This window comes from Dromiciops gliroides, chromosome 2, assembly GCF_019393635.1.
Source record: "Dromiciops gliroides isolate mDroGli1 chromosome 2, mDroGli1.pri, whole genome shotgun sequence".
NCBI classification, from domain to species: Eukaryota; Metazoa; Chordata; class Mammalia; order Microbiotheria; family Microbiotheriidae; genus Dromiciops; species Dromiciops gliroides.
In genome coordinates, this window is record NC_057862.1 from 622,199,067 (window position 1) to 622,271,155 (window position 72,089).

At 36.9% G+C, this 72,089-nt stretch overlaps 6 protein-coding genes across 6 annotated transcripts in view; 2 read left to right on the top strand and 4 right to left on the bottom strand.

Annotated features, from left to right (window-relative positions):
- Positions 1 to 14,548: 14,548 nt before the first annotated feature.
- Positions 14,549 to 15,481, top strand: LOC122739395 (olfactory receptor 1D2-like). Its single transcript, XM_043981151.1, has one exon. It carries the CDS (start codon positions 14,549 to 14,551, stop codon positions 15,479 to 15,481), a length of 933 nt encoding a protein of 310 aa, XP_043837086.1.
- A 6,809-nt stretch (positions 15,482 to 22,290) lies between these two features.
- LOC122739396 (olfactory receptor 1D2-like) lies at positions 22,291 to 23,223 on the top strand. The gene has a single exon (XM_043981152.1). It carries the CDS (start codon positions 22,291 to 22,293, stop codon positions 23,221 to 23,223), a length of 933 nt encoding a protein of 310 aa, XP_043837087.1.
- Positions 23,224 to 23,668: 445 nt separating this feature from the next.
- LOC122739397 (olfactory receptor 1361-like) lies at positions 23,669 to 33,726 on the bottom strand. Its single transcript, XM_043981153.1, has 2 exons — positions 32,819 to 33,726; positions 23,669 to 23,738 (listed from the first exon to the last, which is right to left on the bottom strand). Exons 1-2 carry the CDS (start codon positions 33,724 to 33,726, stop codon positions 23,669 to 23,671), a joined length of 978 nt encoding a protein of 325 aa, XP_043837088.1.
- An 11,506-nt stretch (positions 33,727 to 45,232) lies between these two features.
- LOC122740402 (olfactory receptor 1G1-like) lies at positions 45,233 to 53,951 on the bottom strand. The gene is made up of 2 exons (XM_043982533.1): positions 53,038 to 53,951; positions 45,233 to 45,260 (listed from the first exon to the last, which is right to left on the bottom strand). The coding sequence occupies exons 1-2, from the start codon at positions 53,949 to 53,951 to the stop codon at positions 45,233 to 45,235; spliced, it is 942 nt and encodes a 313-aa protein (XP_043838468.1).
- Positions 53,952 to 65,143: 11,192 nt separating this feature from the next.
- Positions 65,144 to 66,085, bottom strand: LOC122739398 (olfactory receptor 1361-like). Its single transcript, XM_043981155.1, has one exon. The coding sequence runs from the start codon at positions 66,083 to 66,085 to the stop codon at positions 65,144 to 65,146; it is 942 nt and encodes a 313-aa protein (XP_043837090.1).
- A 2,315-nt stretch (positions 66,086 to 68,400) lies between these two features.
- The window catches only part of LOC122739399 (olfactory receptor 1361-like), an 11,389-nt gene continuing 7,700 nt past the window's right edge, over positions 68,401 to 72,089 (bottom strand). Inside the window, 1 exon segment of the mRNA XM_043981156.1 lies at positions 68,401 to 68,478. Within this exon segment, the coding sequence (XP_043837091.1) occupies positions 68,401 to 68,478 (78 nt within the window).

The window sequence follows — 72,089 nt, forward strand, 5'->3', positions numbered from 1 at the left end:
TACAAATCGTCTTAAATCTAGGCTTAGTCTATATTCCTTATAAAAACTCACCAAACCGATTTAGGCCACCTTTGGAGTGAGTCAGACCGTCTGTGCCGCGCCGCCCGGAGTCCCGCCAAGCCGGCAAAAAAGGCTACTCCCCTTCTCTCCACCCCGGAAGTCAAAAAACCCGGCAGGCAGTCTGACATGCGCAGCAGGCGGACTGTACCCGGCAGGCAGTCTGACATGCGCAGCAGGCGGACTGTACCCGGCAGGCAGTCTGACATGCGCAGCAGGCGGACTGTTCATCTCCTCCCCAAAAGGGTGGTCCTTGAAAAACTGGCGTCTTTCAGTTATCCTAGCCGACTGTTAAAAACTTTCATATTTTACCACATTTCCCCCCTTTGCTTCCTCAAGAAATGGAATGTTTCCTTGATGGAACAGTAAAAAGAATATAATAACTTCTGCTGACTAATAATATGCGAACAACAATACAGAAAAGGAAGAGAGGAAAGTTTTGTCCAGAGGGACGATTTTTTTTCTTTCCTCATGAACCGACGCTTTGACATTAGTCTTGCAAAGGGAGAGCCTCTGCAGAGAGTACATGTTACAGATAGTATATAACAGAAAGGAGATAGTAAAAGCTAATAAAGCAAAACAGTTCATATAAAGTCTCTGAGTTCTCTTGTCTTCTTGAAGTGGTAAGATGTCATCAGGAGGAAACTGGATTCTGGTCTGGAAAACTGGATTCTGGACTCTGGTCTGGATTCTGGATTCTGGACTCTGGTCTGGAAAGCTGGATTTCTTCTTTAACTGTTTGAATTGCTGTAATTTTTTTTTTTTTTTTACTAAACCTTAGCATAGCATTTTGCAATCAGTAACACTTTTTACCACCATGTGTCTGGATCAAAGTCAAATTTAGTATGTGTTCATGACACCTGAAAATGTTATGGAAAGGTTATCATACCATATCTCATGGTTCCGAGACAGCCAGTGATTGTGCTAGGCCACAGGTGAATTCAACTGAGTGAGATAAAAAGATAAGTAAGTTCAGTTAAATTAGGTTAAATTAGGAGGGAGAGAGGATGAATACTGGACTGTGCCTAGTAATTGTGCTCTACATAGTCACCATCATAAGCAAACCATGGACTTATGTATACCTGTCTCTCCTTTTGTTGCACATATATTCTCTCCAGGGCCTGCATCAGAGTTCACAGCAAGTTAGTCTCTGAAATGATAAGTTTCCATATTTCTGAAATCTCATTAATTTCACCAAAGACAATATGATGGTAAAAATGTGTGCTATGCTGCATAACTGAGAATATATTAGTGATATATACAATAATTCCAAACCATACCCAGAGTATAATGACATATAAATAATAAACGAATGTAAATAGCTGATTATATTAGACATTGTTACATAATCTTCTTTTAGACATTATTACATAATCTTCTTTTAGCAATTAGACCACATCATCTTATACATGAATTCTCTAGTATAACAGTAGCAGATACTTAAAGTGGTGATTAATTCATCAAAAAGAAATAAGACTTCAATAAGCAAGATTCAATATTCAATAGCATATACTTAAAATGCCTTTGAAAAGTCACTTAGTTTACAAAATCGGGTTTTTAAAGAAAAGCAAAAGAAACAAAAGTAAAAAAAAAAACAAAGCAAAACCAAAAACCAAAAATAAAAGGCAAAAGATTCGCTAAGGACCCTTTTGTGCTCTTAAAGAATTTAAAGGTGTGGTGAATTCCAGGTCTTTTCAGTGCCTTTCAAAAGTCAAAACAAAACAAAAAGCAAAAAGGATAAAAAAAAAAATAGGTATAGGGTAGGGAAAAGGGTGGGAGAAATTGAGGTGGGCCAGAAAACTAGGCCATGTGCTTCAGTGCTTTTGCCTGTGGAAGGAAATGCTTGTTAAATTTTAAGGTATTTAAGCTGCTAGAGTTTGGGGTATGCCACATTGTTTTAACTGGTTCCCCAATTCTCTGCATGCCAAAGTGGCAGGGGTTTCTGAATTGTCATTGATCTTTCTAATGCTGTCATAATGTTCTTTATGGTAGAAAATGTGGAGTTCTGTAGCATCAGTTTTGTCTGTGCCACTGATTTTCAATAAAGGCTGATTTAATTGATGAACCACAACATTCAGCTGATGCTGCTTAGCAAATGCTACAATTGAATCATTTCCTCCCCACTTTCCAAATTTCTTTAATTCATCAACATATTCTTCAAAAGGGGAGTCATTTACTATAAAAGACTCAAACTCTTGTCTATGGTTAATCATATAAGAAGCAGCTTCTTGTCTGTGTCTGAGATGATTTCTACAGTGACCTTCTAGCTGGTCTGCTAAAGCCCTAAAAAGGCAATTTCCGTCTCCTGATACTTTACGAAGACTGAGTCCCAAAGCATTTAACTGATCAGTGGGATTATTAAATGGGAACTGCCTTTTTCCTCTGAACTCTCTTTGCTCTTTAACAGTTGCTATCTTTAGGGTTTTTACCTCTTTAGCGTCTACCTCAGGTCTATCTGAAATCTCTTCACCTATGAATGGTGCAGGCTTTATATGAGAGCAATGAATCCATGAGTCTTTTTCACCAATTTTAATGGCAGTAGGAGTTGTCAATAATACCTGAAAAGGTCCTTCCCAGGCAGGTTGAGTTCCACTGGTTTTCTGAAAATTCTTTACATATATTTTATCTCCTGGGTTGAAGTTATGCAATGAAAAGTCTAATGGTCCTGCCTGGACCACAGCTCCTGCCTCATGGAGTTCACGTAGCCTGGTCTGTAATTCCTGTATATAGGAAGCAACAGAAGTATCACCTCCCACCAGTGATGTATAAACTGGGGAAAAAGTTTTAGCTTGGATAGGAGGGTGACCAAAAAGCATTTCATAAGGAGATATATGAAGTTCTCCTCTTGGTCTACTTCGTAGATAGAATAATGCCAATGGTAGAACATCAGGCCATTTCAAATGGGTTTCAGTACATAATTTGCCAATCATACTCTTAAGCTCTTTATTCATACGTTCGACTTGGCCTGAACTTTGTGGATGGTAGGGCGTGTGGAATTTTGGAGTCACTCCCAAGAAAGAATAGATTTGGGATAAAATCGAATCAGTGAAATGTGTGCCTTTGTCAGAATCGATGCGGGCTGGTGGGCCAAAACGAGGTACTATCTCTTTAAGAAGAATTTTGGCAACAAAGGCAGCTGTGGCTCGGGGGCTGGGAAAGGCCTCCACCCACCGAGTGAGCTGATCAACTATAACAAGGCAAAATTTATAATGTCCTGCTTTTGGCATAGTAATATAATCAATTTGTAAGTGCTCAAAAGGTGTATATGCTAGAGGACGCCCTCCATAAGCTTTGGCCTTAAAAGCATACTGATTATAAGACTGACATGTGGAGCAGCCCGAGCAGATTCGAGATGCTGTATTAGTCACACCTGGTGCTATCCAGGTTCTCTTAATAGAGTCTACAATGCCTTGTGTACCAAAATGGCCTTTTCTGTGAACAGAGAGGCATACCTGGTGGTAGAATTTCCGGGGAAGAAATGGCTTACCTTCCGGAGACACCCAGATGCCATTGATCTGTTTCACCTTAAATTTCTTTTTCCACTTTTCTACTTCAGAATCGTCATAGGTTAGGTTGGAAGGAATATCCTCAGAAGGTGAAAGGTTAAATACATGTTCAGGAGCTTCTAATGCAGCTAGCTTGGCTGCAGAATCGGCTCGTGCATTTCCCTTTGAAACAGGATCACTATTCCCTGTGTGGGCAGGGCAATGTACAACGGCTAGGGAAGAAGGCAGTTTTAGGGCATCTAAGAGGTCCTTAATAAGGTCCCCATTGGCAATAGCCTTGCCCGAGGATGTTAGAAAGCCTCGTTGACGCCAAATCATACCAATAAAGTGGCATATGCCAAAGCCATATTTCGAGTCAGTAAAAATGGTGGCACTCTTATCTTTAGCTATATTACAGGCCTGTGTAAGAGCCACAAGTTCAGCAGCCTGTGCACTAAAATGGGAAGGCAGAGAAGCTGCCCAGAGGGTGTCATAATCAGAAACTACAGCAGCTCCAGTAAAACGGGTTCCCTCTCTCATAAATGAGGAACCATCTGTATAGAGGACAAGATCAGGATTTTCTAAAGGTGTATCAAAAAGATTGTCACGGGGTTTTTCAGCCATATCAACTAAAGAAGCACAGTCATGCAACGGTTCCCCCGAGAATGGTAAGTTAGGGAGTAGTGTTGCTGGATTAAGAACTGTGCAGCGTTTTAAAGTGATATTCTCATTACCTAACAGGGTTATTTCATACTTAGCCAGCCTTTGATCTGAAAAGGCTTGTGTCCTGTGACGTAGTAAGAGAGCCTCCACTTCGTGAGGGCATTGCACAGTTAGAGGGTTACCTAGGACCAAATCAGAGGCTTTTTCTACCAAAAGCGCTGTGGCCGCCACTGCTCTAAGGCAAGGTGGCGCTCCAGCCGCTACAGGGTCCAGCTGAATTGAATAGTAGGCTATAGGACGTTGGTTAGGCCCCAGTGACTGAGTCAGGACTCCAGAAGCCACCCCCCTTTGTTCATGCACAAAGAGAGTGAAAGGCTTACTATAATCTGGCAGTCCTAGGGCAGGTGCTGATAACAAGGCCCGTTTTAATTCTTTTATGGCTGAGAGATGCTGGGGATCCAACTGTAAACTGTCTGGAACAGAACTTTTTGTAAGAGCTATGAGGGGTTTAGTAATTTCACCAAAAGAGGGTATCCATTGTCTACAGTACCCAGCTGCTCCCAGAATGGCTCTCAACTGCCTCTTAGTAGTGGGGGCAGAGAGTTGTTGAATGGCCTGGACTCTCTTAGAAGAGACAGAGCGAGTTCCAGCAGCCAAAATAAATCCTAAATATTCTACCTGGGGCAAACACCATTGTACCTTTGTCTTGGAAACCTTGTGTCCTCTCTTGTGCAGCTCCAGCAGTAAGTGACGGCTATCTTCCTGACAAATTTCAGCATTAGGAGAGGCCAAAAGTAAGTCATCAACATATTGTACTAGTATGGAGCCCTTAAAGGTAATAGAGGCCAGATCCTGCTGTAAAATTTGGGAAAATAATGTGGGACTGTCTACAAATCCCTGTGGGAGTCTAGTCCAGGTCCACTGTCTATTTTTCCAGGTAAAAGCAAATAAATATTGGAAGTCCTCATGTACTGGTATGGAGAAAAAGGCAGAGCAAAGGTCTACCACTGTGAAACATGTAGATTCATAGGGAATCGATGAAATTATCGTAGCCGGGTTTGGAACTATGGAATGTCTAGGAATAACATAATTATTAATCGCTCTAAGATCTTGCACAAAACGATAAACAGGTTTACCATCTGGCCCAGGCTTGGGTTTTTTAACTGGCAAAATGGGAGTATTGCATGGAGAGTGATGACATGGAATAATAATACCCTGGCTTTTCAAAGCCTCAATTATAGGGGTGATCCCTTCTATTGCTTCCCTAGACAATGGATACTGTGGAATGGAGGGGGGTGGTCCCCCCTTAACTTTAAAGGTAACAGGCATGGCAGACTTAAGGAGCCCCACCTCATTAGGGGATGAGGCCCATAAAGACTCAGGAATGTCAGAGGGGATTTTGGATACCTCCCCTGCTGTTCCTTGAGCTTCTGTAAGTAAAATTGGTAATAAATGAACAGTATCCTCTGGCAATTGTAAGGAGACAGCCCCATCTGGAGCACAAGATATGGTTGCTCTAAGCTTGCAAAGGAGATCACGACCTAATAAATTTACAGGGGCATCAGGCATGAGTAAAAATGAATGTTCCACTGTTAAGGGCCCCATAGATACCATGCGAGGATTCAATTTTGCCACTCTCTGGCTCTTTCCTGAGACTCCCACTACATTCAAAAATCCTACAGGTCTACACCCAGCATCTGGTTTGCTTACTAATACTGATTTAGAGGCTCCTGTGTCTAGCAGACAATCATAATAAGTCTCCCCCACTTTTAAGGTGACATGTGGTTCATTACTCTGGGGAGGTGAATGGACTGGCACAAGTGCATTCAAAAAATCCGGATCTGGGAATATATGGCTTTCATTATCTATGTTCCATTCCTCCCCAAGACACCATCATTCCTGTGTCCTCTTCTGAGGGGGGGTCTTGGTTACCATTATTCTGGTACTGCCTTTCTGTATTCCTCCAAAAAGATCTATTTCTATTTTGATTTCGCCTGTAATTAGAATTAGAATTTCTTCTCCAAGTCCTACATTCTCTCAATTCATGCCCCTCCTTACGACAGTAACAACACACCTTAGTGTCCTTGTTCCGGTGTCCACATGGCTGACTAGGAATCGCTGGTGCCAGAATGCTCTGTTTAGGGTGATCTGGATCTTCCTCACGTGAGTCAAAGACATAATTTGCAAGTTCCTTAATTCTATCTACTGAGAGATTTCTCCAGTCTGGACATTGTTTCAGAAAGTATCTGCGTATTTCTGGCAGTGAATTATAAACAAATGTGTTGAGAATGATACAGGAATCTCTTAAATCTACTGGATCCAATCTGGTGTACTGTCTAGCGGCCTCACAAAGTCTATCATAAAATCTGTTTGGTCTTTCATTAGCCTCCTGAGGTAGGCTTAAAAATTTCTGCCAGTTTTCCGGTTTTCTAGAGCAAGATTCCATTCCCTTCAGAAGTGTTTCTCTAGCATCTTTTAATCTTTGGAAATCCCTATCATCATTATAATTCCACTCTGGATCCTTTAGAGGCCATTCCACATCGGCCTTACCTTTCGCAACAAGGGCATTTCCTGCTGAGATAATATCTGTAATCTCAGTTGGGGACAGTAAAGTTTCCAAAAGGCAAGTAACATCAGCCCAACTGGGTTGATATGCATTAAATATAGTCCTTAACTGTGAAATTACAGTGTTTGGATTTTTCTCAAAACTAGGGATGATTGATTTCCATGCGCTCAAGTCACTTGGTCTAAAGGGGCTATATTTTCTGACTTGAATTGGCACTCCCTTCTTACTATGTTCTATAGCTTCCTGCAGAGGGAGTAGTTTCTGCTGATCTGATTCTGAACTTGGATCATCTCTAGTAGAAACAGCCATTTTGAGGTCTCTCTCCATATGTGAGAGTTTCCCCCACATCATAACAATGATAATAACAAAAACAATGATAATAACAAAAACAAAAAAAAAACAACAAAAAAAAATAAAATCCTTAGTCGTATGAACTATGGATGTGGTATTAAAAGGTATTTCAATTGCAGGCATAAAATTTCTACTTATATTAAACGTATTTTCCCAAAGATTCTCACGTATACTATTATACAAAAAACCTTTTGCTGCCTGAATGAGGAAAAAACCAATAATGTTATGAAGGACCATTGAGTAAACTATTCCTCTAAGTCGGGATGTTATGCTGTCCCAATACATTCCGATGAGAAAAATCAAAGGGATGGTAGAATATTCGAGCATCTTGCCCTTTAAACTGGGCTGGCTTTTCTGTTTAAAGCAAGACTTTTAGAGGCTTAAAGTCTTTAAGGGAGATTAGACAAAGGGAAAGTCCGCGGGGGGGGGGGGTATTTGGAAAATCCACCGAATTAGCCGGCTTATGGCCAAACTAGGGAGGGTGGGAGGGTCCTTAAGGTCCCTTCGTGGTCGCCAAACTGTGAGATTTAAAATTGGATATTAGATCATAAATCTCCCCTACTTAACCCTTCCCTTAACTCATCTCCCAGACTAGTAAATGGAAGAAGCTTCTGGTTTTCTAGATAGAGCCTTTATTGTATATAAGGTGTTGTTGATTAGAAGGATAGGAAAACAGAAATACAGTACAAATCGTCTTAAATCTAGGCTTAGTCTATATTCCTTATAAAAACTCACCAAACCGATTTAGGCCACCTTTGGAGTGAGTCAGACCGTCTGTGCCGCGCCGCCCGGAGTCCCGCCAAGCCGGCAAAAAAGGCTACTCCCCTTCTCTCCACCCCGGAAGTCAAAAAACCCGGCAGGCAGTCTGACATGCGCAGCAGGCGGACTGTACCCGGCAGGCAGTCTGACATGCGCAGCAGGCGGACTGTACCCGGCAGGCAGTCTGACATGCGCAGCAGGCGGACTGTTCATCTCCTCCCCAAAAGGGTGGTCCTTGAAAAACTGGCGTCTTTCAGTTATCCTAGCCGACTGTTAAAAACTTTCATATTTTACCACAGATGTCTATGATGCCTAAGTGACTGTGCTACTTTATGTGTGGATGTGAATGGTCACATGGAAAGGAAAAGTTAAAAATGAGCCTAGGAAGGTAGGATGGGACCACATTGTGAAGAACCTTGAATACTAAATAAATTTAGAATGTTTAAGCATTTACTCTGTGAAATAGTTAGTTGTTCTTAAAGCTTTTGTGATGGTGCAATTCTTCATTTTAAAACAACCCAAAGAAAACTTGGGTGAATTCTTACAGTAAAATATTTTAAAATTATTTTCAAAATGCCAGCCAGAAGTGACATCAAGTAACATGGCTATTGAATATTAGTCCCAGGGATTTGTATTTAGTTCTGTGCTCTTTAATATTTTTCCAACTTAGATGGATAGATAGTAAATTTTTAGGTGATAAAAAGGGAAGAATAATTAACATATTGATTAAGTGAGTCAGAGTCCAAAAATTTCCTAAGAGTCTAGAACTAAGAGTCAAATGTCATAAGATAAATCATAGTAGAGAAAAATAAAAAAAAGTCTATTACAGTCATAGTGACTCTCCAAGAAACAGGATACCTATCTTATTCCACATGGAGAGTAGCATTAGGGGCACTCTGAAAATGAGCCTGTCCATGTTACACTGAGTGTTATGGATGTTTTACTTATGTCAAATCCTAATTTGTTTCTCTTCAACTTCTCTTCATTGCTTCTTGTTCTGACCTTTGGAGTCAAAACAGAACAAACATAATCTATGTTCTACATGTGAGTCATTCCAATATTAAAAACTAACTGTGACACGAGGAACATTACGATAGGGAAAGCACTGACTTTAGAATGAGAGGATCTCGGTTCAAGTTCTTCCTGTGTGACTATGGGGAAGTCACTAAACCTCTATGGGTCTCAGTTTCTTTATTTCTGAAATGAGGGGGATGGAGCAAGGGCACTTCCAGGTCTAGATTTTTAATCCTATGTCAAGCAATCAATCAACAAGTATTTATTAAACGCTTACTACATTCCAAGCGTTGTGCTAAGCACAGGATGTATAAAGAGAGGCAAATACATATTCCTGGCCCACAAGAATCTCATATTCTAATGGAGGAGACAAAATGCAAATAACTGTGTACGTACAAGATATATACAGAGTAGATGAAAGGTAATCTCAGAAGGAAGGAAAAAAAAAGAAGGAAGGCACTAGTTTTGAAAGATGGAGGGTGTGTGTGTGTGGGAACCAGGAAAGACATCCTGTGAAAGGTGAGACTTAAGATATTTTAAAGGGAGATCAGGAAGCCAGTAGGTATATGACCTCTTGGTATCTTTTCTGTTTGTTACATATCCACAGCTCCTTTACCTAATCTTTATATAGTATGAACTTGAAAGCTTCTTAGTAGGAAACCAATTTCCAATATGATCAGGGTTTGTTAATTTTCCTATAATCCTACTGGTTCAGAGATGTGCATAGATTAATAGTATTAAGTGGATGACTTGGATTGCATTGAGCGATTGGATAGTAATAATGGAGATTATTACTGGAGATTATGGGGTTCCAGTCATCATTCTAAACCTTCTTGGAGCACAGATTTCTTCAAAAAGTGACAGAATTTTTCCCAGTGAGAGACTCAGTATGGTGACAGATCTAGAAAATAACCCACTTTTTGGGGAAGGCCACTTTTGGGGAAGGGAGAACATTGTCTAATAAGCAGTCCCCAAATCACATACATGTGCCTCCTCACACACAAATGCATGTTCACACATGTACAGGCCTGAATGTACACACAGATTTAAACATTAGACAGAATAAGGTATATGTAAAGTCTTTAACAAAACTATAAGGATCTACATTTGAGTGGATCATATCAATCTTGTCCTGTTTCAACTTGTTTGGTTTATTTCTCACTATTGCCTTTCACATTTATTCCCTTTTAGTCAAACTTGAATATTCTGTTTCCCAAACATTTTCCATACTTTCCCACCACCGTATTTTTTGCTAACATCCTTCCCTATACCTGGAATGTCATGCCTCATCATCCCTTTTACTACCCAACAGTTGGAATCCTACAGACTTTTCAAGGTCCATCTCAAATGCTACCCCCTTGAGGAAAACTGTCTTGGTCATATGGAGACAAGCAGCCTCTCTTTTCCAAGCTTCAACGGAAATGTGTCTGTCTTTTGTACCTATTGTTTTCTACTATATTTCTGTGAATATGTATATTTCTCTAATAAAGTCTATCTTTGGCTGCCCTAGATATAAGATTAAGGGTTGAACTGAATGTCTCAAAGTTCCTTACAGTTGTTACCATCTGATGTCTCTATGACTTTAAATATATTGTACATGAAGGCGCCAAAGAAAAGTGAGATCATCATAACTACTCTCAATTTACTCCTAGCTAGGGGAATTATGAAGGGCCTCAAGAAAGTAATACCATGGGGAGCTGGGTCTCAAAGGATAGTAGACAGAAGGATAGAATGAAAACACTCCCTGGTGCAGCTGGCGCCAGATCTTTGGGTGGACTGGAGTCTGGATGAGAGGCTTATTTCCTAAAATTCCTCCCCACAGAACATTCAGATTGTGGAACCCTGATGAAATAACTATCTCTATTCATCTCCAGTGGAGAGCTTTAGGAATTTGTCTCCCAGAGGACCTTTAAATCTCATCTATATATATATATATATTTATGCTTCACACTGTCCTGGTTCAGGCCCTTCTGGCTTTAGAGAAATGATACCTGGGAATTATTCCCCTAGCCCAGCACTGGTATCCCCCAATCTATGAAATCAGCCCTACGACTGCAGGAAGAGAAAGTTCCTCTGTTCCTGTGTAGTATGTCACTGCGAATGTCTCATCATCTGGAGAGAAGAGAGCAGAGTTATGGCCTTGTATGAGAGCTTCTGAGGTCAGCATAGGCCTTCTAGGTAAGAGGCTAATAGAAATGGAAGAGTTCCTTCCAGATTAATATGCAGACACCAAGACACCTACAAAAAGACAGAGACCTACATAGACATTCACGAGTCCTCATTTACATGTAGGAATACTCACACACACAAACATAAACACACATGTACATACACATATAGCTCCCTTCATCCATCTTACCTCTAAGTCCAGGTTGAGCCTTGTCTAAGGAAGCAGTTTCGAGTGGACCACCCAAACATGAGATATTTTTTTATAGATTCTCCCTCTACTTCCCACTTCCTCAGGAGGTTGAAAATCTATTTGAGTGTAATGGAGCCATCCACTTAGAGCTAATTATATTCAGGCAAAGTCAGGTAGCTTTGATATGGGATGCAACTTAGGGAGTCATATGAGATGTGGCATGGTATAGAAGAAAGGACTGAAACTTGGCACAGATGATCTGGGTCCAAAGTCCTCTTTTGTTATGTACTGCAAGATCATGGGCTTGCCACTTAAATACTCTGAGATTCTGTTATAGTTCATCTATAAAATAAAGCTAATAGTGTAATCAATTACTTACTTCAGAGAGTGACTGTGAAGAACAAACAAGATAAAGAATGCAAAACAACTTATATAAGAGTGTAATATAAAATATTAGTTTTTTTATTATACTTGCAAGAACACAAAAGAAATGACTAGTGTAATGATAATATATATATATATATATATATATATATATATAAATCCATTATAAAATTCAATTAAAAACACATAGAATCACTTGCTATATTCATGACACTGTGGTAGAGCCTGAGAAGATATGAGCCTTGGGTTCCAGTCCATGTGTTGTACATTGAAAACTGCAAAATCTGTGAATAAGGAAATTGAATGTGCACATATGAGAGAGCCAGGGTGAGACTCTAATATCTATAGCTTCCTTTGGTATGTAGAGCATTCTTTTGGCCTGGGTTAGAGCATTCTTTCTAAACCCTTGATTCTTATGATCTGATGTAGTTCCTGTGCAGTTCATGCTTTAACTTTAGCTGTCCTCCTGTCCTGATTCCTACATGGTCTTATTTTAGCTTGACTGTGAGGTGCGGATAGCTCCAAACATCCAGTTCTTTTCTTCCCTCCCTCTGGAGTCTATGTGCAGCTCTTTCCAGGTTTATTTATTCAGGAAAAAGTAAATTCACAAATAATTCACATTGGTTCAAAGAATCAAAAGGGCATAAAAGTAATCATTAGATATATCTAGATGTTTTAAATTTTATTACCTATTTTCTTCCTATTTTACTCTCGAGGTCAAGTAAGTGGTATGGTGTTGTTTCAGGTTCAGTAGAGCCATTTGCCATGACCTAGCTCTTTCCAAACTCCCAGCAGAATGGAAATATTTTTCCTAGAATCCCCTGAAGTGGGTCAACTTGACCCAACAGCCATCTCCTGTTGTTGTTTTTGTTCTTCTTCTTGTTCAGATGTTTAGTAGTGTCCAACTCTTCATGACCCCATTTTCTTGGCAAAGATACTGGAGTGGTTTTCTATTTCCTTCTCCAGTGGATTAAGGCAAACAAAGGTTAAGTGTCTTGCCTAGGCTCATATAGCTAGTCAGTGTCTGAGGCCATATTGGAATTCCTGACTTCAGGCCCAGAACTCTATCTATTATGGAAATGATTACATATATACACCAATAGCCGGGCAATCAAATATGGTCACCTCTTTGAATGCCTTCTTTTTACAAGTTACTGAATCCTCTCCACCAGGATTTGGAAGAAAAAAGCAGAATGTCATGTCATGATCAATATAAACAATTTGTTCATCCCCTAAAATTCTTCCAAACCCCTAAAGTCTATTTGGCCACTATTCTTTACAGTCCAAGGAACTGGGACACAAAAGGCATGTGGGATATCTATTCAAAGGGAAAACTCTCCCATGACAACATATGTAACCTAATTATTTTATTGCATTTTGACAAGCTTTTCTTTGGCCCTCACCCAGAAACGAAAATGTTTTTGATCTCATATTGTCTAAGCTTCAGTTCTATGTCTTTTCAATAGTAATAAATGTGTTACGCAGTACTTAAAAGTTTGCAAGGTACTTTTTCTTCATATCATCCCTGGGAGGTATGTTAGTACATGTATTATTATTATTATTATTTATTATCATCTTACAGATTATTTATTATTTCACAGATGAAGAAAATGAGACTCAGAATAATCAAGCAACCTGTGTACAGTTACATTAGTAGCAACTCTTAGAGCTTGGATTTCAACCCACATCTTTTTTATTTTTGAAATTAAAAAAATTCTTTTTCTTTTTTTTCCCTTTTTTTTCAACCCACATCTTCTAGGTCCAAGTTCACTGCTCTTTTCTACTATGCCAAATTGACTCTTCCTCACCCCATTTCTGTATCCTTTAAAACCTACACAATGTCTCTACTTGCATATCCTGTCATCTGTAACTGAAACATAAGCTGTACAGAATCAGACTTACCATTGTCCCCAGTACATTGGCTCTCCTTCATAATGATCCTATTTCCCAGGCTCCCAAGCTCAGCATCATCAAGTCATCTTCGGTTTCTCCTCTTGACTTTTCACCACTATCTAATTTGTCACCAAGCCTTATCAGTGCTTCTTCCTTTCAAAATTTTATAACATAAGTTGTGTTGATGTCTTGTTTAACTTTTATAGTAATTTTTGGATATACCTTAAAACTATCTCACTCTGAAATGGAATACTTTCTTGTAGCAAAGAAAATCATTTAAGTAAAAACTGCTATGAAAGTGACAACATCTGATATTATATGTAACAATTTGTCCAGTATTTCTCTCAAAATAAGTAGCCTGAATGGATTCAAATATGTCAATGTTCTTTACTAATTGCAATTGACAACAGTCTTTTTTTTTTAAATTTTTTTTTTGCGGGGCAATGGGGGTTAAGTGACTTTCCCAGGGTCACACTGCTAGTAAGTATCAAGTGTCTGAGGTTGGATTTGAACTCAGGTACTCCCGAATCTAGGGCCAGTGCTTTATCCACTGTGCCACCTAGCTGCCCTCGACAACAGTCTTAAAGAGCTGACTGAGTTTCAAAGCATTTAAAGGCTTTGCTCATGGTCATATAGCTAGCATGTCTCAGAGGTGTGATTTGATCCCAGGATTTCATTGTTCTAAATCTAGACCCCTACTCACTATTCCAATTGCCTTTATGCATATACATGCGATCAGAATTTCTTCACAACTCATTAAACTCTTTGAAGGTAATGACTCTTGTTTTTTTCTTCATATAGCAAGTACTTAGAATGCAAAATAAGTTTTTTCCTGAATTAAATTGAATAATTCATGCATTTATTTATTTGTAATTTCAAAATGTATTCATTTAAACTTGCATTAATTTAAAAATAATTATTGGGTCACATTTATCAATCAATTTTTAAAATATGTAGAAACCTACTATCCAGTAGCTGCTACATAAACATTTGTCTTTGTTGCATTCACACAGAGACATGGGCTTTCAAAACCAGACCAGTGTTTCTGAGTTCCTCCTTCTAGGCCTCACTCAGGATCCAGAGCATGAGAGGTTTCTCTTTGGACTATTCCTGGCTATGTACCTAGTCACTATGGTTGGGAACCTGCTGATTGTCCTGGCCATTATCTCTGATGTTCACCTCCACACCCCTATGTACTTCTTCTTGGCCAACCTCTCCTTCACTGATGTCTGCTTTGTGTCTAATACTGTTCCTAAGATGCTGGTGAATCTATATACCCAGAAAAAGTCCATCTCTTACACTGGGTGTCTGATACAGTTGTATTTTTTAGTTTCATTGGTGGCTCTGGACAATCTCCTCCTGGCTGTGATGGCCTATGACCGCTTTGTGGCCATCTGTCGTCCCCTTCATTATACCACAATCATGAGCCCCAGATTGTGCATTCTATTGCTAATTCCATGTTGGATCCTCTCCATTCTCTATGGGTTGACCCACACAATTCTAATGGCCACTTTGACATTCTGTGGGTGCAGGGAAATCACTCACATCTTCTGTGAGATGTATGTCCTACTACAGTTGGCCTGTTCTGACACCCGAGTCAACCAGGCAGTGCTAATTGTAACAGGCTGTCTTCTCTTCATTATTCCCTTGTCACTCATGATCTATTCCTATGTTCGAATTGTCAAGGCCATCGTGAAGATCCCCTCAGCTGCTGGGAAGTACAAAGCATTCTCTACCTGTGCCTCACACCTGACTGTAGTCTCCCTGTTCTATGGTACTCTGTCTATGGTCTATTTGCAACCCCTGAAAACTTACTCTGTGAAGGACTCAGTGGCCACAGTTATGTATGCTATAGTGACCCCCATGTTGAACCCCTTCATCTATAGTTTAAGGAACCAGGATATGAAGGGAGCCCTGAGGAAGCTTCTCAGAGGGAAAATTATCCCTTGATTTATCTCTTCTCTGACCCCTGAAACTTAAAACTCCAGAGTTTGATGCAGTCTTACAAAAATTAGCAAGTATTTGTTGAACAAATTCTGTGTGAACAATAAATTGAGGTAGTGGAGTGGAGAGAGAAAAATGGGAGAGAAAATGTTTGAATGTATTGCAGGATAGGTGTGTGTGTGTGTGTGTGTGTGTGTGTGTGTGTGTGTGTGTGAGAGAGAGAGAGAGAGAGAGAGAGAGAGAGAGAGAGAGAGAAGGGGGAGAGGGAGAGACAGAGAGAGACAGAGACCTCAACAATCTTATAGAGTTGTACTTGCATCAGAGCCTTTAAGTGTCTTGGCCATGGACACATAGCTATAAAATCTCAGTGGCAGGTTTTTTGGGGGCATGAATCCAAATTGCTCTAGAGAGATGCCTGGACAGAGGCAGGCAAAGGGATAGAAATAAAGAGAGAGAAAATGACATGTGCAATATATTCTTTTATTAGTTAAACATTAGATGTCTATGATGCCTAAGTGACTGTGCTACTTTATGTGTGGATGTGAATGGTCACATGGAAAGGAAAAGTTAAAAATGAGCCTAGGAAGGTAGGATGGGACCACATTGTGAAGAACCTTGAATACTAAATAAATTTAGAATGTTTAAGCATTTACTCTGTGAAATAGTTAGTTGTTCTTAAAGCTTTTGTGATGGTGCAATTCTTCATTTTAAAACAACCCAAAGAAAACTTGGGTGAATTCTTACAGTAAAATATTTTAAAATTATTTTCAAAATGCCAGCCAGAAGTGACATCAAGTAACATGGCTATTGAATATTAGTCCCAGGGATTTGTATTTAGTTCTGTGCTCTTTAATATTTTTCCAACTTAGATGGATAGATAGTAAATTTTTAGGTGATAAAAAGGGAAGAATAATTAACATATTGATTAAGTGAGTCAGAGTCCAAAAATTTCCTAAGAGTCTAGAACTAAGAGTCAAATGTCATAAGATAAATCATAGTAGAGAAAAATAAAAAAAAGTCTATTACAGTCATAGTGACTCTCCAAGAAACAGGATACCTATCTTATTCCACATGGAGAGTAGCATTAGGGGCACTCTGAAAATGAGCCTGTCCATGTTACACTGAGTGTTATGGATGTTTTACTTATGTCAAATCCTAATTTGTTTCTCTTCAACTTCTCTTCATTGCTTCTTGTTCTGACCTTTGGAGTCAAAACAGAACAAACATAATCTATGTTCTACATGTGAGTCATTCCAATATTAAAAACTAACTGTGACACGAGGAACATTACGATAGGGAAAGCACTGACTTTAGAATGAGAGGATCTCGGTTCAAGTTCTTCCTGTGTGACTATGGGGAAGTCACTAAACCTCTATGGGTCTCAGTTTCTTTATTTCTGAAATGAGGGGGATGGAGCAAGGGCACTTCCAGGTCTAGATTTTTAATCCTATGTCAAGCAATCAATCAACAAGTATTTATTAAACGCTTACTACATTCCAAGCGTTGTGCTAAGCACAGGATGTATAAAGAGAGGCAAATACATATTCCTGGCCCACAAGAATCTCATATTCTAATGGAGGAGACAAAATGCAAATAACTGTGTACGTACAAGATATATACAGAGTAGATGAAAGGTAATCTCAGAAGGAAGGAAAAAAAAAGAAGGAAGGCACTAGTTTTGAAAGATGGAGGGTGTGTGTGTGTGGGAACCAGGAAAGACATCCTGTGAAAGGTGAGACTTAAGATATTTTAAAGGGAGATCAGGAAGCCAGTAGGTATATGACCTCTTGGTATCTTTTCTGTTTGTTACATATCCACAGCTCCTTTACCTAATCTTTATATAGTATGAACTTGAAAGCTTCTTAGTAGGAAACCAATTTCCAATATGATCAGGGTTTGTTAATTTTCCTATAATCCTACTGGTTCAGAGATGTGCATAGATTAATAGTATTAAGTGGATGACTTGGATTGCATTGAGCGATTGGATAGTAATAATGGAGATTATTACTGGAGATTATGGGGTTCCAGTCATCATTCTAAACCTTCTTGGAGCACAGATTTCTTCAAAAAGTGACAGAATTTTTCCCAGTGAGAGACTCAGTATGGTGACAGATCTAGAAAATAACCCACTTTTTGGGGAAGGCCACTTTTGGGGAAGGGAGAACATTGTCTAATAAGCAGTCCCCAAATCACATACATGTGCCTCCTCACACACAAATGCATGTTCACACATGTACAGGCCTGAATGTACACACAGATTTAAACATTAGACAGAATAAGGTATATGTAAAGTCTTTAACAAAACTATAAGGATCTACATTTGAGTGGATCATATCAATCTTGTCCTGTTTCAACTTGTTTGGTTTATTTCTCACTATTGCCTTTCACATTTATTCCCTTCTAGTCAAACTTGAATATTCTGTTTCCCAAACATTTTCCATACTTTCCCACCACCGTATTTTTTGCTAACATCCTTCCCTATACCTGTAATGTCATGCCTCATCATCCTTTTTACTACCCAACAGTTGGAATCCTACAGACTTTTCAAGGTCCATCTCAAATGCTACCCCCTTGAGGAAAACTGTCTTGGTCATATGGAGACAAGCAGTCTCTCTTTTCCAAGCTTCAACGGAAATGTGTCTGTCTTTTGTACCTATTGTTTTCTACTATATTTCTGTGAATATGTATATTTCTCTAATAAAGTCTATCTTTGGCTGCCCTAGATATAAAATTAAGGGTTGAACTGAATGTCTCAAAGTTCCTTACAGTTGTTACCATCTGATGTCTCTATGACTTTAAATATATTGTACATGAAGGTGCCAAAGAAAAGTGAGATCATCATAACTACTCTCAATTTACTCCTAGCTAGGGGAATTATGAAGGGCCTCAAGAAAGAAATACCATGGGGAGCTGGGTCTCAAAGGATAGTAGACAGAAGGATAGAATGAAAACACTCCCTGGTGCAGCTGGCGCCAGATCATTGGGTGGACTGGAGGTCTGAATGAGAGGCTTATTTCCTAAAATTCCTCCCCACAGAACACTTAGATTGTGGAACCCTGATGAAATAACTATCTCTATTCATCTCCAGTGGAGAGTTTTAGGAATTTGTCTCCCAGAGGACCTTTAAATCTCATCTATATATATATATATATATTTATGCTTCACACTGTCCTGGTTCAGGCCCTTCTGGCTTTAGAGAAATGATACCTGGGAATTATTCCCCTAGCCCAGCACTGGCGTTCCCCAATCTATGGAATCAGCTCTACGACTGCAGGAAGAGAAAGTTCCTCTGTTCCTGTGTAGTATGTCACTGTGAATGTCTCATCATCTGGAGAGAAGAGAGCAGAGTTATGGCCTTGTATGAGAGCTCCTGAGGTCAGCATAGGCCTTCTAGGTAAGAGGCTAATAGAAATGGAAGAGTTCCTTCCAGATTAATATGCAGACACCAAGACACCTACAAAAAGACAGAGACCTACATAGACATTCACAAGTCCTCATTTACATGGAGCAATACTCACACACACAAACATAAACACACATGTACATACACATATAGCTCCCTTCATCCATCTTACCTCTAAGTCCAGGTTGAGCCTCGTCTAAGGAAGCAGTTTCGAGTGGACCACCCAAACATGAGATATTTTTTTATAGATTCTCCCTCTACTTCCCACTTCCTCAGGAGGTTGAAAATCTATTTGAGAGTAATGGAGTCATCCACTTAGAGCTAATTATATTCAGGCAAAGTCAGGCAGCTTTGATATGGGATGCAACTTAGGGAGTCATATGAGATGTGGCATGGTATAGAAGAAAGGACTGAAACTTGGCACAGATGATCTGGGTCCAAAGTCCTCTTTTGTTATGTACTGCAAGATCATGGGCATGCCACTTAAATACTCTGAGATTCTGTTATAGTTCATCTATAAAATAAAGCTAATAGTATAATTGGATTACTTCAGAGAGTGACTGTGAAGAACAAACAAGATAAAGAATGCAAAACAACTTATATAAGAGTGTAATATAAAATATTAGTTTTTTTATTATACTTGCAAGAACACAAAAGAAATGACCTGTGTAATGATAATATATATATATATATATATATCCATTATAAAATTCAATTAAAAACACATAGAATCACTTGCTATATTCAAGACACTGTGGTAGAGCCTGAGAAGATATGAGCCTTGGGTTCCAGTCCATGTATTGTACATTGAAAACTGCAAAATCTGTGAATAAGGAAATTGAATGTGCACATATGAGAGAGCCAGGGTGAGACTCTAATATCTATAGCTTCCTTTGGTATGTAGAACATTCTTTTGGCCTGGGTTAGAGCATTCTTTCTAAACCTTGATTCTTATGCTCTGATGTAGTTCCTGTGCAGTTCATGCTTTAACTTTAGCTGTCCTCCTGTCCTGATTCCTACATGGTCTTATTTTAGCTTGACTGTGAGGTGTGGATAGCTCCAAACATCCAGTTCTTTTCTTCTCTCCCTCTGGAGTCTATGTGCAGCTCTTTCCAGGTCTATTTATTCAGGAAAAAGTAAATTCACAAATAATTCACATTGGTTCAAAGAATCAAAAGGGCATAAAAGTAATTATTAGATATATCTAGATGTTTTAAATTTTATTACCTATTTTCTTCCTATTTTACTCTCGAGGTCAAGTAAGTGGTATGGTGTTGTTTCAGGTCCAGTAGAGCCATTTGCCATGACCTAGCTCTTTCCAAACTCCCAGCAGAATGGAAATATTTTTCCTAGAATCCCCTGAAGTGGGTCAACTTGACCGAACAGCCATCTCCTGTTGTTGTTTTTGTTCTTCTTCTTGTTCAGATGTTTAGTAGTGTCCAACTCTTCATGACCCCATATAGGATTTTCTTGGCAAAGATACTGGAGTGGTTTTCTATTTCCTTCTCCAGTGGATTAAGGCAAATAAATGTTAAGTGTCTTGCCCAGGCTCATATAGCTAGTCAGTGTCTGAGGCCATATTGGAATTCCTGACTTCAGGCCCAGAACTCTATCCATTATGGAAATGATATACACCAATACCCAGGCAATCAAATATGTTCACCTCTTTGAATGCCTTCTTTTTACAAGTTACTGAATCCTCTCCACCAGGATTTGGAAGAAAAAAGCAGAATGTCATGTCATGATCAATATAAACAATTTGTTCATCCTCTAAAATTCTTCCAAACCCCTAAAGTCTATTTGGCCACTATTCTTTACAGTCCAAGGAACTGGGACACAAAAGGCATGTGGGATATCTTTTGAAAGGGAAAACTCTCCCTTGACAACATATGTAACCTAATTATTTTATTGCATTTTGACAAGCTTTTCTTTAGCCCTCACCCAGAAACGAAAATGTTTTTGATCTCATATTGTCTAAGCTTTGGTTCTATGTCTTTTCAATAGTAATGAATGTGTTACGCAGTACTTAAAAGTTTGCAAGGAACTTTTTCTTCATATCATCCCTGGGAGGTATATTAGTACATGTATTATTATTATTATTTATTATCATTTTACAGATTATTTATTATTTCACAGATGAAGAAAATGAGACTCAGAATAATCAAGCAACCTGTGTACAGTTACATTAGTAGCAACTCTTAGAGCTTGGATTTCAACCCACATCTTTTTTATTTTTGAAATTAAAAAAATTCTTTTTCTTTTTTTTTCCCTTTTTTTTCAACCCACATCTTCTAGGTCCAAGTTCACTGCTCTTTTCTACTATGCCAAATTGACTCTTCCTCACCCCATTTCTGTATCCTTGTCATCTGTAACTGAAACATAAGCTGTACAGAATCAGACTTACCATTGTCCCCAGTACATTGGCTCTCCTTCATAATGATCCTATTTCCCAGGCTCCCAAGCTCAGCATCATCAAGTCATCTTCGGTTTCTCCTCTTGACTTTTCACCACTATCTAATTTGTCACCAAGCCTTATCAGTGCTTCTTCCTTTCAAAATTTTATAACATAAGTTGTGTTGATGTCTTGTTTAACTTTCATAGTAATTTTTGGATATACCTTAAAACTATCTCACTCTGAAATGGAATACTTTCTTGTAGCAAAGAAAATCATTTAAGTAAAAACTGCTATGAAAGTGACAACATCTGATATTATATGTAACAGTTTGTCCAGTATTTCTCTCAAAATAAGTAGCCTGAATGGATTCAAATATGTCAATGTTCTTTACTAATTGCAATTGACAACAGTCTTTTTTAAAATTTTTTTTTTTTTGCGGGGCAATGGGGGTTAAGTGACTTGCCCAGGGTCACACAGCTAGTAAGTACCAAGTGTCTGAAGTTGGATTTGAACTCAGGTACTCCCGAATCTAGGGCCAGTGCTTTATCCACTGTGCCACCTAGCTGCCCTCGACAACAGTCTTAAAGAGCTGACTGAGTTTCAAAGCATTTAAAGGCTTTGCTCATGGTCATATAGCTAGCATGTCTCAGCGGTGTGATTTGATCCCAGGATTTCATTGTTCTAAATCTAGACCCCTACTCACTATTCCAATTGCCTTTATGCATATACATGCGATCAGAATTTCTTCACAACTCATTAAACTCTTTGAAGGTAATGACTCTTGTTTTTTTCTTCATATAGCAAGTACTTAGAATGCAAAATAAGTTTTTTCCTGAATTAAATTGAATAATTCATGCATTTATTTATTTGTAATTTCAAAATGTATTCATTTAAACTTGCATTAATTTAAAAATAATTATTGGGTCACATTTATCAATCAATTTTTAAAATATGTAGAAACCTACTATCCAGTAGCTGCTACATAAACATTTGTCTTTGTTGCATTCACACAGAGACATGGGCTTTCAAAACCAGACCAGTGTTTCTGAGTTCCTCCTTCTAGGCCTCACTCAGGATCCAGAGCATGAGAGGTTTCTCTTTGGACTATTCCTGGCTATGTACCTAGTCACTATGGTTGGGAACCTGCTGATTGTCCTGGCCATTATCTCTGATGTTCACCTCCACACCCCTATGTACTTCTTCTTGGCCAACCTCTCCTTCACTGATGTCTGCTTTGTGTCTAATACTGTTCCTAAGATGCTGGTGAATCTATATACCCAGAAAAAGTCCATCTCTTACACTGGGTGTCTGATACAGTTGTATTTTTTAGTTTCATTGGTGGCTCTGGACAATCTCCTCCTGGCTGTGATGGCCTATGACCGCTTTGTAGCCATCTGTCGTCCTCTTCATTATACCACAATCATGAGCCCCAGACTGTGCATTCTATTGTTAGTTCCATGTTGGGTCCTCTCTATTCTCTATGGGTTGACCCACACAATTCTAATGGCCACTTTGATATTCTGTGGGCCAAGGGAAATCAGTCATATCTTCTGTGAGATGTATGTCCTACTACAGTTGGCTTGTTCTGACACCCGAGTCAACCAGGCAGTGCTACTCACAACAGGCTCTCTCCTTTTCATTGTTCCCTTTCTGCTCATGCTCATTTCTTATGTTCAAATTGTCAAGGCCATACTGAGGATCCCTTCAGCCACTGGAAAATACAAAGCATTCTCTACCTGTGCCTCACACCTGGCTGTGGTCTCCCTGTTCTATGGTACCCTGTTTGGGGTATATCTTCAGCCTCTGAAAACCTATTCTGTGAAAGACTCAGTGGCCACAGTGATGTATGCTGTTGTGACTCCCATGTTCAATCCCTTTATCTACAGTCTAAGGAACCAGGACATGAAGGGGGCCCTGAGGAAGCTTCTCAGAGGGAAAACTGTCCCTTGATTTTTCTTATCCTTGGCCCCTGAAACCTATGAACTCCAGGGTTTCATGCAATCTTATAAAAATCAACAAGTATTTATTGAACATATTCTGTGTGCACAATGCTAAACTGAATTAGAGTACTGGAGAAGGGGAAATAGCACAATATATGGTTTCTCCTCAGAGAGTTTATAAATAGACATGTCTGATTGTAACAAAAATCTTTGGAAACACAAAACTTGAGCAGAGGAAAATAGAATGCCATATGTCATACATTTTTTTGCAGGGCAATGAGGGTTAAGTGACTTGCCCAGGGTCACACAGCTAGTGCCAAGTGTCTGAGGACAGATTTGAACTCAGGTTTTCCTGAATCCAGGGCTGGTGTTTTATCCACTGTGCCACCTAGCTGCCCTTCACGCATTCTTTATTACAACAAACATTTATTAAATGCCTAATGTAATAGGAACTGTCATAGACTCTGTGTATGTGCAAAGAGTTGGGCACATAAAAGTGAGAAGTTAAAGATGAGTTTGGAAAAGTAGCATGAGGACATGTTGTGAAGAGCACAGAATGCTAGAATCAATATTTAAATATTTGTACTTTTTCCTGTTGGCCAATTATTCTGAAAATTTTTGTGGTAGTGAAACCTCTCACTTAAAAATATTCCATACAACCTCGTGTGAACTCTTAAAATGAAATATTGTTAATGTGTTTCCCTGGTCATACAAAATAAGAAAAGACTCTATTGAATATTAATTCTAAATGGTCATGAACTGTCTAATGTCTTTTTGAGTTTGGATGAAGGCATAGATGGTATGCATGGAATATTTTCAGATGACACAAAGATGGGAGGTATAAAATATAATAATTAACAATTAGAATTCCAAATTTCCCAACAAAGTAGACCATTGGGCCAAATGTCATAAGAGGAACTAAAATAAGAACAAAAAGGTTCAAGTTATGCAATTGGGTTTTAAAAAATAAATCAACTTCACAAGTGAAAAATGGTGAAGATGAAATTAGAAAGTATTCCTGACACAACCTGAAGTTTTTAATTGATTACAAGCTCAGTATGAGTCAGCAATATTCAACCTGTAGCTCTTCTGGTTGATTCTTCTTTATGCCCTTCCTTCTGTTCCTTTCTTTGTATGTGTTTTTAAAAAATATAACTCATTAAGTAATTTCTTTCTTTTATTTCCTTTTTTTTCTTTAGGCTTGATATCTTTTGCTCTCCTTGTTCTACTTCTTTCCTTCCATTGAAAAAAAAAGCAAAACAGAGCTCTGGCAATAAATACACATAGTCAAGAAAAACAAATTCCTATATTGGTTGTGTCTGAAAATATATTCTTATTCTGTAATTTGTGTCTATCACTGCTCTGTTAGGCTATGAGTAGCATGCTTTATCTTAATGGAATCATAGTTATTCATTGCATCATTCAGAGTCATTTTTTCCAGCTATATGAAATAATCCTTTGATACTTGATAGGCACTGAATAAATAAATAATATTGTAATTGTTATGAGCAAATAATAGTTCTTATATTGTTTACATATATTTTATTTCCATAATGCATGTTTTATAGTTGCATTCATAGAATTACTGGGTATGTCTTGACAGGTAGATTCCCACATATTTTATAATTCTATAACTATTTTGAATTGAATTTTTCTATTTTTTTCCTGCTAGATTATTTTTATAGCATACCGAAATGTCAAAGATTCATATAATATTATTTATTTTATATCCTGCGAAGCTGCTAAAATTATTAATTGTTGTAATCATTTTTAGTTGACCCTAGGATTCTTAGGCTAGAATGTCATATGATGTACAAAATGTGGTAGCTTAAGTTTATTGTTGCCTTTGCTTATTACTTCTACATCTTTTTTCTTGTCATTGTTATAGATAATATTTCTCGGATCATGTTAAATAGTAGTAATGATAATATGCATTCTTATTTTAATCCTGTTCTTATGGAAAAGACTTTTAACCTTTTTCTATTACATAGATTGTTTATCCTTGTTTTTATATAGATATTACTTACCATGTTAAAGAGGCATGTATTTCTTTCCTTCCTAGTATTTTAAAAAAATTAGATTTTGTAAAATGACTTTTCAGCATCTATTCATGTAATCATGGGGTTTTAATGATTTCTGCTATCAATATGGCCTATTATGTTTATATTTTTCCTATATTCAGCCACCCCTAGTTTCTTAGTTTAAAATTAACATGGCCATAATGGGTACCCTTTGTAATAAGTTGTTATAGATTCTTCCCTAATACTTAATATATATTTTCATCAATGTTAATTAGATATATTGCCTATAGTTTTCTTATTTTGATGTTTTTTTTTTCTCCCTGGTTTAAGTATCAAAATCATATTTGTGTTATAAAAAGAGTTTGTAAGGATCTTTTGCTATTTTTGCAAAGAGTTTATATAATTACAATATTAGAATGATTTTTTCTTTGGATGTTTGATAGAGTTCACTTATAAAGCCATATTAGTCTGTATATTTTTCCCTTTGGGAGTTTTTTTATGGTTTATTCAATTTCTTTTTCTGATATTGGGTTATTTAAATTGTCTCTTCTTTTGTTAATGTGGGTATTTAATATTTTTGAAAAGTTCATCCATTTACTCTAATTTACCAGTTTTTAAAATATTTAAGTGGGTAAAAAGCCAGGATCAGATGATTTACAAGTAAATTCTATAAAAAATTTAAAAATTTCAGTGTAATATAAATATTATACATATGCATATACGTATATAATTGCACTATACCTCTGATCTCTTCATATTATTAAAATATAGTATAACAAATAAAACCATGGACCAATATATGTAATGAGGATTGATGGAAAAATTTTAAAATAAAATATTAACAAATTGACTATAACAACACATTAGAAAGATTATATCTTATGACTAGGTAGGATTTCTACAAGGAATACAGACATAAAGGCAGACTATAAATATAATAAACCATGCCAATATACAAATAATAAAAGCCATACACTTAAATCAATAGAGTTAGCAAAGGCTTTTTGACAAAATATAACACTTGTTTCTATTAAAACTCTAGAAATTACAGGAATAAATGGACCTTTACTTAACATAGTAAATATTGGATTTATACAAATTCAATAGCAAACATTGTGTAATGGAGAAAAGTGAGAGGCCTTTATAATAAGATCCATGATAAAGCAAAGATGACCATTATCATCAATATTATTTAACCATGCTAGAAAATGAAGAGATAAAGATAGGTAAAGAGAAAACAATATTATTACTTTTTGAAGATTATATGATGATGTAGGTAGAGAACCTTAGGGAGTCAATTAAAATTAATTGAAATAATTGATAACTAGAAAAATTGCAGGGTATAATATAAATAAATCCATGTCAATCTCCAATATTCCTATAAATAATAAATGAAATTTAGCAGGAAGAATTAGAAAAACAGAAATTCTATTGAAAACAAGTAAAGAATCACTAATTGTCATTCTCCTTCTGGCCAGAATTTTTCCTAAACATTTCTATGTCAGAGGTCCCATTTTCTTTCAGTCATAGTATGGCTTCACTTCTTTTGTGGGAATCACCATGATCTATGATGAATGAAGCCTGTGGAGTAGGTCAGTTGTATCCATGTCACTTCTTCCTGTTCTATAATATACATTGAACTCATAATTTCCCGAGGTTCATTTCTGAATACATAATACAAACACCTTAGTTTTCATTAGGTCAATATGGTTTTGTCTGTCCACACCTAGAACTCTGATCCATAATAATAAAAAAAAAAACCCCACTGACATTTACATGCTTTGTAATTGGCCTTTTGCCCATGCCTGTGATCTTTTGTGTGATGCTGCATTTGGAGAGGAGAGGAGAGGAGAGAGAAAGAGAGAGAGAGAGAGAGAGAGAGAGAGAGAGAGAGAGAGAGAGAGAGAGAGAGAGAGAGAGAGAGAGAGAGAGAGAGAGAGAGAGAGAAAAGTGACCTCTAATTGGTAGAGAGAATGTTGATTTCCTGCATAGGTGATACTGGTGTTAAAGCTTCTTGGAAGGAGAGACACCTATGGTTCAAGGCATCTTCAGCAGAGACATGTTGAAAGAATTTGGGAGCTGCAGACAAGGAGGGGAAGGTAGCTTTTTAATTTGTCCCTGATCATGGTTTCTTTTTCGATTTGAGTTGAGATATCTATATGAATCTCAGCTGAAGAGCTCCTTCCCTCTGTATATTTTCTTTCTTTCTTTCTTTCTTTTTTTTTGCTGGGCAATGGGGGTTAAGTGACTTGCCCAGGGTCACACAGCTAGTAAGTGTCAAGTGTCTGAGGCCGGATTTGAGCTCAGGTACTCCTGAATCTAGGGCCAGTGCTTCATCCACTGCACCATCTAGCTGCCCCCCTCTGTATATTTTCAATTTTAAGCTAATCTATAAATTGTTTTTTTCTGATTTCTATTGTCTATTTGTTTGGATAATTGAGATTACTCACTATTTGCTACTTGTAATAGACTTTTGTACAACCAGTATTTGGTGGAAAGGAGTCAAGTCAATCAGTGTAATTTTGGATCAACCCCTACCTCTTTAAGAGTGACCAGAGAAGGGGCAGCTAGGTGGTGCAGTGGATAGAACACTGGCCCTGGAGTCAGGAGTACCTGAGTTCAAATCTGGCCTTAGACACTTAATACTTACTAGCTGTGTGACCCTGGGAAAGTCACTTAACCCCAATTGCCTCACTAAAAAAAAAAGAGTGGCCAGAGGAAAGACTCTATCACTGGACCAACAAATATCTTTTTTTTTTTTGGAGGGGAGGAGCTAGATATAATTCTAATCCATTACCATTCTTGTATATGGGAAAGGGAAGGAACATGTACCTAGCCAATTCTCTTCTTTTCCTCCTTTCAAGGTAGAAATCAGAAATTGTGATATTTCTTAGAGGAGAGTGGGCCAGATTACAGAGATTCATGCTGCCTTCAAGTATCATTTAGAAAATAACAAAAATAAAAAGAATAACAGCTAGCATTTATATAAAGCCTCAAGGTTTGGAAAGTGCTTTTCAAATATTATCTCATTTGACCTTCACAACAGCCCTGTTAGGTAGGTGTTATTAACCCCATTTTGCAAATGCAGGAATTGAGTCTGACAGAGGCTAAGTGACTTGTCTGGGGCCACACAGCTAGTAAGTGTCTGCTTTTCCTGATTTCAAATCCTGATTTCCATGGGCTGTACCACCTAACTGCCTCTTGTGAATAAACATATCTTACATTTTAAAAGTTTGCAAAGAACTGTGCTCACACTAAGCCTATGAAGACGTTAGTGAAAACAATAACTTCGTTTTGGATATGAGGAGTTGGAGATACTTAGTAGTTGTGTTGTATTGTGTACATGGTCTCACAGCTAGCAAAGCAGAACCCAAGCTTAGATATCCTGTTTCCAAATTGAACTAGAGCATATTGCCTGTACTTCAGGAAGGACATTGATAACCTGGGGGTTTCTCAGAGGAGGACAACTATGATGGTGAAAAGTCTTGAGATCATACAATATAAAGATGAGTTGAAGGAACTGGGTATGTTCAGCTTGAAGAAGCGAAGTCTTAGGGACATATGTTAACAATCTTCAAGTATCTGAAGTGCTGATGTGCAGTTTGGGATGCGATTTTTTTTTGATGACTCCAGTGGGTAGAAAATGGAAGAATGAGTGGCAGTTACAAAGAAATAAATTTATCCTTGATGTAACAAAAACTTGCCAATTATTCAAGCTCTCCTAAAATGAAATGAGCGGCCTTAGAAGATGCTGAGTTCATCTTCTCTTGAAGTTTCAAGTAAAGATTGGATGACCACTTCCTGTCTACATTCTAGGGGAGATTCTTGTTCTGTTTTGGATTGGATTGGATGGCTTTTGGGGTATATTCCAATTCTGAGTTTATGATTCTATGTTTAGAAAGCTGATTTTTAACCATTTTAAACGGGTTGTTAGCATTTACATTTATTAACTTTGATTAATTGAATGAAAGTTGGTTTCAAACAGTTTTTGTAGCCTCTCAGGTTGGTGTTTTCTCTGCCTCCCATCTTCATATCATTACTCATTTTAGAATCTTATTTTCTTTGTCTTCATTCAAATCCATGCTTCCCAACCTATAGTCAGAAGAACATGGTTGCATGGGGGTTGTACTGGAGTGAGGAGGATTTCAGGGGAAGAAAGTTATTGCGAGAGAGCTATTTAATTAAGTGATGTAATATTAATCAATATTTATTATGGAAACTGGTATCTTGCACATATATAATTTAAAAAATAAATTAAATAAATACAATTTTTACATTACCTCAATTTCCCCCCCGCATATCTCCCCCAAATGACTATTTTCAGATCTATATAGATACTTGTAAAACTAATAAAATACAAATAAATTTAAAGGTTTTGCCAAATTCATAGTACTTTGTCATAATACATTTTCTCATTCAACATTATGAACCCAACAGCAATCACATGGGAACCCATAAAAAGTTCTGACATTAACAAGGCGACATCATCATCATCATCATAATCACCATCATTACTATCATTATCAGCATCATGATAGTTAGCATTTATATAATGCTTACTATATTCCTGGCATTGTACTAAGTGCTTTACAAATATAGCATCAGATTCTCACGGCAACCTTGGAAGGTAGGTTTTATTATAATCACCAATAATATTTGATGAAACTGAAGCAAACAAAGGGTAAATGACTTGCTCAAGGTCACAAGCTAGGAAGTCTCTGGAGGCTGGATTTGCATTCAAATTTTCCTGACTTCAGGCCCATCATCATAACAATTGTTATCACTGCTGTCATCATCACCATGATCCTTGTTGTCATCATCATTATCTTGTTGCTATCATCAGGAACTACAGATATAAGTTATTGATTATAAAACATGCTAAACAAGATGGGACTAGGAATAGTACTACTAACCTTTTTACTAGAAACTACCCTTCCACGGTCACAGAATCAGAGATTTAGATCCTCAAAGATCATTTCGTCTGTAATTCCACAAATACACAAATATATGAGGACTCCTGGAACTTTGTCCATCTAAAAAGGAAATGGTCCAATGCAACAACTTGTTGAATGTTTTTTAAAAAATAAAAATTATATTGTTAAATTCACAATGCTTTAAAATATAACCAAACATTTATTGAATGCCTACAGAATGTGTTGTGCTATTGGAAGTTAGAATTTTAAGACATGGTCCTTTTGCTTAGGAAGTTTGAAATGTGGTTAGGAATAAATACAATGTCCCAAAAGTCAGTGTGGTTTTAAGCTTTAACAGCCAAACTGCACTAAGATTTTTGGAACACCTTATAATATATTCCCCAAATGTTTGCTGATTTGAATGGAATTGGGAAAGTGAGATGTACACTTCAAAAGATGACTAAAGAGTTGTAAAAGAAGTAGTAAAGTAGTAAAGACAGCAGAGGGAGTACAATTGGGGTTAAGTGACTTGCCCAGGGTCACACAGCTAGTAAGTGTTAAGTGTCTTGAGGCCGGATTTGAACTCAGGTACTCCTGACTCCAGGACCGGTGCTCTGTCCACTGTGCCACCTAGTTGCCCCAGCTAGAAGTGGTCAAGAAAGGCTTCAGAAGTGGATCTGTGTTGGAATTTAGAGGGTGTATAGAAGTTTAAAGAATAGTAAGAAAAACATGAAGAGATATGAAAAGGGTACAATATACATACCATTTTGGGGGGAGTGTATAATGAATAATTTAATTAAAATCCTATTTCTATATCTAATGCTAGTATGGAGGCGACCTTGGATTCTTAAAGCTTACAATAGCAAAGAACAAGCTCAGTCAAAGCTTATTATACCAGAAAAAATTCAAGTAGAGACCTAGGAATAAAATGTAAGCCTATCTATTGAGGACCAGCATAGTTAAGTTTTGCGGGGAGGGGTTCAGCATTAGAGGAATATAAAACTCAGAAAGGGAAACATTTCAATAGGATATTTATGGTCCTTGAATTGAACCATTAAGATTTTGAACTTGGAGACTAAGATTATAATAATAATATTAATAATGATAATAGGTAGCATTCTTAAAGCACTTTAAGGTTGGTGAAGCACTTTACATATGTTATTTGATCCTAAAGTTGGGTGTTAAGTAACTTCAGCAATAGAATGAGGTCCAGTGTCTATCACAGAGCCTTGTGCATAGTAGGTGCATAATAAATGTTTACTGAACCCGAGATGAAGGCAAAGAAAGTTAGTGGCGTACGAAGTCAACAACATGTAATAAGACAGGAATGAGGTATACCAGTCCTTGGGAGTATCTAGGGGAGCAAGGCAAGATTCAAGTTCCAGAACAACAGTAGATTATGAATGAAGCAATGATAGGGACTGAGATTTGTACAACAGTATGGAAGCCCAATTACTATAACTAGGTGATAAGGCAAGAAGTTGACAGAGGATCACTTTATGTTGGCAGTGAAAGATTATTAAAGGAGGGGACAGCTAGATGATGCAATGGATAAAGCACTGGCCTGGATTCAGGAGGACCTGAGTTCAAATCCAGCCTCAGACAATTGACACTTGCTAGTTGTGTGACCTTGGGCAAGTCACTTAACCCTAATCCCCCCCCCCAAAAAAAAAGATTATTAAAGGGATAGTATCTCATAACAACCCAAAACATTCGTGGGATTGAGGATACATTAAGATAAGACTACAAGACAGAATTTTATGGAGCAAATTGAGAGAAAGCCTAGAAGGCAAAGTATAGTGTCCTGATTAAGGGAAGTCACTCTATTTTGTCCTGATTAGATTACATTTGGAGTATTGAGTTCTGAGTGCTATATTTCTGGAAAGTTTAATGGTAGCTTGGCCAAGTCGTTATGAGGGTGACTACTATGTCAAAAGAAGTGGAAACTATGTTATATAAGAATTAGCCAAAGTAGGGATACTTAGCCTGAAGTAGAGAAAACATATTGGGGTTGGATGATAGAAAAACAATATAATAACTGTCTTGAAGGTTAGTCCAAAAGAAGAGAGATAAATCTATTTTGCTTCATTCCAGAGGATGGAACTATAGAATTACTGGGTGGGATCGACAATGAATTGAAATTTGAGTCAATATTAGGAGAAACTTTTCAATAACTGGATTTATCAAAAAGTGGAATGCTTTGCCTTGGGAGGTAATGAGTTCCTTATGCTTGTATAAGTCTTCATCTTAAGTTGGATTGGCTACTTACTGGGCATGTGGTGGGGAGGATTATTGTTCAGATATGCATTGGATTAGAGGATATATGAAGTTCCTTTGCCTTTGAGAATCTATGATTCTATTAGAACAAGGCAATACCCCTCTTACCAGACCCAAGTTGTACAGGTTCAGAGTGTGATCAGCATTAGACCTGGCTTGAAGTTGAGCTGACACACTATAGATTTTAGGATCCTTATATTTCCCTTTCATAGGTGCTAGACTGGGGAGGTGGGAGCCTGCCAATTATGGTTAAACAACCTCATCTATAGGGATTGAGAGGAGGCAGGTGGTCAGGGAGTTTGTGTGGTTATTATAGGTTCAGCTAGATGACCTCCAAGGTGTCTTTTAGATCTAAAATTTTATGATTCTAGAATCTTTGAAAAGCTCTCTTTTAATTTTTCTTAGGGCTGCCTTTATGTCTCGATTTCTTAGACTGTAAATGAAAGGATTGAGCATTGGAGTTACCATGGTGAATATAACTGTGGCAGCCATATCATGAGCTGAGTAGGAGGATGATGGGCGCAGATAGATTCCCATGATAGCCCCATAAAAGAGAGATACTACGGTGAGATGAGAGCCACATGTGGACAGAGCTTTCTTTATCCCCTGAGTAGATGGAATCTTCAATACCTTGGAGAAGATGTAGGCATAAGAAACTGTGATACACATGAATGGAGTCATGAACACCATCCCACCCACGGTGAACACCATCAAGTCATTGAGATAGGTGTCAGTACAGGAGAGCTTCAGGATGGGGTATGGGTCACAGAAGAAGTGGGGGATGGTGTTCTCAGCACAGAATGATAATTGGACCATGAGTAGGGTATGTAAGAGGGCATGTAGATGAGTGATGATCCATGATACCATCACCAAAATGATGCATAGTCTAGGTCGCATGATAGTGGTATAGTGAAGTGGGCGGCAGATAGCCAAATAGCGGTCATATGCCATAACTCCCAGGAGGAACCCATCCATGTTTATGAAAGTGATAAAGAAATATATCTGTGCCATACATTCTATGTAAGAGATAGATTTACTTCCCAACATGTGGTTCACCAGTATCTTGGGTATTGTGACTGATGAAAAGCAAATATCGACAAAAGAGAGGTTGGCCAGGAAAAAGTACATGGGGGTGTGAAGGTGAGCATCTAAACCAATGGCCAGCAAGATGAGCAGGTTCCCAATCATAGTGACCAGGTATACACACAGGAACAACCAGAAGAAAATTTGTTGCTGTTCTGGTAGCTCAGAGAAACCCAGGAGGAGGAATCCAGAAATACTGGTTCGATTTTCTCTGTACATATCTACTGGATATAAAATGGAGTGCAATAAATAAGTCAGAGAAATGTCTCAATCTATTAAAAGACAAGTTTTTATGAACATAAATTTACAATATGTTTATTTGGCTGAGATTCAGATATAGACATTAATTTTTATTACTATAATTTAAAAACAATAATGTCTTTAATAAGATAGTGAAACATAGCCACATTAATCAATGAAGTTATCTTATGAAGCATATATTAAAGGAAAATAAGTCATAATTGATAATTATGACTTATCAATTATTATCATAATTGATAATATGAATCATTGCAAGGAAATAGTCATAGGTTCTCACAAAATCTCATTCTCAGAGTTGGAAGTGACCTCAAAGATCATTTAATCCAATCTGCACGTTAGTAAGAATTACTTTTACACCATACTTGATGAGAGATTATCTAATATCTTCTGCAGCTAGCCCATTCAGCTTTGTATAGCACTAATTCTTAGTTACTTTTTTCTTATATCAAGCCTGAATTTTCCTCTTTGCAACTTCTATTCAATATTCCTAGATCTGCCTTCTGGGTCAGTCATTACAAGTCCAATTCATTTTCTTTTGAACATTTTCTAAATTCCTTTTTGTGTTTAAATATGTTTTGCTAGTACCTTTTGTTTTCCTACTGTAGTTTTTTCTGGACCTAATAATTAATTTTTTTTTTGGTGGGGCAATGGGGGGTTAAGTGACTTGCCCAGGGTCACACAGCTAGTAAGTGTCAAGTACCTGAGGCCGGATTTGAACTCAGGTACTCCTGAATCCAGGGCCAGTGCTTTATCCACTGCACCACCTAGCTGCCTCCCTAATAATTAATTTTACATGTGAAACCCCTTCATGTACTTGAAGTCAGCTATAATTTATTCTTAAAATTGTCTCTTCTGTTTAAACATTTCCATCTCCTTTAGTCGATCCTTAAATTTTAAGAACTTAAGATATTTCACCATACTGATTGTCCTCACCTGCACACTATTAGAAGAAAACAAGTTGTAGGAAATCTTATCAAGCTAGAAAGACTTTAAGTATAGGTCTGGTAATGGTCCAAATGTCTGCTGTCCAAGGATCAGCTTGCCCAAATTGGAGAGGCAGCAAGGTGGTATAGTGGTGAACAGAATTTGAATCCTGCCTCTGACACTTGCTAGTTAAGTGACATTCAAGTCACTTAACTTCTCTGAGCCTCAGTTTCCTCATCTGTAAAATTGGAATATTGTTAGCACGCATGTGAATATCAAATAAGGTAATATCTAAGGTGCTTTGTGATTATCATCAGCAGGTTGACTGCAGGTTGATGTATTTTTCAGCCACAGGGCTTTAGACTAACTACTAGTCATAAAAGACTATTCTGTATATCTGTATTAGTGGATGGAGTTCCCAACATTTACAAATCACTGAAGTGTTAAATCTAAAGTAGTAAATCTAGAGTAAATACTTGCGTATAGTTGATACTTTCCCATCCAATCTTTAATGGTTCTTCATCATTATTTAATCTAACCCTGGCCTCATCTCCAGATGTGATTCAAATGATCCTTCCTAACTCACCTGGATCTGAGACTTCAAGCTTGCTTGGAACCAAAAACCTTTCTCAGCATCTTGTTCTTTACTTTCTAATTTCTCTACATAAAATATTCCTTGAAGTTTCTTAGGGATATTATTTCTGTCATTACCAGGCAGCTTTTCCAAAATTTCTCCCCACAGGACTGAGCTACAGAATCTAGGGAAATGTGAACTCTGGAGAATAGTAAGCTTTGGAGTAGGGTCATGACAGCAACACTCATGCTCAGAAGGCCTTCATATGGAAGAAAGGTTAGACTTTTTCTGTTAGACCTTGGAGAACAGAAGTAGAAGCAAAACACAGGATTTTTTTTTCATGGCAATGAGGGGTTAAGTGACTTGCCCAGAGTCACACAGCTAGTAAGTGTCAAGTGTCTGAGGTAGGATTTGAACTCAGGTCCTCCTGAATCCAGGGCTGGTGCTTTATCCACTGCGCCACCTAGCTGTTCCCCAAAACACAGGAATTGAAACGAGGAAATTTTAAGCTTCCCTAAAATGAAAGCCTATTATAGAGAGTACTAGGGGAAAACATCTTAATAACCAATCATCCAAAAGCAGAATTATCTGCATTGGGAAGCAGTCGTTTCTCCTTGAATGATGGTTCTTAAACAGATACTGGATAATCACTTTTTGAAGATGTTGAAGAAGAGATTTCTGTAAAAAGATTCCTATTTGCGCATGAGTTTTACTAGCTAAAAACTGAGATCTCCTCAGACTCTGAGATTTTGTGATTGTGTGAGTCTTCCCTATTGTTTGCTCCCTCAGCCTTACCTCTATGGTTTCTGCTGAACTTAGATTCAGTCCAAACCTGCTTTCTCCACTTCTCTCTTTGAGATGATTCACAAAAAGTAGCTGATGGGGGATTCAGGAACCTTTCTTCCCTGGAGGAGAAGAGGCATAGTTAGGATGGTAAGGCCTTGGCTGAAGCTTGTGGTGATGGTGGTGGTGGGGACTGGAGAAAAGGGACTTGGGTCCTAAAATTCTGAAGCTGGAGTGTCTGCATGGGGCTTGTGTTGGGAATATTTAACAGGTTCAGGGACCTCTGGGGTGTGATTCTCATGACAACTTATTAGAGACAATTATAGAGTAATCGTCCCCAACTTAATTATCACCAACTTATTTCTGTCCTTCATCCTGTGTGGGATAGGGAAAATATTGAGGAAGAAAAGTAGATATTGCTTAGACTTTTAGTTTTGTCACTAACTTGTGGCATCATTTTAGGCAAGTTATTTCCCTTTTTTGACTAAGGGGTTGTGCTGGATGATCTGTGATGGAAGCCTGGCTCTGACATGCTACTTTTTTTCAAGTCTTCATTAATAATAATGGTTAATTATTATAAATAAGTTATAATCATATTTATAATTTATTATATGTTATAATTTTAAATAACAATAGTTATAAATTGTACTTGCCATGGGGACACTGAGTAACATCCCAGTTCCATTTAACCACTTAATACCAATTAGGTTTTTTTTTTTTTTTACAAAGGGAGATTTACTTCCAAATCCAGAAAAAACAAATGTACAAATATTTCCCCCAGTATCCTGGGGGCATATTATCTCCTATATCACCTTGATATTTTTATGTGTGTATCTGCACATTTGTTTAACTCAAAAATTATCTCAGTTTCCACATAACATTGATCCTGCTAAGTTTAGACAAGATACTGCATGCTTATATCTCAGTTTCTACAAGGCTGGGGATCCAAAATTCATCCCCAAAAGTTGCTCCTTGATCTTCAGGACATCGATCCTGTACTGGTGATAAACTGTGGATTCCAAGAGATCTGGATAGTTTTTGTTCATGATTTCTTTAAATATAATATCTAGGATCTTCATATGCTTTCAAGGAGTCTAGGCATTCTTAAATTACCTTTCCTGGATTTGTTTACCAAGTATGTTGTTTTGTTTTGCATTTTCTTCTATTCTTTTCAATTTTTCAGTTTTTTGATATTTTTTGTTGTCTCATGTAGTCATTAATTTCTATTTCATAAGAATAGCTACCATTTATATAGTGCTTACTATGTGTCAGGTACTGTGCTAAGCACTCTACAATTATCTCATTTGATATTCACAACAACCTTGGGAGGTAGGGACTATTATTATCCCCATTTTATAAAGATGAGGAAACTGAGATAAACAGAAGTTGTGATTTGCCCGGAGTCATACAGCTATTAAATGTCTGAGACCAAATTTAACCTCAGGTCTTCCTGACTCCAAGATGTCTTCACTACCACATAACTGCCTTATTTAGTCCATTCTGGTTCTTGTGGTGTTCATTATTTGGGTATTTGTAACTCTTGTGCTAGGCTATCAATTATCTAAGTCTTCTCCATTATTCTCATTCTTTATTCTTGCTGCTCTTTCATTCCTGCAGTTTTTAAACTCTTGTAGAATTTTTTAAAATGGATCTTGTGAGCAAGCTCTGTTTTTCTTTTGGGCTTTGCTTTTTAAAAATGTTCTGGAGATATTTCTTCTGGGTTTGCATCTTGTGCAACACTGGCCTCATAATAGCCCTTTTGTCTTTTGTTTGTTTTTACCATTTTTCCAGGGATTTGCTCTGAATAAGCTAATATTGCTGATCTAGCTGGGAGCTCTGGGTGCTGACTCTTTGTTCCAAGATTCTCTGATATGTTGCTGGCCTAGGCTGGCAATTTCATCCCCAAATTCCTCTGTGAGACCCTGTTCTTGTAGTTCTGGGTGTTGAGTCTATGTTCTGGGAGACCTCTGGATACAGAGATCACCTGAATGGCTGAAACTCATCCACAACTGTTTGATTCAGTTTTTCATGGACCTCTTAGATTTATTCTGCATTAGCATCCCTGTTGCCCCTTGATCTGTTTATCTTTTGTGTTTTGTGTTGTGGTCCTTGCACTCAAACTCTGACTCCTAGATCTCCCTCAGCTCATAGACCCCCGTGGACCCCTACATTGCCCTCACTCAGCAGGAAGCAGTTACAGAAAAAATTATCTTCCTACCTTTTCCCAGGGCATATGAAAAGGGGGGAGTGATGGAGGAAGCAAAAAGGGGTTAACAGATAAACTGAGGCTTGAGTCCTTATCCATAGTACCTAAAAGGGTTAACAGAGAAACTAAGGTTTGTGTTCTTACAGTAACCAAGAGGGTTTGTCCCTATCAACCCTCACCATCAACAGAGACAGTAACTAGGGACCATTAACTATTAAAGCCATTAATATTCCTGGATGACAGGACACCTAGAAACCAGAGCTAAGTAAAGAGATATCATAAACACAGAGAACCCCTGGGTCTGACAAGTTTAAGCATATCTTTAAGAACATGTGCAGAAAAGGCTGAATGTGTCCTTAAGTTCATCTTATGATGTATAAACCCCCAAAACACACTTTCAAGGTAAAAGGTACCCACCTTGGAGGTTGTCTTAGGACCCCAGGAAGTCCAAATTAGCATAAGACCTCCCATGAACCTCCCATAAGAAGGAGATTAAAATAATGAGGAGATAACCTACTTTTTCTCACTATAAATATAATTATTCTTCTTCCCCCTATTTGAGACACCTATCTCCATGCTGGTCTCCCTGTGGTCACTCACAGTATTGTAATAAAACTAGGGAAACTGAGTCACTGAGTCTTGCAATTCTTTGGGATACCTCATAATCAATTCAATCAATTATATCCATCCCCACATCATACTCACGCTCTGAATTTGGTGTTCTGAAAGCTGTGTGGTTATGACATTACCTTAAGTAAAATGTACTGGAATATATGTGTATCACACATTAAGTTTTGCTTTCACTTTTTAATGGTATAGAGGAACTTTTACCATATAACTATTCATTTAGAGAGCATTTGCGGCTAAATGTCAACTCCTCTTCCCCAAAACATAGCTTGATCATAATACTCAGCAGCCTCCAACAATATAGGGATAAGAAACCATTTCCATCTGGATCTGTCTGGCTAGTTTTTTCCTTCATGAGCTAGGTTGTCCTAAACTTTAATGGAGGGGATAAAGGACAGGGGTTCCTTCCATAGGCAAGGACCCTTACCCAGACTGGATTCTGTTTATACTTTAGATAAAAATTAGGTTTCCTAGTTGAGTAAGGGCCCTACCTAACTTAGTTAAGGAACTTGTGCCATGGGACTAGGCATAATCTCATCATTCAGCAATGCTCTTCAGAGACTGACCTTTTCAGGAATTAGATCTTAATAGAAAGAGGAGGAAAAGGGGGAATCACAATAATTAGTTACTAATATAATAGTATAATATTAATTTCTATCATTTGTTTGGTCATAAACTTTCCCTTATCCATAGATGTGTCAAATACCTTTTTCCATGTTCCCCTAATTTACTTAAGATATCAGCCTTTATGTCTAAATCATTTATTGGGTTTTTGTTTTTGTTTTTTTTTTTGCAGGACAATGGGGGTTAAGTGACTTGCCCAGGGTCACACAGCTAGTAAGTGTCAAGTGTCAGAGGTCGGATTTGAACTCAGGTACTCCTGAATTCAGGGCCGGTGCTTTATCTACTGCGCCACCTAGCTGCCCCAATCATTTATTGTTTTTGACCTTATCTTGTTATATGGTGTAAAATTTTGGTACATGACTACTTTCTGCCAAACATCTTTCTAGTTTTTAGGGCAAGTCAAATGGGGAGTTCTTAGGATGGGGGAAATGTTGATTTATCAAGGTTCCTGTTTTGGGGGCTTGAGGCTGATCTGATGCAATAATCCTTTTAATAAAATTTTACGATTAGGTGTTTCTGTATAACAGGATACAGGGGGGCTAGGATGTTTCTTAGAACAGCTTGCACAATAAGATACCATGGCATGTTCTATTTTGGATTGCTTTCATTACAAACATATATGTGTGAGCAAAATGGAATGATTCTCAAAATAGAGTAGCTCTGGATTCACACCTTCTAGGTCTTCCTGCAAAGGATATTTCATATATTTCCTCTCTTCCCTTTCTCTTTCAAAGCACATTCTCTAGGAATCATCTTTTTAAAATTTTATTTTTAATTTAAAGAATAAAACAATCATTTCCATAACATAGTTGATTTGTACATGAAACTGCAAATCTACTATGTACAACTTGCTTTTAATTCAAATATACAACAAAATTATCATGTAAATTTCTTTTATTCTTCTCCCCCTCCCCCAGGTATGGCTATTATTAGATACACATAGGTGTTTGTATATGTAAAATTATTCTATACATGCTTCTATTTATCAATTATTTCTCTGGATGCAGATAGTATCTTCCTTCATATATCCTTTGTAGTTATTTTGGGTATTTATAATATTTAAAATGACTTAATTGATCAAAGTTGCTCTTAAAATAATATTGCTCTCTATACAACATCTTCTTGTTTCTGCTTATTTAACTCTTCATTATTTCATGCAAATCTTTCCATGTTTTTTCTAATTTTGAGTGCCTCATTTCTTATCGCAAAGTAATATTCCACCACAATAACATAGTACATATAATGTGTTCAGCCATCCCCGCAGTTGATAGGCATCTCTGCAATTTCTGGTTCTTTGACACCACAAAGAGAGCTGCTATAAACATTTTGGAATATGTAGGTTCTTTTCCTTTTCCCCTAATTATCTTTGGAAAAAGAACAAGTAGTGGTATTATAGGGTCAAAAAGTATAGGTAATTTAATAACTCTTTGGACACAATTCCACATTGTTCTCCAAAATGGTTGGATCATTTCACAATTCCACCAACAATTCCTTTCCCAATTAGTATATCCTGTTTTTCCACATCCCCTCCAGCATTTGTCCCTTTCCCCTTCTATCATTTTTGCCAATCTGGTAGAGGTAAAATGATATGTCAAGGTTGTTTTAATTTATGTTGTTCTAATAATGATTTAAAGCACTTTTCATATGACTAGAAATTGTTTTGATTTCTTCATCAGAAAACTGCCTGTTCATATCATTTGACCATTTATCAATCAGGAAATGACTCATGTTCTTATAGATTTGACAGAGTTCTTTATATATTTTAGATATGAGAGCTTTTTTCAAAAATAATAAACATTTTTATTTAAAATTTTGTGTTCCAAATTTTATCCCCTCTAACCTCCTTTTTCTCCCCCACTCCCTGAGGTGACAGTCAATCAAATATGTTATATGTGTGCAATTATGTAAAACATTACCACATCAATCATTTTGTATGAGAAAACTTGAATAAAAGAAAAAATGAAAGAAAGTGAAAAATAGCATAGCCTGTGTTCAATCAATGTCAGTTCTTTCTTTGGAGATGGATGGTATGCTTTATCATTGTTTTGGATCTTTTTTTTTTAGATTTTTGAATTGTTTTGGACTATTGTATTGCTGAGAGTAGTTAAGTCATTCACAATTCTTCATCAAACAAAATTGTTGTCACTGTGGTCAACATTTTCCTGGTTCTGCTCACTTCATTATACATCACTTCATATATGTCTTTCCAGGCCTTTCTGAAATCATCTTGCTTGTCATTTCTTATAGCACAATAATATGCCATCACAATACTATACCACAGCTTGTTTAGCCATTCCCTAATTGATGGGCATTCCTTTAATTTCCAATTCTTAGCCACAACAAAAAGAGCTGTTATAAACATTTTTGTACAAACAGTCCTTTTTCTCTTTTTTTTTGAGATTCTTTGGGAAGTAAAACTTAGCAGTGATGTTACTGGATACAAGTGTATGCACAGTTTTATAACCCTTTGGGCATAGTTCCAAATTGCTCTCCAGAATGGTGGATCCAGTGACAACTCCACCAACAGTGGATTAGCATCCCAGTTTTCCCACTTCCCTAGATATAAGACTTTTATCTGAGAAACTGTCTATAAAATTGCCCCCCCCCCCAATTTCTGTTTTCTTTCTTTTCTTGGCTACATTTATATTATTTGTACAAAACCCTTTTAATTTAATGTGATAGAAATTATTCATTTTATACCTAAATTTGCTCTCTATCTCTTGTTCATTCATAAATTATTTGCCTATCTATAAGTCTGATATATAATATGTTCCATTTCTAATTTTCTTGTAAAAGCTCTCCTTATCTCTAGGTTATGTATATGTTTTTACCTTATTTTGGCAAATGACAAGATATTGGTCTATACCTAATTGGTCTATACCTAATTTCTGCCATACTGCTTTCCAGTTTCCCCAATGATTTTAACCAAATAATGAATTCTTATCCCCAAATCTTAAGTCTTTACATTCATCAAATACCAAGTTATTATTTTTATTTGCTGCTGTCAATTTCCATTCATCTTTCTATTTTGTAGCCAGTACCAGATATTTTTGAGAATTTGAGAATTTTGAGAATTAAGACCTAGTTTTCCTAAACCCCTGTCCTTTACATTTTTCCATTATTTCCTTTGATATTCTTGACTTTTTATTTTTCCAAATGAAATTTTAAATTATTTTTCTAATTCCATCAATTTTTTCATTACTTTAATTGGAATGACATTGAATATATGTCAGTTTGGGTAAAATTGTCATTTTTATTATATCAGTTCTACCTACTAATGAACTATTAATTATATCCCAATTATTTAAATCTGATTTTATTAGTATATTTTTTATAATTTTGTTTATATAATTTCTAGTTTATATAGTTTGTTTTGGCAGGTGTACTTCCAGGTATTATATACTTCTAGAGTTATTTTAAATGGGGTATTTTTTCCTATGTCTTCTTTTCTTTTCTTTTTTATTTTTTGGTGAGGCAATTGGGGTTAAGTGACTTGCCTAGTCACACAGCTAGTAAGTGGTAAGTGTCTGAGGCCGGATTTGAACTCAGGTCCTCCTGACTCCAGGGCTGATGCTCTATCGACTGTGTCACCTAGATGCCCATTTCCTATCTCTTCTTGCACAATTTTGTTTATAACATATAGGAATGTTCATGATTTATATATTTACTTTATAAATTGATACTTTGCTAATTGTTTTAACTAACTTTTTAGTTGAGTCTTTGGGATTTAACAAGTATATCATCATATCATCTGAGAAACAGTTTTATTACTTCATTCCCTATTCTGATTCCTTCTATTTTTTCTCATTGCTATAGTTAGGGTTTCCAATACAATACTAAATGATATTGGTGACAATCGGCATCCTTGTGTCTCACCTGATCTTACTGGGAATACTTCTAGGTTGTCCCTGTTACAAATAATGCTTCCTGATCATTTTAGATAATGTTTTAGATAAATGGCCTTTATTAGTTTAAGGAAAAAGCCATTTGTACCAACATTCTAAAGTATTTATCATAGAAATGAATGTTGAGCTTTATCAAAAGGTTTTTCTTCATCTATTGATATAATCATGATTTAAAATTTTTTATTATTGACATCATCAACTATGTTAATAGTTTTCCTTATGTTAAGCCATGCCTGCATTCCTGGTATAAATCTTACTTGATTGTAATGCATAATCTTTGTGATATAGTGTTGTAATCTTTTAGCCTATATTTTATTTAGAATTTTCCATCCATATTCTTTTTTTTTTTTTTTGCTGGGCAATGAAGGTTAAGTGACTTGCCCTGGGTCACACAGCTAGTAAGTGTCAAATGTCTAAAGCCGGATTTGAGCTCAGGTCCTCCTGAATCCAGGGCCAGTGCTTCATCCACTGTGCCACCTAGCTGCCATCCATCCATATTCATTAATGAAATTGGAGTATAATTTTTTTTTCTGTTTTTACTATTCCTGGTTTACATATTAATATCATATTTGTTTCATAAAAGGAGTTTGGTAGGATCTCTTCTTTACCTATTATTCCAAATAATTTATTTAATTTTGGAATTAGTTGATCTTTAAATGGTTGATAGAATTCACTTGTAAATAAATTCTTATATTTAATGGGTTTTTTTTGGTGAAGCAATTGGGGTTAAGTGACTTGCCCAGGGGCACACAGCTAGTATGTGTCAAGTGTCTGAGGTCAGATTTGAACTCAGGTACTCCTGACTCCAGGGCAGGTGCTCTATTCACTGCACTACCTAGCTACTCTTATAAATAAATTCTTAAAGAAATTCCACTAGACTGTTTTTTTGGAAATTCAGGTGATGCTTTCTCCCCCTAAATTTTCTTTAATTCCTGTCTTTTCCAGATGTTTGAGTCTTTCTTTCCTGCTTAGCCAGGCTATGGGGAGGCACTGAGTCAGCAACATGAGCCATTATACATTCCACCTCTGCTTTTAACTTATAAAAATAGGAACTTATTTTTTCTGATTCTTTTAACATGTTTGTTGTGTTAGAAGTATGTGGAGAACCTTTCCTTATTCTCTAATTGCTCATGTTCTGTCCATCTTCACATTGTCTTCTGAATCTACAAAAACCAAAAGGCATCATCAAAATTTTGAAATAATAATAAGCATTTTTATAGTGCCTTAAGGTTTCCAAAGCATTTTACCCATATTATCTAATTTAATCCTTACAAAAAACCCTAAGAACTAAGTTGAATTATTATTCTCATTTTACACACGAGGAAACTACAGAAGATAAGAGGTTGTGACCTGTCTAGAATCATACACCTAGTAAGTGTCTAAGATAGGATATGAACTCAAGTTTTCCTGACTCCAGATGCAACATTATATCCCCTACATCATTTATCTGCCTACAAAATAACAATAATTATCACAATAATTAAAACTCAAGGCCAAGCACCCCAAGGTTTAGGTTTATATAGACTCGATTCAGTCTTGGGTAGGGGATGTTCCCCCAATTATTATCTCCTTGGGTGATATTTCCTTCACCTAGAGTTAACTCTGGTTAATCTCAGAGGTCACATATGTAGTTCAAATGTACCACAAGGCTAGGCCTCCATAAATGGGAATAAAAGTATCTTTAGTACCTATTAAACCCTTAACAAAAAATGCATACATTGGCTATCAGATAGTCTTCACTCTATCCCATAGAAAATATAGAAAATATTTTTGAAGACAAGGACTATTCTACTTTTTTTCTTGGGATTCTCAGTATTTGGCTCATGGTGGCTGGTCAATTATTTTGTTTTGAATTGAACTTTATTGAAATCACTCTTTATTTAAAAAAAAAGGGGAGAGGGAACCTAAATGCTACACTAATAGGCTAAAATGAATAAAAAGAACATTTATAGGGACAACCATAATCCTCCATATAGCTTTATAAAATTGGCTTTACAAGTATGAGATGGGGGTTAGGAATGGTTAGGAAACATTTTAGGTGGAAAATATGTGGTTATTTTGGGTATTTGTAATAGTCAAAAATAACTTATTTGCTCAGTCATTATTAAAATAACATTGCTATTACTATATACAAATTATTGAACTATCTGAAAACCATGATCAAGGAAAGAGCTTAGACATCATCTTCCAGGAAATTGTCAGGGAAAATTGCCCTGGTATTCTAGAAGCAGAAGGTAAAATAGAAATTGAAAGAATTCACTAATCACCTCCTGAAAGAGATCCCAAAATGAAAACTCCCAGGAATATTATAACCAAATTCCAGAGCTCCCAAGTCAAGAAGAAAATATTTCAAGCTGTCAAAAAGAAAGAATTCAAGTACTGTGGAGCCCCAGTCAGGATAGCTCAAGATCTAGCAGCTTCTACATTAAAGGATCAGAGGGAATGGAATATGATACTCCAGAGGGCAAAGGAATTGGGATTACAACCAAGAATCAACTATCCAGCAAAACTGATTATATTTTTTTCAGGAAAAAAATTGGGACTTTGATGAAAAAGAGGACTTTCAAGTATTCATGATGAAAAGACCTTAACTGAATAGAAAATTTGACTTTCAAATATAAAATCATAGAGAAGCATAAAAAGGTAAATAGGAAAAAGATATTAAGAGGGATGTTAAAAGGTTAAATTGTTTACATTCTTGCATGGGAAGATGATATGTCTCACTCATAAGAACTTTCTCAGTATTAGGGCAGATGATAGAAATAAATTTAGACAGAGTGCACAGGTGGGAATTGATTATGAAGGGATGATATCTGTAAAGTATTTATTTTTTGTTTATCTTTTTTGTAGGTTTGGAGTTAGGTCACATGCCTTGAGTTGTGCAGTAGGTGAGTGTCTTGTATCTGAGTCTGGATTTGGGCTTGGGTCCTCCTGGGTCAAGGGTGGGTGCTTTGTCCACTGTGTCATCTAGCCGCCCCATGATGACATCTTGTTTTTTTTTTTTTTTTTTTTTTTTTTTTTTTTTTTTTTTTTTTTTTTGGTGGGGCAATGGGGGTTAAGTGACTTGCCCAAGGTCACACAGCTAGTAAGTGTCAAGTGTCTGAGGCTGGATTTGAACTCAGGAACTCCTGAATCCAGGGCCAGTGCTTTATCCACTGTGCCACCTAGCCGCCCCCCATGATGACATCTTTAGGGTAAAATTGTAGGGTGAGAGGAATGGATTGGGGGAGGGGGAAAGGGAGAGTTAGAATGGGGTAAAATCCCACATGAAAGAAACAGGAAAGGACTTATGGAGTGGGGGGAGAGATGGGGGAGCAGCAGGGCAATAAATAAACCTTACACTCATCAGAATAGGCTCAAAGACCTTAATCTCATCAGAATTTGCTCAAGGACAGATTAACATACACACCCAATTGGATGGAGTAATCTATCTAGCCCTGCAGGAAAATAAGAGGGCAAGGGGATAAAGAGAGAGAGAGGCAAAAGAAAGGAGGGCAGGTTGGGGGAGGGGACAGACAGGAGCAAATCCCTTTTTAAGGGAGATAGAGTGAAAGGAGATAGATAATGGAGTAAATACCATGGGGAAGGGGATAGGATGGAGGGAAACAGTTAACAATTGTAACTGTCAAAAAGAGAAAAGGAAAAAAATGTACAAAACATATTTATAGCAATTCTTTGTGGTGGCTAAGAATTAGAAATTGAAGGAATGTCCATTAATTGGGGAATGATTGAACAAACTGTGGTATATGATTGTAATGTAATATTATTGTGCCATAAGAAATTTCAGAAAAAAAACCTGAAAAGACTCATATGAACTGATGTGAGCAGAACCAGGAGAACATTGTGCACAGTGACAGTATTATAGCTCTATGAGCAATTGTGAATGACTTAACTACTCTCAGCATTGCAATGATCCAAGACAACCCCAAAGGACTATTGATGAAGCATACTATCCACCTCCAAAGAAAGAATTGATATTGATTGAACACAGACCAAAGCATATTTTGTGCTTTCTCTTTTTTTAACCTGAGTCTTTTTATGTAAAATGACTAATATGGTAATGTTTTATATATTTACACATGTACAACCTTTACTAATTACTTGCCACCTTGGGGAGTGGGGAGCATAAGGACGGAGGGAATGAGAGAGGGATAGAATTTGGAACTCAAAACTTTAAATAAACAAATAAAAATACTGTTATAGAAATGCTTGTTTTATTCTACAAATTAAAATAAAAAATATGCATAAATGCCATGTCATGGAAGAAAAATGAATGCTCTTTTAGTATACATTAATAGAAATATGATGTCTATAATGGAGAAACTCATAATAACACTTTATTCTGCCCTAGTCAGACTACATGTGAAGTATTGTATTTATTTCTGGACAATGCATTTTAGAGTAATCCGTGTGAACAAACTTTGTTGACATTAAGTGACAAATATACTTTTGGGGAAAGATGAAATGTAAAATACCTGACTTTCAGGCAGTATGGGGCAGGTTAGTCATTATTATATATGTATATGTATATCATATGCTTTGGACATATATCTACATACACATGTATAACGTGTGTATAGATGTTTTATGTAGATGTTCTATACAAGGTTTTTTTCTGACTAAATTTATGTGAATAATAAAGCTTTGATGTATTTGTCTATGTGTATATATATGTACACACACTTCATATACTTGTGTATATATATATATATACATATATATGATATAGAATATAGTATATAGTCCTCTCATACCTATCCAGTCTTCTTATACTTTACTCCCTATTACATACTCTTTGATCCAGTTACTCTGGCCTGTCCATTTCATGAACAAGACACTCCATTTTTTGTCTCTGGGCATCTTTTCTTGTTGTCCTCCATGTCATGGGTTCCCTTCCTCTTTGACTCCACTTACTGACTTCTCTAAATTTCCTTCAAGTCCCGTATAAAAATCCCTTCTTTTATTTAAAGCCTACCCCAACCCCACTTAATTCTAGTGCCTTCCCTCTGTTAATTATTTCCAATGTAGTTTGTATATAGCTTGCTTTGTATATATTTCTTGGCATGTTGTCTTCCCTATTAGATTTTTTCTTTTTCTTTTTGTTTTTGCAGGGCAATGAGGGTTAAGTGACTTGCCCAGGGTCACACAGCTAGTAAATATCAAGTGTCTGATGCTGGATTTGAACTCAGTTCCTCCTGAATCCAGGGCCAGTGCTTTATCCACTCTGCCACCTAGCTGCCCCTATTAGATTTTAAGCTCCTAGAGGGCAAGGATTGTCTTTGACTCTTTTTGGATTCCTAGCAATTAACACTGTATCTGGCACATGGTTGGTTCTTTTTTTTTTTTTTAGTGAGGTAATTGGGGTTAAGTGACTTGCCCAGGGTCACACAGCTAGTAAGTGTTAAGTGTCTGAGGCCGAATTTGAACTCAGGTACTCCTGACTCCAGGGCAGGTGCTCTATTCACTGCGCCACCTAGCTGCCCTACATGGTTGGTTCTTAATAAATGTTGATCGATCTAGAGTATATAATTTATTGGTTCAATACTTAGAGAATCTATTTAACTCTCTCTCTTTTTAGTTCTTTCTAGTAAACTATATCTTTTTGCATCAGGAGTTATTAGTTTTACTTTCCTCATGTTTTCTATTTGCCTAAAATAATAACATTATTAACAAAACAACCAAGAAAGCATGAGGATTTTAAAGGTTCTTTCTGGGCCTAAGTATGGGAGAGTCATACCTTGTTCTTCTTTTTGCAGGACAATGAGGGTTAAGTGACTTGCCCAGGGTCACACAGGTAGTAACTGTCAAGTGTCTGAGGCTGGATTTGAACTCAGGTCCTCCTGAATTCAGCACCAATGCTTTATCCACTATGCCACCTAGCTGCCCCAATAAGTTGTTCTTACATTGCTTAGCAAAGCTAAGGAAAAAAGAAAAGAAAAATCTTAACCAAAGAAAAAGTATACACATGCACACATGCACACACACATCCTTATACACATGGATAGATAGATACACATACACATATAATCCTTACATATATAATACACACACACATATACATATATATATATATATATATGTGTGTGTGTGTGTGTGTGTGTGTGTGTGTGTGTGTGTGTGTGTGTGAGTATGAGGGACCCATTGCTGGTTAAAATAATAATGCAAGCAATTATTTTAATAAGAATTTTGTTTCTGGTTTGGATTTTTACTGATAAGTGGCCTTCAATTTTCAAATGAAGGAACCTCATCACTCGTGATTATTTACATAGAAGAAAGAGTATTTCCTTAGATGATTATATTGGAGACCAGAAAGTTTACTGTCAACTACTACCTCAGGATGTAACTGAATATGTGCCTCAGTAAGGAACTGAAAATTTGGCATGAAAGAGAAAATAGAAAATCATAACATGTGTTTTTCACTGTTGCTTTGAACAAAGTAGATTCACTATGAGAAGTCTGGTATCCTAGAATGTTAGTGGAAAGTGTTATTTCAAGAGATAATCTAATAACCTTCATCTGGAAGAAAAGCAAATTAACTGGGGATGTTTTTTAATCTCAATACTTTAGTCTGTCCTTTTGATCTTGAATATGTCTCAACCTCTTTGTTGAGAATATAAAACTATATAGACAAATAAAAAAGTCTTATTTTAAATTTTTGTATATTTGAGTCTTGTATTGATGAGATACATAGGCAATTGAGTAACAAAGGCTCAAAATAGGTCAACTAGTAGAGATTAATACACTAGGAAGGACATTGAGAAACTAGATTAGCTGAGATTATGAGGGGACTGAAAACCATATTACTTGCAGATAGAAGAGGTTTATGGAGAAAATGTGAGCTATCTTTAAATATTTGAAAGATAATCATATTTTAGGTAAGGAGATTAGACTTACTTGCAAAAGATAGACCTAGGAAAATGTTCAGAAGTTGCAGAAAGGCAGATTTAGGTTCCATATAAAGAAAATTGTGGTTTAGTCACTTGTTTGACTCTTTGTAGAATTTTCTTGGCAGAGATAGTGGAGTGGCTTGACATTTCATTCTTTAGCTCATTTTACAGACGAGGAACTGAGGCAGAAAATGTTAGCAAGTGAGGTCAGAATTGATCTCAAGAACATGAGCTTTCCTGATTCCAGACCACATACTCTATTCACCCTGCCACCTAGCTGCCAATAAGGAAAATATTCTTCACAATTAGAACTGACTAAAAATGGAATGGACTGCTTTGGAAGGTGGTGGTCTTCTCATCTTGAAGGTCTTTCCAAGATTGAACCAATCAATAAACATTTATTTCTTAAGCACCTACTATTTGCCAGGCATTGTGCTAAGCACTTAGGGATACAAAAAGAACCAAAAGATGATCCCTGCCCTCAAGGAGTTTACAATCTTTAATATGCAAACAATCATCTACAAAGTTAGCTAAATACAGGAAATAATTAAAAGAGGGAATGCATTGCAATTAAGAGGTGTTGAAGAAGACTTTTTGTGGAAAGTGGGGTTTTATTTGGGTCTTAAGGAAGCCAGGGAGGTCAGTAGTCAGATTTGAAGAGCAGAGCATATGGTGGCCTGCCAGAGAATATGCCCAGAGCTGAGAGATGGAGTGTCTTGTTGACCACTCATTCACTATCTCTGTTAAGATATTGGTGTTTCCTGTTGAGTTATGTGTTAGATGACTTATGAGGTCCCTTCAAAATATGATATTGCATCATTTTTGGAGCTCTAGAAATCCTGAAGATATTGCCATACTACCCATGGGAGTATTTAGTTTACTAACATCAAAAGAATACATTATGCAAACAAAACATGTTCATAGGAAACAATGACTTCTATATCCTAAAACTGAACATTGGCATATGCCAATTACCATTTGCTAGAAATGTCACAAGATTAGGTGGGCTCAAATACTAACTTCAAAGAATTTCAGAGTCACTCAATAAATGTTTATTAGATACCACCACGTTCCAGTCACTGTATTAAATGTTGGGTATACAAACAAAGGTGAAGAAAGTCCCTGTTCTTGAGAAGCTCACAGTCTAATGTGGTAGGGAATATGATATAATTATGTACAAACAAGTTATATGCAGGATAAATTGGAAAAAAAATCAACAGAGGAAAAGCAATAGAATTAAGAAGGATTGGGAAAACTGCTTATAAAGGTCCAAAGGTATGGTGTCATATGGAAGTTCCTTGTGTTAACAACCCTCCCTCACTCTCACACCCCGAATATCTTTTCTTTTTTTGGAAGGGCAATGAGGGTTGATTGACTTGCCAAGGGTCACACAGCTAGTGTGTGCTTAGTGTCCAGGGCTGGTGCTTTATCCATTGTACCACCTAGCTGTCCCCCCTCCCCCCAATTGCTAATATTGGTTCAACTCCTTGGGTTCTATTTTATTTTATCCCTTAAGTTCTATGGTTTGACTTGGCTGCTTCAGTTGATTCATCCTTGAATGGAGTGGAATTGAAATTAACACATAGTCTTTCATTTGTATTGCTTTTCACTCAAGCCTCTAAAAGAATGGCATTGAAATTTACAGCTTTTAATGTTGTTCTCAAAAAGCCATCCAGCCATTTTCTGGGTGTTTAGTGGTTTTTGTTGTTATTTGTCTCCTAAGTCCAGAAAAAAGACAAAAGCTTAAAAGGGTGAAGAGGAAAGGTGATGCTGCTGGTAGTGGAGAAGAAAGAAGTTGCTCAGTGTCAAAAAGTCTATAATTATGGGCACTTTGGATGTTACTGGGCTATGATAGTAGCTCTAACTTAACTTTCTTAGTTACTCTATATTTTTACTGACTCTCATTAGGTTGAGGTGGTACTTTCCCACTTCTTCCTTACTCACGTAAATAGACCTACTATCACTAGTGGCTTATTGGATCACCCATCAATGTAATCATTTGCACATCAGAGATAACTTGTAGAGTGTTATCAAGATCTCAACACCCACTCTCCTTTATTCTGGAAAGTTGCCTTTAGTTAGTAATGTAAATGACCATAACCTATTTAGTCAACTCTTTTGTTATTTAGAACATGAAACTGCTGTTCAGAGCCTTGCTTATAGCTAAGTTAGGCACAGAACCAGGACAAGAACTAGGTTTTCTGACTCAGGAGAGATCTCTCTAACACAGAATGTAAAGCTGAATAAGAAGGTGAAAAGGAGTGGCATAGATTTGAATATAGCTAAGGTGGCAAGTAAATAAAAATAAAATAATAGGGAAATTGGTGACCAGATGTCATTCTATAACCAGATGATCAGAATTCTCTATTCTGATGACCAGACTATGGGAGAAAGGGAATCAAAGTGGAATTTATCTGTATTTTTTAGAATCTCTGTTTCTCTGTAACTAGACTTCTATAAGTCTGATTCTTTATTTTAAAAATTATATTATTTTGAATATCCAACAATAGAATTATATTATTGTACTCTTAGTGGGTTTGTCCTGATTCAAACTTGTCAACACAAATAGACAAAGCCTGAGACTGAGCTTAAGATATTTGATCCAGATCTGAATGAATCAAATACTTTCCCTGTGGGAAAATTCTTTGAAGTTGGCACCCTCCTGCTGCTCAGTTTGGGGAAGAGAGGAGATGAAAAACATAATTTTAGTATTTATTTTACCTCAAGAAGGGGATTTAAAAGAGCCTCCCTAGGGCTGCTTTCATATCCCTGTTCCTCAGGGTGTAGATAAAAGGGTTCAGCATTGGGGTCACCACTGTGTACATTACAGATGCAATTATGTCACTGCGGGCTGAGTGGTTGGATGAAGGGCTAAAATAGACTCCAAAGATAGTCCCAAAGAAGAGAGATACTACAGAAAAGTGGGAGCTGCAGGTGGAAAAGGCTTTCTGCTTCCCTTTAGCAGATGGGATCCTTAGTATGGCCAAGACTATATGCACATAAGAAATGATGATGCAGAATAATGGAATCAGGCCAGCAAGACCACCAATGATAAGGATCATTAGCTCATTAATGAAGATGTCTGAACAGGACAGCTTCAGTAGGGGAATAAGGTCACAGAAGAAGTGGGAAATTTCATTTTTGGTACAGAAGACTAACTCATTCAACAACAGTGTGTGTAAGAGGGAATAAAGGACATTAATAACCCATGCAATTGAGATCAACAGGAAACAAAGCTGGGGGTTCATCACTATTGTGTAATGAAGTGGGTGACAGATAGCCACATAACGGTCATATGCCATCATGGCCAGGAGAAATTCATCTACCATCCCAAACATGATAAAAAAATATAATTGTGTCAGGCAGTCAGAATAAGAGATGGAGTTATTCTGAGATTGCATATTCACCAACATCTTGGGGACTGTGGTAGAGATGAAGTTGATATCAGCAAAAGACAAGTTGGCTAGAAAGAAGTACATAGGGGTATGGAGGTGAGTGTTGGAAGCAACAGCTATGATGATGAGTAGGTTTCCAATCACAGTAACCAGATACATGAATAGAAACAGCCAGAAGAGCAGTTGTTGATGCTCTGACCCCTCAACCAGTCCCAGGAGAATGAATTCAGAGATAGTGGTCTGGTTTTTCCAACTCATGAGTCTATTAAAAGAAAGTTAAACTTATTAAATATTATGATTAAGTAAATAAATAGTTCCTTGATGAAACCATGGGAAATATGATAAGCTATTTTTACCGAATGAGTCCTAAAAAACCAATGATCATGGTACTATGTTGATCTACTCTCCATTAAAGAGGCAACTAGGTGCCAAAGTGCATAGAGTGCCCAACCTGGAATCAGGAAGGCCTGAGCTCAGTTCTAGTTTCATATATTTATTAGCTGTGTGACACAGGGCAAGTTACTTAGCTTCTCTGACCCTCAGTTCCCTCATCTGTAAAATAGGGCTAATACCAGCACTTACCTCCCAGAGTGGTGAGGATAAAATGAGATCTTTGTAAGGTGCCTTGCTAGATAAAATGCAAGGTCAAATACCCTGGGGAAAATTTCCCACTTAAATCAGAAGTGACCTTGGGCAGTTTATTTTTCTGTTCTGGGCCTCAGTTTTTCTATTTGTAAGATAAGAGAGGATTTGATTAGGTCATGTTTAAAGATCTTTTCAATTCTGAAATTCTCTGGTCCTGAAATTCTATAAACATCTAGTATATTGTTACATAATGCTATAATTATCCTACAGATTGTGGTGAACAGACCCAGCCATGTGAGTATATAGAAGACATAAAGTAGCAACATAGCAACATAGAAAGTGGATTAAAGCCTGCTTAGTTTCAAGTCCTGCCTCAGATACTTAACACTTGTGATATCGTGAAATACACTCAAATTGTTAATGAATCCCTCCCCCTCTCCCAAACTTTCTAAGACAATAAATTTGAAGATCAGCATCAGTGGAGGGAATTGCCTCCCTGGGATTTCCATATATCAGTTAACATACAGGGACAGAAAGAGAGAGAGAGAGAGAGAGAGAGAGAGAGAGAGAGAGAGAGAGAGAGAGAGAGAGAGAGAGGTGATTCAGCAAAACCAGACTTCTTGTGTTTCACAGATGTGATTACAATTCCCATCTCCAAACCTTTGCACTGGCTGTCTTATATGTCTAGAATGCACCCCTTTCCCTTCTGTCTCTTAGATTTCATTATTTCAAAACTCAGCTCAAGCACCACCTCCTATGTTAACCTTTTCCTGCTGCTAGTGTCACCCTAATCATCATATTTTTTGGGATCTTCAGGAGGCAAGCTCTTTGAAAGCAGGGCTATTTCATCATTGTCTTGCACATACCAAGTGCCTAATGGGTACTTGTTGATTGATTGACAGTTGCATGGGGTGACCCAAATAAGAAACGTCTTCTATTACTTTATTTTCTATGCTTTGCTCCCAGATAAAAGTTCCATCCAACCTAGTACCAGCTGTTTCTTGCCTTCTGAAGGTCATTTTCTTTCTACATCCATTCACAAGAGGTCTCCTACTCTATGTCTAAAATTTATTTCCAGTTTACTTCCATCCCTTAGAGAGAGAGAGAGTGAAGGTGGGTAAGAGAGAAAAGAAAGGATGGAGAGAGGGAGAGTGAGACAGAGAGAAAAAGAGGAAGAGAGAGAAAAAGGAGGGAAGGAGGAGGGAGATAAGAAAAGTGAATGAGAAAGACAGAGATCCTGAGAGAGGAGGAACAGAGAAAGGTAGGGAGGGAAGGAATAGAGAGGAGAGGGAGGGATGGAAAGAGAGAAAGGGAGAAAGGGAGAGAGAAGGAGGAAGAGAGGAAAGGAGAGGAGGAAAGAGAGGGAGATTGAGAAGAGAGACTTAGAGAGGAAGAAGAGAAGGGAGTGAAGGAAGAGGGGCACAGAGACAGAGACAGAAAGATAAAGTGTAAGATCACTTTAGCTGATTTCGGAATAATTAAAACCTCCTATTAATAAACTCATGTAGAATTATTCTATGCAAAGTTTGTGATCTGTTTTACAAGTCCCTCTTTTTAAATTTCATCCCTTTATTCAGGTGGCATGGGATTTACTTTCATGAAAATAATGCTTCTCTTTCTTTCTCCACTGATTTTCACTCCAATGCTTATCATTCTGCTTCCTACCTTGGGTTCCTAGATTTCCTCAAATGAATATATTACCTTATGTCACAATTATATTCCAATGCCTCTTTAAAAAATTCTGTTCCTTTTAAATAAGGCATAACCTTACATAACTATATCCTAGTTCCATCCCACAAAGGCATATGAATAACTATGAAACTGACTTTGTTTCCTTGCCTTTTAGTTTAGGAACAGATTGTACCCCAACAAGCATGTTAGAATAGTTGGAAGTATGATGTTAAATTTGAAATATACTTAGAAATCAAATTGTGTGTGGTGGAATTTATAATTTCATATGTAGTTTTCTTTTTCCATACACTGTATATGGACATATTTATGTTGTTGATGTTTTTCAAGTTCATAATGATATAAAAGAAAAATTAAAAAAAATCTCTGTAGTTTTTCAGGAGTATCTGATCCTAATGATTAATTAACCTGTGTTGGATGACTTCTGTCAAAATATGGGTTCTTCCAAATGAGGCAATATATGTTAAAATATGTATGTTTGTTTTGCAAACCTGAAAGACCTATTTAAATGTTAGCTGCTGCTGCTGCTGCTGCTACTACTACTACTACTACTACTACTACTACTACTACTACTAGGGCTGAGGGGCCAAAGATAAGGCTGTCTCCAACTGATGCCCTCCCTGAAACTATACTTTGCATTCTGAAACCCACAACACAGTTTCAACAATACACAGGGACAGTTAAGGATATAAGATGGGGAGAGAAGGAACTAAAAGGTAAGAGGGAAGGAGATGAGGGTGGCTAGGAGCTTTTTATTCCCTTTCCTGAATATCTCTTTTCCCTCTTTATATAAGCTATAGGTTCCTGGAAGTAAATTAGAATTACTATACCAATTATAGAATTTCTTACTTTATAATTTGAAAAACAAGAGAGAATTTATTTGAAATCAAATTATTTCAATAACAATGGTGTGTGAACCACTAATACACTGCTGGTGGAACTGTGAACTAATCCAACCATTTTGAAAAACAATCTGGGATTATGCCCAAAGAATTATAAAACTGTGTATTCCTTTTGACCCAGAAATACCACTATTAATTCATTTCCCAATGTGACCAAGGAAAAAGGAAAAGAACCTATATGTTTAAAAATAGTTTAGCAGCTCTCTTTGTGGTGGCAAAGAATTGGAAATCAAGGGTATGCCCATCATTTGGGGCATGGCTAAACAAATTGTGGTATATGATTGTGATAGAATACTAGTGTGCTGTAAGAAATGATGAACAGATTGATTTTAAGAAAACTTGGAAAGATTTGCATGAAATAATGAAGAGTAAAATGAGCAGAACCAAGGGAAAATATTGTCTAGTAATAGTACTATTGTTCAAAGAATAACTGTGAATGACTAAGTTATCCTGAGTATTATAAATACTCAAATCAACTACAAAGGACCTATGAAGGAAGATACTATGCACCTCCAGAGAAAGAACTGATAAATAGAAGTATGCATACCATGCTATTGCGTATCTCTCTATGTCTCTGTCTCTATTTCTCTATCTATGTCAAATGGTGGCCTCTAGTGCAGGGTGAGGAGGGAGAGAGACAGTTTGGAGCTTAAAATGTAACATAAATAAATAAAATTAAATAATAAAGAATAGTAGTGTGTATGTATGTATTAATAAAATTTTCCAATCCCTTTCCTATCCAAGTGATGCTCTCCACATTGATGATAGAATTTTAGGAAAGAAGATCAGAAAGAAGAAGAGAAAATTGATGTAATTGGCTGTTCCAAGCCCTCTAAGTCTTACCCAGCTGATGTCTGCTGATTTCAGATGTTGTCACCCAGAGCCCTGACTCTGCTGCCTCCGCTTTTGAATCCTGTTATTAGCAGCAAAATGATCTATAAATTTCCATCTCATTTTGTACTCATTCAGTAGTAATTATTGTCCTCATAGTCATCCCCACTATCCTATATGTATCTCACAATATCAGAAAAAATATTTTAAGTGCAGGGACACTGAGAAACAGGTGCTGACAGTTCTAGATCAAGCCGAAAGAATATAAATTTATTTACATTATTTCCCTCCCAGACTTATGCATTAACATTGAGTACTTTTAATGTCAGCCACTCAGTGCCCTTTCTTTTCCTATGGTTTATTTTTACTGGAATTAAAAAATTTAAAATATGATCTCAACATTTCATCATTGTGCTCAGTATTTATTCAATTCATTGTTGCCTCATTTCTTTGTAAAAATAGAGACACTTCTAGGAAGAGTATATCCCCAAGAAAGCTGAACTTACATGTTCTCCCTTGTTGGAAACTTGGCAGAAGCAGAAATAGAGGAGGGAAATTTACCACAGCCCCATAGTAGCCCTATTAAAACCCAAGAGTCTTGAATATCAGTTTGAGAGCTCAATTCCTCAATGGGCTAAATCATTCAATATAGTAATTAACCTTACTCTTTAAAGTAATGATTGAAGTTGCATTTAGCACCGTGGACAGGGTCTGACAATTAAAATTCAGTCAGAGGTGTGGAGGTGCTATGCTTCCTTTCTACTCTGAACCCGTCAGACAGGATTAAAGCAAGTTCAAACTGCCTTACTTGTATTGTCTAGGGATAGGAACAGGGGCATTTATACCACCTGGCAGGTGTTAAAGTCTTGTAAAAATTTGTCAGAGGTCAATATTCCACAACATATAGTCCCTTAGTCTAGTTCTTCTCCCCTCCCTTTTCTTTCTCAGTACAATAGAAAGATTTGGACTCAGAAGAGATGATTCAGAATACTCTGCTACATACTACTTGCGTGAGAAATGGACAAACTATTTAACCTTTATGGACCTCACTTTTCCTATTTGTAAAGTGAAATGGTAAGATTAAATGACTTCCAAGATCCTTCTAAGACCTATGAACTTACTTCTACCTGGGAACTCTTCCTCTTAAGCCCAACCTGAATTTCGAACAAAGTGTTATGAGACAGTGTCCTATAGATAACTTTCTGAGAGACAGAAGTGGTTTAGCCTGGCTTGTTTACTTCAAATGACTCTGACTTGAGCTCCTTGTCAAAATAACTTCTAGGCAAACTCTAACCATACTCATACTCATGGTGAATATGAACATGGTGAAAATAAAATGAAAATTAGTATGGTGATGATTAGATGAAACTAATGGTAAATCTCTATTTAAGAATTGTGCCTAGGTCACCCAACTCTTCATTTATCACTAGGTTGCAATCTGTAGGGGCAGCTAGGTGGCGTAGTGGATAAAGCACCAGCCTTGGATTCAGAAGGACCTGAGTTCAAATCCGGCCTCAGACACTTGACACTTAACTAGCTGTGTGACCCTGGGCAAGTCACTTGACCCTCATTGCCCTGCCCCCCCCCAAAAAAAAACTAAGTTGCAATCTGTACTCCTCTAACCATGCCCCCCCAAAACTCTAAAAATATTTATTTTATTTCTTTCTGTTACATTTGAGTTCCAGGCTGTTTCTCTCCCTCTTTCCCAATCCTTCACTAGAGAAGGCCAACACATAACAGAGATATATATGTTAAACTATAAAATACATGGTCTCATATATTAATTCTTTCTCTGGGAGTGGAGAGTATCTTTATAGGTCATTTGAAGTTGATTTGAACACTAATATAACTCAGAATAGCTTAGTCATTCACTTTTATTCTTTAAATAATATTTCTGTCACTGTATACAGTGTTCTCTTGGTTCTACTCACTTCACCCTTCACTATTTCTTTCATGTCTTTGCATGCTTTTGTAAAATCAACCTGCTCATCATTTCTTACAGCACACTAGTATTCCATCACCATCATATACCACATCTTATTCAGTCATTCCCCAATTGATTGGTATCTCCTCAATATCCAGTTCTTTACCACCACAAAGAGAGCTGCAATAAATATTTTAGAACATATAGGTTCTTTTTCTTTTCCCCTGATCACCTTGGGAAGTAGACCTAATAGTAGCATTTTTGGGTCAAAGGGCATAATCACAATTTAATAATTCTTTGGGCATAATCCCAGATAGCTTTGCAAAATGCTTGAATAAGTTCACAGGTCCATCGACAGTATATTAATGTCCCAATTATTCCATATCCATTCCAATATTTGTCATTTTCTCTTTCTATAATTTTAGCCAATCTGATAGGTATTGATGTTATACCAAAGTTGTTTTAATTTTCATTTCTTAAATAAATAATTATTTGGAGCATTTAAAAATATGTCAGACATATATGTATGAAATCAAATATACACACATATACATATATGTGTATATATATGCATATGTTTTCTTCATTGAAAAACTTCCCGTTCATATCCTTCAACCATTTATCAATTAGAGAATTGTTAATCTTCTTAAAAATTTGACAAAGTTATCTATATCTTTGAGATATGAGGCCTTTATTCAAGAAAGTGTCTATACAAATTTCCCCAATTATCTACTTTCTTTTTAATCTTGTTTCCATTGGTTCTGTATGTATAGGATGTTTAAAACTTAATGTAATGAAAATTATCTTTTACATCTCACAGTGCTCTCTATCACATTTATTCATAAATTATTCATCTATAAATCTGATAGGTAGTATGTTCTATGTTCTTCCAATTTATTTATGATATTTCTCTTTATATCTATCATGTATCCCCTTTGACCTTATCATAGTAAATCATGTAAGATATTGGTTTATACCTAGTTTCTGCCAGACTACTTTCTAGTTTTCATGAGCATTTTTACCAATGAATTCTTATCCTTAAAATTTAAATCTTTACAATTATCAAACACAATACTATTATAATTATGTATTATTGTGTTCTATAGTTATTTTATTCCATTGATCCACCATTCTATTTCTTAGCAGTACTAGATAATTTTCATAATTACTACCTTACTATACAGTTTAAGATCTGATACTGCTTGATCTCCTTCCTTTTTCTTTTCTTCAATAATTCCTTGATATACTTGAAGTTTTGGTCTTCCAAATAAATTTTGTGATTATTTTTTCCTAGCTCAATTCATTTTTTGGTAACTTAATCAGGATGGCACTGAATAAGTAAATTAATATGGGTAGAATTGCCATTTCTATTATACTAGCTCAGCCTACCCACAAACAATGAATGTTTCTTCAATTATTTGAACATGACTTTATTTGTATAAAAAGTGTTTTATAATTATGTTCATATAGTTTCTGGATTTGTCATGGAATGTATGTTCAAAGGTATTTTACATTGTTGACAGTTATTTTAAAACAACTCTCTCTTCTTGTGGAACTTTGTTGGTGATATAGAGAAATGCTGATGATTTATGTGGGCTTATTTTATATCCTGCTCCTTTGCTAACATATTATTAATTGTTTCCACTACCTTTTTAGTCAAATCTCTATTATTTTCCAAGTATGTCATCATATCATCTGCAAAAGAGATAGTTTTGTTAACTCACTGCCCTTTCTGACTCCTTCAATTTCCTCTTTTTATTGTTATTTATAGTATTTCTAGTACAATATCGAATAATATTGGTGATAATAGGCATTCTCATTTCACTGCGGATCTTATTGAGAAGGCTTCTCGCTTATCCTTGTTACAGATAATGATTGTTGATAATTTTAGGTAGATTCTTCTTATCATTTAAGGGAAAAATCTCTTTATACCTATGTTTTCTATTGTGTTTTCTTTTTTTAAAATTTTCTTTTTTTAAAATTTTTAGTGAGGCAATTGGGGTTAAGTGACTTGCCCAGGGTCACACAGCTAGTAAGTGTCAAGTGTCTAAGGCCGGATTTGAACTCAGGAACTCCTGAATCCAGGGCTGGTGCTTTATCCACTGCACCATCTAGCTGCCCCCTCTAATGTGTTTTCAAAAAGAAATGAGAGTTGTATTTTGCCAGAAGCTTTTTCTTTATCTATTGGCATAATCATATGATTTTGTTACTTTTGTTAATAATATAATAAAATATTTTAAAATTTTTCTCTGTGTTGAGCCAGCCCTGAACTCTTAGTAGAAATTCCACTTGGTCATAATATATAATCTTTGTGATATAGTGTTGTAGTCTTCTAGTCAGTAATTTATTTAGGATTTTTGCATCCATATTCATTAGTGAAATTGGTCTATATTTTCCCTCTGATTTTGCTCTTCTTGTTTTTGGTATCAGCACCATAGGTGTTTCACAAAAGGAGTTTGGTAGGACTTCCTCTTTGCCTATTGTTCCAAATAATTTATTTAATATTAGAATTGGTCTTTAAATGTTTCATAGAATTCACTTATAAATCCGTCTGGTCTTGGTGTTTTTTTCTTAGGAAGCTCAATTATAACCAGTTCAGTTTTTTTTCTAAAATGGATTTATTGAAATATTTAATTTCCTCTTCTGTTAATCTGGGCAGTTTATGTTTCCCAGAAAACTCTTTAATTTGAAAATCACTTCATCCCTGGAACCCACACCTGGAATTACACTTAGCCCTTTTAACTCCGCCCCCCCCTTTGATTGGATGGTTTCTTTCAGAACTTCCATTTAAAGAAGGTATTCAGGCAAGACATCTCTTCATTTCTGATCAAACTTCAATCTAGACTCCTCCATTATACCCCTGTACAGGGTACCATTTATCACCTCCCCTAATCTCAGTTTTTCATCTTTCTGTTATATATTCTCTTCCCCTATTAGAATGTTAACTTCTAGAATGGGTCTTTTTGCTTGTATTTGTGCTCCAGTGCTTGGTACGGTGGCTGGTACAAAGTTAGGACTTAATAAATGCTGTTGCCTGATTGGTTGTGGGGCAACACAGTGGATATAATGCTGGGCCTGCAGTCAGGAAGAACTGAGTTAAAATCCAACTCCAGACATATTAGCTGTGTGACCCTAGGCAAGTCACTTAACTTCTGTTTGCCTCAGTTTCCTCATTTGTAAAATGAAGATAACAATAGCATCTACCACTCAAGATTGCTGTGAGGATAAAATGAGATAATAATTTTAAAGCATCTGGTATATCATAGGCACTATATAAATGTTATTATTTTTATTGTGATTATGGTGATGTTGAGAACAGTATCTGTTCTCTTGCCAAATTCTAATTCAATATTTTTGTACTTTTAAATAGTTCAGAAACTTTATTCCACTAGCCTTAACTACAGTGTTTATTTGTTGAAATGAAAATTCAAAACAAATATACAAAATAGATGACTACTAATTGTGTTCTGAAAGTAGTAAGTTTCCGCAAAGCTAAATAAACTAGTACTAAGTTTCTTCTGAGATATAGTTTAACAGGTCCAGCTTCTTCAATTTTTTTTTTTTTTTAGGCAATGGGGGTTAAGTGACTTGCACACAGCTAGTAAGTGTCAAGTGTCTAAGGCCGGATTTGAACTCAGGTACTCCTGAATCCAGGGCCGGTGCTTTAACCACTGCGCCATCTAGCTGCCCCCAGCTTCTTCAATGTTTATCAAAATACAAATTTGTTTTTTGTTTTTGTGGGGAAATGAGGATTAAGTGACTTGCCCATGGTCACACAGCTAATAAGTGTCAAGGGTCTGAGGTCAGATTTGAACTCAGGTCCTCCTGAATCCAGGGCCGGTGCTTTATCTACTGCACCATCCAGCTGCCCCCTCAAAATTTAAAAAAAAATTTTTTTTCATATGGTACCACTTACCCTTGTAGGATGAGGAATGTTGTTCAATTGTGTCCAACTCTTTGTGACCCCTTTTGGGGTTCTCTTGGCAAAGATACTAGACTGGTTTGCCATTTCCTCCCCCATTTTACAGATGAGGAAACTGAGGTGAAGAAGGTTAAGTGACTTGGCCAGAGTCACACAGGTAGTAAGTGTCTGAGGTCTTATCTGAACTCAGGAATATGAGTATTCCCAACTCCAGGCCAAAAATTCTGTTCACTATGCCACCTAACTTTCCAGATAAGGACTACTAAAGGACATTTCACACATATACAGATAAGGGTATTGTTTCAAAAAGGAGTCAATACTTATAATAAGGAATGACTCCCCAAAATCTTATGCTCAATTTTATCTCAAATCCTAGACCTCATAGAGAAGCATCTGGTGTTCTTAACTGTGTCTTTGAAATATCTCTACTGAGGCACTGAGGCTAATGTAGATTGTGATTTCTGTGAAGAGGTTTCTGGAATGACTTTAATTAGAAGCAACACATACTTAACCAAAATTACAAAGCTACTTAAAAAAAAATTCCAATATGTCAAAAAAGCTTCATGAACGGTTATCATTGTGTCTTTTGTAAGCATTATTTAAATAGGATAGAGAACTGATCACAGTATGAACTGAATTGCATGGAGAAAAAAAAAAGTCTGGATTTTTAAACAGATTATATTGAGGTTAAGTCACTCTCAAAGTGCTTCCTATTCTGAAATATAATCTCAAAGCTATATGTGAGTTCAAACACAAGCATAGACTTGATGAAATCTAGAAATATGAAAAGACATTAAGATTATGTAGTTTTATTTTAGTCATACAAAGTTGATCATTTGCCTGATTTTTGTTTCCATTTCTTAAGTTCAAAAGATAAACTATCAAAACAGATTGGTATTTGAATGGTTACTGAAAAACCTACGCAAAATGTGCTTCTTCATTTTGTGTATTCAAGTGTTTTGTCTTAATTTTTATTGTTTCAAAAATTGAATTCAGGTTATAATTAGTTATCCAAATAGATCTTCACAAGGCAGTGGTAGTAGCATTCAGTTCTGGTGCTACACAATAACCCTTAGCAATCCAGTTGTCCATGTGCTTAAGATCCTCTCTTAGAGCTAACGGTTGTGTTGAACACTGGCCAAAGAAAACTCCCACTTGTGAATCATGGGCTCCCCATCTCCTCACCTTTGATCAAGTGCTACTCCTTCTTTAATCTAATGTTTAGGCTGTGGTTTTACCCACATAAGGGGGTGGCACCCTCATTCAATATAAAAAATGTTTTAGTGATATTCTTTTTTTTACATCACTATAACTTCTCAATTACTACCCCTACCAATAGAACCCTCCACTTTTGCAAATAAATATAATTGAGTAAAACAAGTGAAAATATTGGTCATGTAAACCAATGTAGACTTCCTTGCTTTTCTGAGAGGTGGGAGTTATGCTTCACCCTTAGTCCTCGAAGTCATGATTGGTCACTCCACTGATCAGAGTTCTGAAGTCCTTCAATATTATTTTCCATGATGTTATTGTGATCGTTATATCAATTGTTCTCTTGGTTCTGTTTAGTTTTCTTTGTAGATGTTGGAAGCAAGGGTCAACTAAAGGAGAATGTTATCTTGCTGAGAAGATTTCTCAGGGCATTCTGCATATCCCGGTTTCTTAGACTATAGATGAAGGGGTTGAGCATGGGGGTCACTATTGTATAGAAGATGGCAGCTAACATGTCTAAAGTGTCCAGGTGTGTAGAGGAGGGGAGAAAATACACCCCCATAACAGCACCATAGAAGATGGACACACTACAGAGGTGGGACCCACAGGTGGAAAAGGCTTTATACTTTCCTCCAGTGGATGGGATTTTCAGAATGGCCAAGATGATGTGAATATAGGACACTATGATTAGAACAAAGGGGGTACCAACCAAAAATCCTCCCACAATTACAATCTCCAGGTCATTGATATGGGTATCAGAGCAGGAGAGCTTGAGCAAGGCTGAAAGGTCACAGAAGAAGTGGGGGATTGTGTTCTCTGAACAAAAAGACAACTTGTTTACTAGAAGGGTGTGTAACAAGGAACAGCTATTAGTGATGATCCAGGATCCAGACACAAGTAGGATGCAAACTCTGGGGCTCATTACCATTGAGTAATGGAGTGGGTGGCAGATGGCTATGTATCGGTCATATGCCATTATACCTAACAGGAAATCATCGAGTCCAACAAATAAGGTGAAAAAGTACACTTGAGTCAGACACTTAATGTAGGAGATGGTGTGATCTTGGGTACAAATGTTCATTAACATCTTGGGGACTGTGGTAGAGATAAAACATATGTCAACAAAAGAGAGGTTGATGAGGAAAAAGTACATGGGGCTATGGAGGTGAACATCAGAACATATAGCTAGGATAATAAGTAGATTCCCAGATATTGTGATCACATACATTGCAAGGAACAGTGGAAAGTGGAGTTGTTGGTGCTCAGGCCACTTGGAGAGCCCCATGAGAAGGAATTCTGATACACTGGTCAGATTTTCTTTGTCCATCCTTTCAATAAAAGTCATAGAAACATTGAATGTTAGAGCTATAAAGAACCTTGTATATCATCTAGTCCAAGAACTTCTTTTTTATAGGTGAGGAAACAAGATAATAAGAGGGAAGTAGTTTGGTCAAAGTTAACATAGTTAATGGTAGAGAAAAACCCAGAAATTAGCTCTCCAGACTCCCAGCCCACATTGCATTTCTCTAGGTTGCACTTTTTGAGATTAAAAATGAAATAACAACATGAATTCATCAATTGATCTACAAGTAGGACAGTGGAAAGAGCATTAGGCTTGGAATAAGGTAGACTTACATTCATCAACTCAAATCTGGCCTCAGACACTAGCTATGATCCTGAGTAAGTCACTTAATCATCTTTGTTCAGTTCTTTTATATGTAAAATGAGCTGGAGAAGGAAATTTGGAAATTACTCAAGCATCTTTGCCATGAAAACCTCAAAATGGGGTCATGAAGAGTTGGGCATGACTGAACCAACTGAACACCAAAGTTATGAGCCCTTGAATCTCTTGATTTTTGTTGATTTTTCTCAGCCTACAAGACACATTCATTTCCTATTTTGCCTTTTTGGTTCACTCATTTGCTCCAAGCTACTCTTTTTTATCTTATCTCCTATTGTTCCCCTTCACCCTTAACTCTGGTGGACGTACAGTCAATGAATACTTACTATAAATTTCAGCTTCTGAGTTAAAAAAAAATATTTGTATTCCTTTCCTGGTAATCTTTTTTAATATAACTGGTTTTCTTTGTAATATTGTATATTTTGTTTAAAATATTATCTGATAATAGATGCAGAGGCTTCCCCAGGCTGCCAAAAGGGTCCATGACACACAAAAGGTTGAGCCTCTGGATTTGATTATTTCTAGGGTCTAATTCCTATGAATTCATTATTGTTAACTAGGAGTGAAAATGGGTAAATTTCTCCCTCATTTTCCTCTTCACACATCCTCTACTCCAACTAATCGCACCACTAGCTGTTCACTGAACACAGTGTCATCTTTCTGATACTGTGCCCATGTTCTTACTTTTGCCTAGAATGTAACCACATACTTCCTGTCCCTTTGCATCTCTGTTGAAATTCTATCACATCCTTTGAGGCCTGATTGAAATACCATTACTCCTAGAAAGCCTGCTATATTTCTTTTCTACTAGAGAGTCTTTATCAGGGGTCCATAAACTTAAAAAATTGCTATGTTTCAATGTAAATAATAGCTATGTTTTAATATAATTGGTTTCCTTTGTATTTTGTTCTGCGCATTAAAAGCATCATTCTGAGAAGAGCTCTGGCTTCATCAGACTGCCAACAGGGTCCATGGCACAATAAAGTTTAAGAACCCCTGCCCTACACAAAAGCACTATCCTTTTCTCCTGTGAGCTTAGCATTTACCACATTCCATTTTATTGTTACAATTGTCCATATTTTATTATCTTTAGGGGCTGTTAATGTCTTTGAGAGTAAAGAACAATTAAGGAACAAGGAATATTCCTTGTAGGGTCTCGAATGAGGCACTAATTAGATACTTGATAAATGTTATTGAATTAAATGAAAGAGTAAATTGACTCCACATGTGGAGAGTAATGATTTGATTCAATAATATAATATAATATGACATGATATATGATATAATATAATAATATGACTTCTCCAGATATTATTTACCAAGTGCCTAACATGGTCGTTTCATCCAGCTGCTCACCTAACTCAGTTGACATAACTCTTATTCAGACCATGTGTCTCTGGTTCTCTATTTGATATGTAGGTCTGTGTGTCCTTGCCACATCCCAGGGAGTTTGGGACATGATCAGCTGATATTTGCTGCCCCGCAGTAATCTCAAATTGGGCTGAGAGAAAAAGAAGGAAAGACCTGAACATTTCTATGTGTGTGTGTGTGTGTGTGTGTGTGTGTGTGTGTCTAAGCACACCTTTCTTCCTCTGTGTATTTCCCTTTGTGTTTTTGTGTGTTTCTGTGTCCTTACACATGTCTCTATATCCTTATGTGTACCTGTGAGTTTGTCTTAGAATGTCTGAGTGTATCTCTATGTATATCTGAGGGAGATTTTCCTATTCCCACTCCCTAGCCTCTTACCTGGACAATATGTTCTGGTGTCATAAAGTTAACAAGTTACTTGGTTCTGTTACCTCCCTTTCTTTCTTCCACAGTGGGTAATTCAAGGTGAGGAGATGGTTGAGGATCCAAGGACTTTCTCCCTCAGAAGTGATGAAGATAGAATGGATATGGTAGTCCTCGATAGGGTGGAAGTAATAGATGCCTGGCTTCTTCTTGGAGCAGAGGAGAGGGAGTCATTGGCTTGTGGTCAGAGGCAGGAGGATGGAATGCTTCTGCTGCAACCGCATATCTCTTTTGGCTAGAGGAACTGACTGGAGAAGGAAGGAGTATCTTTTAAATACATCAGACTCAGAGCTAAAAAAAAAAAAAACATTTACGAGGCATCAGTAATGAAGTACAAGGACATAGTGAGTCTAGGGACCAAGAAGGTTCAGTAGTGCCAGTTGTTCTTAGACTATGTGTCCCTCTGGGAAGCATTTCTTCCATTCCTCCCTTCCTCCATTAGATATAGCTGCCTTGTTCCCTCTGGTAGATTTTAGGGAAATACAGAATGGAACGTTGTGCTAGAGAAGTCTAGGGATATTACACAAGTTTCCTTTATTCTATTCTCATGTCATAGGAAGTTTCTTGGCTACTGCCATGCTATGTCCCCCGTGTCTCTATTTCCTTGACACAAGCAACAGCATGAATTACTGTGTAGGAAGGCCCCAGGGGACACATAAGATTCAAGGCAATTTGTTCCAGATTAGAGGGAAGAAGTATTTACAGAGGGAAAGTGAGACAACTATCAGTCATCTTGGGGAAATAAATCTATGTGTCTTGGTCAGAGAACCCAGGCATCCTGGCTATTCAGTCCTGGTCTCATGCTTCCAGGGCTATCAGAAATGTAGAAAAGTGAAGTGTCTGCACTCTTTATATCTTTTTGATATGCTTATCATCCTCGATGTCTTCTTCTTCTTCTTCTTCTCAAAAATAATAATTAAAAAAACCAGACCTGTTATTTTATTGGTATAGGGAAATTCTAATGAGGTGTAGATATACAACAATAAGGTACAACAAATGGTGTTGTATAACAGCAACAAAAATATAGTTTTAAAAATTCAGACCTGCTATTTCATTGATATAAAGAAATTCTGGAGGCAGTTAGGTGGTACAGTGGATAGAGCACCAGCCCTGGAGTCAGAAATACCTTAGTTCAAATCTAGCCTCTGACACTTACTAGCTATGGGACCTTGGGCAGGTCACTTAACCCCAATTGCCAAAAAAATCTGGTGCTTATTAAAGCTATTTTGCAACCAAAGTCTTAGAGACCTGATGGAGACATGAAAGGCTAAATAACTTTCCTAGGGTTATACAGCCAATATATGCCAAGGGTCAGGTTTTAATAGGATAGCCAGCAAAACTAGTGGATCCTGTCTGTCCAAGAAGGATGGGATACCAATGGGCAATCAGCAGGTACCAGTGAGATGGTGACCTAGCAGAACATAAATGTTGGGGAATTGGGGTAAAAAGACTTGGCTATTTGGAAGATTTTGGCAGCATTGGAGGATGGGGATTTTCTGGGGAGATAATGGGGCATCCAGAGGGGATTAGGTAGTTCTTAGGTATGCATCAGAACAGATTTAATAGCTTCATGAAATGGAACTGACCCCTCTCATATCTAGCTTTACTTTGGTGGGTAGTTTGTTTATTTAATTTATTTATTTGAAAAAATTATATTTATTTGATTCATACAGAGTACAGATATTTTCATTAGGGATATCAGCTCAAATCTACAAAATATATATCATGCAATCTCCCTACATACATATAGATGTGCTTGAACATAATCAGAGATCCTGAGTTTGTTTATCCTTTTTTGGTCAATTTATTTATTTATTAAAAAAGTTCCCCAAGTTACATGTAAAAAAACCCCAACAAATTTTTTCACATTGATTGTTTTGTAATTTTGTGGTCCAAATTTTCTTCCTCCCTTCCACCTCAACCCTCTCTAAGAAATCAAGCAATTCAATATAACTCATACATGTACAGTCATGCAAAACATCTTGACATTAGGTTTTGAAAGAAAACAGACAAAATAACTTTAGAAAGAGGAACTAACAAATAAAATTATACTTCAATCTGTATTCAGATACTATCAGTTCTTTCTCTGTTGATGGTTTGAATTTTTCATACATCCTTTTGATAGCATCCTGCTCATCATTTCCTTCATAATTACTATTGCACACTGTATTACCCTCCATCCTATTCCATTACCTTGATATGTACTCTATTTCCTATCTTCTTTCATCCTTTCCCTATTAAAAAGTGTTTTGCTTTTTACTGTTCCCTCCCCCAATCTGCCCTCCCTTCCTTCTCCTCTTCCCCCTTATGCCCTTCCCCTCCCACTTTCCCTCAGGGCAAAACATATTGCTATACCCACTCAAGTGTGTATTTTATTCCCTCTTTGAGCCAATTTTGATGAGAGTAAGTCTCACTCACTCTCCTGCTCCTTCCCCATCTTCCTCTCCAATCCATAAACTTTTTCTTGTTTCTTTTATGTGAGCTACTTTACCACCTCTCTCTTTCCCTTTCTTCCAGTGCATTTCTCTTACCCATTAACTTTATTTTAAAGATGTCATCATAGGTCAGCTAGGTGACACAGTGGATGAAGCACCAGCTCTAGACCCAGAAGGCCCCGAGTCCAAATCTGACCCAAAACATAAGCCACCCCACCCTGCCTGTCCCACAAAAAACAAGGATAAACAAAAAATAAATGCTTTCCAGATATCATCCCTTCATATTTAATTCACACCTGTTCCCTCTTTCTAAGTATATTCCTTTCAGCTGCCCTAATACTGAGAAAGTTCTTATGAGGTAGAAGTATCATCTTCCCATGTAGGAATATAAACAGTTTCACCTTTTAATATCCCTCATGATTTTTTTTCATGTTTAACTTTTTATGCTTCTCTAGGGTCTTGTATTTGAAAGTCAAATTTTCTATTCCGTCCAGGCCTTTTTATCACAAATGCCTGAAAGTCCTTTATTTCATTGATGTCCCATTTTCCCCCTGAAAAATTATAGTCAGTTTTGCTGGGTAGGTGATTTTTGGTTGTAATCCCAGTTCCTTTGCCTTCTGGAACATCATATTCCATGCCCTCTGGTCCTTTAATGTAGAAGGTGCTAGATCTTGTGTTATCCTTACTGTAGCTCCACAGTATTTGAATTAATTTTTTTCTAGCTGCTTGCAATATTTTCTCCTTCGACTTGGATCTCTGGAATTTGGCTATAATATTTCTAGAAGTTTTCCTTTTGGGATCTCTTTCTGGAGGTTATTGGTGGATTCTTTCAATTTCTACTTTACCTTCTGCTTCTAGAATATCAGGGCAATTTCCTCTGACAATTTCTTGGAAGATGATGTTTAAGTTCTTATTTTGATCATGGTTTTCAGGTAGTCCAATGATTTTCCAATTATCTCTCCTCAATCTATTTTCCAGGTCATCTGTTTTTCCAAGGAGATACTTCATATTGCCCTCTATTATTTTATTCATTTGGATTTGCTTTATTGTGTCTTGATTTCTCATAAAGTCATTAGCTTCTATTTGCTCTGTCCTAATTTATAAGTAATTATTTTCATCAGAGGGTTTATGTACCTCTTTTTCCATTTGGCCAATTTGGCTTTTCAAGCTGTTAACTTTTTTCATGACCCTCCCTCATCACTCTCATTTCTCTTTCCATTTTTTCCTCTTTCTTTGTAACTTTTCCCTCTACCTCTCTTACTTTATCTTCAAAGTCCTTTTTGAGCACTTCCATGGCCTGAAACCAATTTATATTTTTCTTTGAAGCTTTGGATGTAGGGGCTTTGACTTTGTTATTATGTTCTTCTGAGCATGTATTTTGTTCTACCTTGCCACCAAATAAACTTTGAATGCTCTGCTGCTTT

Coding starts and splice junctions, on each gene's coding strand:
- LOC122739395 (XM_043981151.1), top strand. CDS start 14,549: ATGGGCTTTCAAAACCAGACCAGTGTTTCTGAGTTCCTCCTTCTAGGC.
- LOC122739396 (XM_043981152.1), top strand. CDS start 22,291: ATGGGCTTTCAAAACCAGACCAGTGTTTCTGAGTTCCTCCTTCTAGGC.
- LOC122739397 (XM_043981153.1), bottom strand. CDS start 33,726: ATGTACAGAGAAAATCGAACCAGTATTTCTGGATTCCTCCTCCTGGGT. Junction 23,739..32,818: donor AAGGCAGCCCTAAGAAAAAT/TAAAAGAGAGCT, acceptor GTCCTCATGCTA/CTTTTCCAAACTCATCTTTA.
- LOC122740402 (XM_043982533.1), bottom strand. CDS start 53,951: ATGAGTTGGAAAAACCAGACCACTATCTCTGAATTCATTCTCCTGGGA. Junction 45,261..53,037: donor GCAGCCCTAGGGAGGCTCTT/TTAAATCCCCTT, acceptor AAGTTCAATTCA/AAACAAAATAATTGACCAGC.
- LOC122739398 (XM_043981155.1), bottom strand. CDS start 66,085: ATGGACAAAGAAAATCTGACCAGTGTATCAGAATTCCTTCTCATGGGG.